The sequence below is a fragment of the Bufo bufo genome, chromosome 6 (genome assembly GCF_905171765.1).
Source record: "Bufo bufo chromosome 6, aBufBuf1.1, whole genome shotgun sequence".
Lineage (NCBI taxonomy): Eukaryota > Metazoa > Chordata > Amphibia > Anura > Bufonidae > Bufo > Bufo bufo.
The window spans coordinates 102,736,874-102,808,962 of record NC_053394.1 but is presented as its reverse complement, the minus strand read 5'-3'; the positions used below and the strand labels follow the sequence as shown (position 1 = coordinate 102,808,962).

At 45.3% G+C, this 72,089-nt stretch overlaps 1 long non-coding RNA gene across 1 annotated transcript; it reads right to left on the bottom strand.

Annotated features, from left to right (window-relative positions):
• Positions 1-27,217: 27,217 nt before the first annotated feature.
• Positions 27,218-40,478, bottom strand: LOC121005339. The gene is made up of 4 exons (XR_005779920.1): positions 40,468-40,478; positions 28,910-28,912; positions 28,392-28,396; positions 27,218-27,413 (listed from the first exon to the last, which is right to left on the bottom strand). It is a non-coding gene; the product is annotated as an uncharacterized LOC121005339 (long non-coding RNA).
• Between the last annotated feature and the right edge of the window lie 31,611 nt (positions 40,479-72,089).

The following is a 72,089-nucleotide window of genomic DNA, read 5'->3' as shown; positions in this document are numbered from 1 at the left end:
TGAATGGGGTTAATAACTACAGTGAAGAGCCTAGCCATCTGGGCAACCCCACAGATCATCCTAACCTTTGGTCAGCCTAATTTAAAATTAAGCAAACCCCCCCAACTATAAACTAATCACAGAAGTTGGAACCCATCAACCCCCCTTGTACTTGTTCTGCTACTTGCAGGCTGCGTGGGCATGAGTTCAGAACTTCAGTCACTTCGGTCCGCAATTCACAGATCCCCCTCCCCATAACAGTGCCATCCACAGATCCCCCTCCCCATAACCGTGCCATCCACAGATCCCCCTCCCCATAACAGTGCCATCTACAGATCCCCCTCCCATAACAGTGCCATCTACAGATCCCCCTCCCATAACAGTGCCATCTACAGATCCCCATAACAGTGCCATCCACAGATCCCCCTCCCCACCGCTCACAGGAGTGTACATTTTAAACTGTAATCCTAATCCGTATCCTGCAACTTTAACTTTAAATCAGCGCTCATCTCTAGTCTTTACTATCTTACTCTCAGCTAGTCAGCTCCAGTAACAGGCAGTGCGGGCGGTGCTCACTCACTGACATCACGCGCCTAGTGGGAGGAGCAGGCGCCTGACGTCAGTGAGCGAGCGCTGCCCGCACTGCCTGCTGTTACCGGAGCTAAGTAAGAATCTAGTAATGAGATGAGCGCTGATTTCAAGTTAAGTTAAGTCTGCAGGTGGATTAGGATTACAGTTTAGAGTTTATAAATATATGTGAGCGGCGGGGCTGGTGTAGCGCAGGAAAGTCAGAGCGCCGGCCGGCCCTGCCAGTGCCAGCATAACATTCGGGGCACTGGTCGAAATATCCGGGGCTCAAGCCCCGAATGTTTTGACCTAACAACGCCTCTAAGGTCAAGGCACCATTACTCCTCCTTTCTCTGCCAGCCCCTCCCTCTCCCATAATAAGATGACTATGACTATACAGAAGCTTGGCTCTGTCGATCAAGAAGAAGGGGGAGAGGCTGGCAGAGGAAGCAGGAGGAGCAAAGGTGCAAAGAGTTGCTTGGACCTGCCCTCTGTGCACTTAACTGCTCTTTTGCATATGGATTAATAGTACTACATACTAATAATAGAGCTAGCCCTACAAGGCATTGTGCTTAGTATTTCCTGTTGACAGATTCCATTTAAGCCGCTCACTCTGCCCTCTGAAAAGAAAGCCCTGTCATTTGGTGGCTAGCCTTCAATCAGTATGGATGTCTTTAATATTTATAGGGTTTACGTTATATGTATTTTATATGCACAAGCAGTATGTACCTGAAGAAGGGGAGTTCTCCCAGAAACGCGTTGTATAATCTGCTAATAAATATTGAAGACATCCATACTACAATTGGTTGGTTCCTTGCGCCGTGGGATTCTCCTTTCCTGATCCATTGTCTTCTGGGGGGGGGTTTCAGGTATCCACAATCAGAAGCACTTGCATCCTTAGCTGCATACCCAACACCTGTGGGGGTTGAGACTATTCCCCAGAGGAGCTTCTTCTAGTGTTGTGCCTACTGCTAGCACAACCTCTCAAGGTGAGGCTCCAATTGGAGTCATTATTATTGTTATATTTAAGGTATTATCCTATGGTGCGCTTTTTTTGTGTTTACCAGTAAACGCCGCCTGCAAGACTGAAGCCTCCAATCAGTGGCACAGCTTGGACAGTCCGGCACTGCTGGATAAAGGGATAGCAGTATCGTCAATTCAGAGCACAGGAGTGGTTTACAAAGCCCACAAAGTAAGATTGTACAGCACGCCTGATAAAGGCTGTATTTCCACAACCTTTTCTGCATGAACCCAAGGTCTCTTGACATGTCAAATAGTTATGGTTGGTGGGGGTCTGGGTGCCAAGATGAACAGTGATGGCAGAAGTACTCAGTAATGATTGAAATGAAGGGGTAGAAGCATGCAGCTTAGACCTTTGTCCCCTTTGGCTCTGAACTGCTATGCTCAGCTCCTCCTGGCAGAGGAAGCAGAGCCATGTATAACCCTATAGAAAGTCTATGGAGAGTCGGGAGACAAAACTGATACATTAGAAATTAAGCTTGGTTGCCCATAGCAACCAATCAGATTGTTCCTTTCATTTTCCAAAGAAGCTCTGAAAAATAAAAGGCGGAATTTGATTTGCTATGGACAACTAAACCAGTTTTTCTTTGCACCAGTTTTGATAAATTTCCCCCATAGACTTTCTATAGGGTTATACACTGCTCTGCTTGCTCTCCCAGGAGAGCCGAGCATAGAAGTTCAGAGCCAAAGGGGGCAAAACCGCATGCTCCCGCTGATCAGCTTTTTAATAAGGTGGTGGCGCTATGGTGAGTACAGCAGTTTCCTCACAGCTTACCAAGCAGAAGACCATCATTGGATAGCTGCTAGGCTTGGTAGCTCAGCCGAATTCACTTGAATGGGACTGAGCGGCGCCTAGGCCATGTGACTAAAAGGCAGTAAGATAACCTGCGACTACAGCCATTCAGACCTTACTGCTGTGGGGAACACAGTTAAGACACCCTTGACACTTTGACATGTCCTGGCCAGAAAGGCCCTCACAACTCTGTACCCTGCATTGGACAGCCATTATTACAAATGTACTGTTGACAGCCATAAATTCTATTGAACAAGATAGTGTACAAAGAGGGTCATAACTCCCAGCCTTGCCTAAATCCATATATCACTATCTGGGACAGAATTGTGCTGTGTACTATTGGAACTGTGCTTACTATAGTTGAATGTACTGCAACTTTTATTTTGCACTACAGTAAGGAGAGGTGTTCATAATTCTACTGCTGGTCTGGTTTTCTGACTCCTACACCGGCCATTGCACTCTACGCGCTCTGCTAATATCAAGGGCACCCCAGCTACCATTAGGCTAAGAGCCCCAGAATCAGGGTTTGCACCCAGGGAAGAAAGGGTGCACCCTCCTTTAACTGCACAGCTCTAGTGAGCAACAGTGTGAAGAAAGCCACCGTGATTGACTGTGACAGCCAGAACCACTACCACTCCCATTCTCTGCTCCGGCTCCTCCTGGGTCGTTGCAGAAATCATGCAACTTCAAGATGAAAACAAATAGAATTAGGAGAAAAAGGATGGGATCCTGTGGATACCTATAAACTGATACAGGATTTTGGGAGATTGCAGGTAAAATGTGAATATTGTAAAATACACCTTTTGCTGAAATAAGCCAATGAACATCAGAACTGAACGATTATATACGTTTTGCTACATTTCGAGAAGAAATCCTGTTTAAATTCTTTTTTTATTCAAATTTTTCAGGTTCAAAGAACAAATTTGTAATACAATAAAATGATAGTTTAAATCAATATCGTAAACATAGATCAGAATGGTATACATATCATTAATGTCATGACATGTGTTACAATAAAAATATATAACAATCAAGTAACGAGATGAGAGTATTTCGTTTTCTAAAGTTATTGAACCCCTGATTATTAGTGCTGGGGTGACAATCAAGAAATCCTGACTGTCCTTTATTTCTCTTCAGTAATATAATTCATCATAAATAATTACCAATATTCTCTGATAGGAATTACAAAACTTAAAACACATGTACATCTATCATGTAGGGCTTACCTGTCTGTATAGATGAAATTAGTTCTGTGTCCTTGATTGTACAGTAACACGCTTAGAACTTAAATTTGCACTCATTAGATCAATCTAGTTATATAATGACTACAGAGTTTTAATGTGATTTATTTAGTAGAGGAAAGCACAGTAAAAGGGGTTGATGATTAAACTGTGATCCAGGTTAATGATAGGGAACACTTTCTGAGACAAGAAGCTATTCAAATTGAACTGTTAAGTAGTTTTGAGAGTAGCTGAGCAGTAATTGACACATGATCTGGAGCTGTAACATCAAGAAGATAAACAGATATCAGGTGAAAGGATAGCTATACTTTTACAACTATCATTTTATTGCTTCAGTGTCTCTAATACAAAAGCTCACCAGCAGGCCCTCACCTACAATGTTTTACAGGGTCAGCTCCCCAGCAGGCCCTCACATATAATTTTTGAGAGGGTCAGCTCACCAGCAGGCCTTCACCTAAAATCTTTTACAGGGTCAGCTCACCTGCAGGCACGCACCTACAATCTTTTACAGGGTCAGCTCACAGGAAGGCCCTCACATATAATTTTTTACAGAGTCAGCTCACCAGCAGGCCCTCACCTACAATGTTTTACAGGGTCAGCTCACCCGCAGGCCCTCGCATATAATTTTTTGTGGGTCAGCTCACCAGCAGGCACGCACCTAAAATCTTTTACAGGGTCAGCTTACCTGCAGGCCCACACCTAAAATCTTTAACAGGGTCAGCTCACCAGCAGGCCCTCGCAAATAATGTTTTACAGGGTCAGCTCACCTGAAGGCCCGCAGCTAAAATCTTTTACAGGGTCAGCTCACCAGCAGGCCATCGCATATAATGTTTTACAGGGTCAGCTCACCAGCAGGCCCTCGCATATAATTTTTTACAGGGTCAGCTCACTAACAGCCCTTCAACTACAATCTTTTACAGGGTCAGCTCACCTGCCGGCCCTCACCTAATTATACCTAATAGGTAATTTGCGCACATGCTGCCTTGCTTGGATGTGGTTTCCATAGCCGTTTCTCAGGCTCCCTCTCCGGAATCGAACACTGATTCCCTCTTACCCGTAGTCATCGTGGTTGGTGCTGAAAATAACATCGAAAGTTGATAGGGAAGACATCTAAATGGATCCTCGCCGTCACGGGGACATGCGATCGGCCCCAGGTCACCAAAGCGGCAGCAGGCCATCACCCATAATGTTTTAGATGGTCAGATCAGCAGGCGCTTGCTCCAAATGTTTTTGAGGGTCACCAGCAGGCCATCAATCATAATTTTTCAAGGCTGTGTATGATGCCCTCCTTTCTGTGTAACAAAGGGTGAATTAGAGCGCCGGTTCTTTGTAATTTTTGGCAGCCCTTTCACTTAGTGCTTAGGCTTTATGAGTGTAGGAGTCCCACTACCTGAACAATTGTACCACAATGTGAATGAGGCCCTCCTTTATGTGATATACAGGTTGTATCGGAGTGCCTCTTCCATGTAATTTTTGGCAGCACTTGCACTTCATATACAAGTAAATATACAGGAAAGAATGTTTCCTAACAATTTTTCATCTAAAATCGATTTTATCTTTGGTTTTGTGCGTATTATTGTCTGTAAAAGTGGCGTACTACTCGGACAACATCGTTCCCAGCAGTGACCTGGTAGTCTAAGATGCATCCAGACATCCTCCCCATGCTGTTCCCGAACCATTTTGGTGGTGTTTCCATCAATTTCTGACCTTTTCCTATGAACCAGACACCCTCCCCTCTTCAGAACAGGGGGTACCTGGTTTAATGCTTGGGTTCTCCCATTGTGCTCAGGTGCTCAGTAGAGCACCCGAGCATCCCGATGTGTTCGGCCTGAGCACTATGGTGCTCGATCAGCACTATTCATAATAAAGATTTATTATTTTGTTTCCTTTAACGTTCTATTAGGCTGAGAGTTTATAAAACTTGAAACAGAAGAAACGTCCAGCACGTAGTATGTTAAAGCGCATCTTTATTCCATTGCGGATACAGTCAATGTACAAAAGCAGTGGTCATCACCTCCCATCACCTCCCGTCTGCCCAGGATGCTTCAATCAAGATGGCCGAGGCAGACTCTTTGCACGCAAATGGATGAGGTGAGTATAAATATTTGTTTACCGCCATTTTAGGGAAAATTTATTAGTTACCATGAAGCACAAGGAAATTCGGCTTCGCAGCGAATTACATTTTCCCTGAAATTCAGATCAAAGTCCACTTTATGAACTTCAATTTATTCAACCCTAATTGGAACATTCAGTAGGCTCTTCAGGACCGTGGCCAAAATCCATGGCTGTCCCGAAGAATCCGGGAATGGATGGGAGATATGAATAATATGTCAATCCTGAGACAACACTGGGTTACCACGTTGCAGTTGAGGCATGGTGCAACATTTACCATGCACAATTTTGTCTTGGATTGGATTGGTACAGGGTCCCACAAATCTAATATTAATGACCAATTCATAAAACCCATTTAAACATTCGATGGTGATCTTTATTTCAACCTTCACATCCGAGAGTGCCATTCTTCAAACTCATTGCTTTTCTCACCGGTTTCTGAGCCTGTAATTAGAAACATTTCTTCTTCTGCAGTTAAAAGGTCTATCTCGCCATACGGGACATTAACAGCTCGTACAATGCTCAGGAATTCCAAGTGTCAATACCCAAACAGTGCAGACCACTAGAAAACACATGGCTGTAGCAGATAACTCCATAAAACTAAAATAATCACTGCAGTAAAGAAAGACATAACGATACAACACTTTCTTTTTACTATAGTACATCAGTAGCTACCAATAGGTTCTGCTTCATTTCCTAACAAATCAGTGGGACACACGGGGGCATAGGTGACAAAATGCATGTGTTCTCCTCATGTGAATAACAGGGCAATGTTAGTAGGAAGTCAAAGAAATCAATGAATAAATTCTCATTTCCCAAAGTCAGGAAAATAGTTCAGAAAGTCTTCACACACAGATGATACATACACATTTAATTAGCTTAAAGGGAACCTGTCATCAACTTTATGCTGACCCTACTAAGGGCAGTATAAAGTAGTGACAGAAATGCTGATTTCAGCAGTGTGTCACACATCAGCTAAAAGTAAGTGGTTGCTGAGAACCAGCATCATAATAATTGCAGCCCAGGCCTTGAAAAGAGTCCCGGCCACCTGAGAAGAGTCACGGTTATTCATGAATTCCTGCTCTCCTGCCCACCTGCTGATGACTGACAAGCTTGTACCTAGTTTTCTCCCTTTCTCTCTAGGAGAGAACTGCCAATCATCAGCAGATGGTCGGGAGAGCAGGAGATTATGAATAACCATGACTCTTCTCAGGTGGCCGTGACTCTTTTCAAGGCCTGGACTGCAATGATTATGATGCTGGTTCTTGGCAACCACTTACTTTTAGCTGATATGTGATACACCACTGAAATCAGCATTTCTGTCACTACTTTATACTGCCCTTAGTACAGTCAGCATAACGTTAATGACAGGTTCCCTTTAAAGGAGTTGTCTCACTTCAGCCAATGGCATTTATCATGTAGAGAAAGTTACTACAAGGCACTTACTAATGTGTTGTGATTGTCCATATTGCTTCCTTCGCTGGCTGGATTCATTTTTTCCATCACATTATACACTGCTCTTTTCCATGATTATGACCACCCTGCAATCCATCAGTGGTGGTCGTGCTTGCACATAATAGCCTCATGCTTTTTCCTATAGTGTGGAAGCATGACCATCACTGATGGATTGCAGGGTGGTCATAACCATGGAAACAAGCAATGTATAATGTGAATGGAAAAATGAATCCATCCAGCAAAAGAAGCAATATAAATAATAACAATACATCAGGAAGTGCCTTGTATTAACTTCCTCTTCATAATAAATGCTATTTGCTGAAGCGAGACAACCCCTTTAATCATGAAAGGGTCACTAAGTTTTCAACAAACTTTTGATATGTCATAGAGACATATAAAAAGTTTTGATTGGTGGAGGTCTGAGGGCTGAGACCCCCATATGATCACTAGAACGAAAAAAGAGTCGTCCTCCCATATGGCTCTCTCCTCGCTGGATTGAGATGGGCCAGTAGACTTCTAATGAGCCTGTCTCCTGCAATGAGGAGGGAGAGTACCATATATGATTGCTTTTCTCTCCTCGTTCTAGTGATTATGGGGTGTCTCAGCTCTCAGACAACTACCAAGCAAAACATTTGACTTATCAAAAGTTTTTTTTAAACTCAATGACCCTTTAAATTGATCTAGTACTATGTGTGCTGGGCGCTCTTTAAAAGTGTTTTCTAGGTCTTCAATATTGATGACCTATCCTTACATAATAGGTCTGAAGGGGCGCTGATAGGGTGAGAGATCCTAGGCATTTAAGTGAGGTGCCAGCTGTGTGCTGTGAGCTCCTGAGCCCAGGCCATCACTGGGCCATAGCAGTACAGTACTGAGTTTCCATTGAAGTGGATAAGAGTAGCGTTGCAATAACCAGCTTCATTCACTACACAATGGATCAAGCTGTGTATTTCCGGCATCAGACCTATTTCAGAACCACTGTTTGGCAGGGGTGTTGTCCCAATCTCTGGTCAAAAAATAGCTGCCATGCCTTTTATCTTTCATAGCGTCTCCCAACTCCTCCAACCTCAGAGCCAGCAACCACCCTAGATGCTGTGATCCCTCATCCAGCTGTTAACTCCCCGCTAGCCCCATGACAACCCTATGCACGTTTAGCTCCGGGCTAATAATGTAATTTCTAATACTGATTTTGAGGATGTAGCCCTGTAAGCTGCAATCTCTAGGTTCCTGGTCTGTCTACACTATACAACCAGGGTGCGCATCCATACTGCCCCCTAAGGATGGTCATGGTAACTCACGCAGCACCCCAGGAGACAGGAGTCCAAAATAACCCAAATATTGTCACTGAATTGTTTTATTCAGTTGTTATTATACTGTTTACACTGTATTGAACAATTTCTCTTCAATAAAAATGACTGTCTTCAGATAAACAATTTTTGCTTGCAATCTTTACTTCTTAGTGGTTACACATTTGGTTCCACAAAGGCAAAAAATCTTGCTGGTTACATATTTGAATACATAGAGATTCCACACACAATAATAAATCATGTGATAACAATGTGGCTTTGCTGGATAGTACTTGGGAGATATTCTGTGCCCGTGTGACTGGCCACTGACTCTTCTGCTCCCCCTGTCAGCAAGTCTAGGCATGGCAAAACTGGCAAAACTGGCTGTCTTTTGCCAGTCCACTCATCACCTATGATGAGTAGACATATCTCCCTCAAGGCTGAGCAGTCTATATGCCATGGCATTCTCTGTGTCTCCTTCCACCACACAGCTAGTTCTTTATTGTGGACAATCACTCTGCTTATCTCTGTTACTTTACATTGCACCTGCTGTCTTTCCAGGGTGTGACACTCCACCTAACTTAAAGGGACATAATCTTTAAAGGAGCGCAACCCTGTTGTCCCAACCCTATCGGAAAATAGAAAGAGAGAGCCGCCATTCCATTACACAGTGCTAAATGGTAATAATACACTCAAGCCCGGTGGCTTCAGTTCTACCTTACTAGCTCATAGAGCTTTATTATGACACTTAAAACTGTCCCTGTTGTATTAAAGTTTACTGCTTGTATTGTAATTACCAGTCAGATCATTGATGTACAGCATTTTACCAGCAATCTTAATCAAACACTGGTTGGTCTTTAAGTATCAGCATGAAAGCTAGTGTTTTGTTGCTTGGGTTGGCTATGTGTTTGTGGATTAGAAGCAGGCGAGTCATCATTATAGGCAGCTCTAGTTAATTCTTCACTTGCTTGTCACTGCTGTGTGCTGAGAGACAGGTAAAACGTCATTTAAACTGAAAGAGCCTGGTGTTTGATGCTCTCTGTAGCTTGTGTTCTGTAAATTCTGTAAATCCTCAGGAAAGACACGCTTAACTTGTTTTGAAAAGTTTATAAAATGCTGTTGAAATTATGAAATTACACTAGGGAACAGGCTGACAAAAAGGACTGGAAATAAGGAACTTATTTAATGAATTGGAGACATTTAGAGATGAGTGAATTGATTGTACCAAAACTTTTATTATGAAAAAGCACTAGCTTTTTTCACAATAGGTTTTTCCCCTGGTGGTAGCCTCAAACTGTTCAATAAGTGCTTTTTGATAAAGGGAAACTAATTTGCATACCTTTGGGTTTCTGGGAAAGATATTCAAATTAGCTTTTCCTCCAAAAAGAAAAGAACACTAAGCCTATCTGATGTTACTAGAAGTAAGATATTCAAATTTGTATATATTTTTCACAAAATCACAGAACAGCATTGGCAGGGCTACAATACTCCTCATGCATACTAGGTTGTCTTCCTAATGAGAAAGAGCACCCCGAAGACACCGACAAAGGCCACTCAGCTAACCAGGGCAATGTTGTCTTGAGATCAGGGGTAGACTGGCCATAGACCCTACAGGGAACTTTCCTGGTGGGCCAATGCCCAGGGGACTGCCCAAGCCCTGCTCATATATGTTGGCTGGATGCATAATATTTGATGCTCTCAGTATTAGGTTCTGCTAGGGCGGTATTTTGTGCTGCACTACGGTATTGCTAGCCCTGCCTACTTCTTTTGGCCCTGTCTACTTTGTTGTGTTGGCCTGCCTTTTGTCAATTTGGACCCCCCACAACATGGGGCCACTGTTAGGTTTCTTGCCAGGCTGCTTTAAGTTCCCAGTCTGCTCCTGCTTAGGGCATTTATGATGCGAAGTACGTCACTTTTTACCTTTTATTGCATATTCGGCCAAAATGGGGATTTGCTGCCAAATCTGCGACTTTTCCCCGCTCACACAATTTTTCCACGGGTTGAAAAAAGAGGGTTTGGTGTGGGCGGGGAAGGGGGCGGACTGTCTGCCCGTCTCATTTATAATTTTTTACGCCTGTTTTTGTCATAAAAAATTACTTAAATCTAAGCAAATTGCATGGCCAGAGCCTAATTTATTTAGAGGCCGGCACCTCTACATAAATTAGGTACATAAAGTGCCAGCAGACATGGACTAAGACCAGCGTCTAAGTTGCCAGTCTTAGTAAATGTCCCCCTTAGTTTTCTTGTCCTTTTGAAAGGAGAACTGACTTGAATGTCACATTCAGAGAAACGTAATATGGGGACATTTGGTCCTCTTCTTCTTTTGGAAGGAGAGCACACTTGCAACATCTCTTTTCCAGTGGAGTAAGACTTTTGCTCATCTCATTCTCTAGAGAAAAATATTGGAATTTGTTTGTGGAATCAGATGTGATTAAAATAACTTACCAATGTTTGAAAATCACTGTAGCATTAACAAAATATTGAGTCTATTTTAAAATGTATCTCTCCAGTTCTCCACCTTTAATCATTATGTTTTTAAATCCTGCATTCTATGCTGATTATTTTTATCATATATCTTTATGGCGGACAGAGCTTCAATCTTCTTATACACAGCATAAAATAACCTGTATAGACATAGATTTAAAAGAAAATACGCTGCCCCTGCCCTCCAGCTACCACTAGAGGGAGTCTGGGAGCATAATGTGTTATCACAGTATTAGGCCTCCTGCACACGACCGTTGTGTGCACCCGTGGTCGTTGCGTCGTTTTCCGTTTTTTTTTCAATGGGTCCGTGGAAAAATCAGAAAATGCACCGTTTGGAAGCCGCATCCGTGATCTGTGTTTCCTGGCCGTGAAAAAAATAAGACCTGTCCTATTTTTTTCACGGCCAACGGTTCACGGACCCATTCAAGTCAATGGGTCCGTGAAAAAACACGGATGCACACAAGATTGGCATCCGTGTCTGTGGTCCGTGGCCGTAGGCTACTTTCATGCAGACAGATCCGAAGATCCGTCTGCATAAAAGCTTTTTCAGAGCTGAGTTTTCACTTCGTGAAAACTCAAATCCGACAGTATATTCTAACACAGAGGCGTTCCCATAGTGATGGGGACGCTTCTAGTTAGAATATACTACGAACTGGGTACATGACTGCCCCCTGCTGCCTGGCAGCACCCGATCTCTTACAGGGGGCTGTGATCCGCACAATTAACCCCTCAGGTTACACACCTGAGGGGTTAATTGTGCGTATATTAGCCTCCTGTAAGAAATCAGGTGCTGCCAGGCAGGAGGGGGCAGACCCCCCCCGGCCCCCCCTCCCTCTATTGTAATATCACTGGTGGCCAGTGTGCGGCCTCCCCCGGTCCCCCTTCCCTCCCTCTATTGTAATATCATTGGTGGCCAGTGTGCGGCCTCCCCCGGCCCCCCTTCCCTCCCTCTATTGTAATATCATTGGTGGCCAGTGTGCGACCTTCCCCAGCCTCCCCTCCCTCCCTTTATTGTATTATCATTGGTGGCCAGTGTGCGGCTTCCCCCGGCCCCCCCTCTATTGTAATATCATTGGTGGCCAGTGTGCGGCCTCCCCCAGCCCCCCTCCCTCCCTCTATTGTATTATCATTGGTGGCACAGTGTGCGGCCGGCCCCCCCTTTATTGTGTTAATATCATTGGTGGCCAGTGTGCGGCCTCCCCTCTCCCCCCCCCCAATCATTGGTGGCAGCGGAGAGTTCCAATCAGAGTCCCAGTTTAATCGCTGGGGCTCCGATCGGTAACCATGGCAACCAGGACGCTACTGCAGGCCTGGTTGCCATGGTTACTTAGCAATATTACAATATTAGAAGCATCATACTTACCTTCTGCGCTGTCTGTGACCGGCCGGGAGCTCCTCCTACTGGTAAGTGACAGATCATTAAATGTGCCGCACAGACCTGTCACTTACCAGTAGGAGGAGCTCCCGGCCGGACACAGACAGCGCAGCAGGTAAGTATGATGCTTCTAATATTGTAATATTGCTAAGTAACCATGGCAACCAGGCCTGCAGTAGCGTTCTGGTTGCCATGGTTACCGATCGGAGCCCCAGCGATTAAACTGGGACTCCGATCGGAACTCTCCGCTGCCACCAATGATCGGGGGGGAGGGGGGGGGAGGGGAGGCCGCACACTGGCCACCAATGATATTAACACAATAAAGGGGGGCTGGGGGGGGCGCACACTGGGCAGCAATGATATGAATACAATAGAGGGGGGGCCGCACACTGGCCACCAATGATAATACAATAGAGGGGGGGGCGGGGGAGGCCGCACACTGGCCACTAATGATAATACAATAGAGGGAGGGAGGGGGGCCGGGGGGGCGCACACTGGATATGAGTTTCACGATGTAACTCAAATCCGATGGTATATTCTAACATAGAGGCGTTCCCATGGTGATGGGGACGCTTCAAGTTAAAATATACCATCGGATTGGAGAAAACTCCGATCCTATGGTATATTAACTCCTGACTTTACATTGAAAGTCAATGGGGGACGGATCAGTTTGCAATTGCTCCATATTGTGTCAACGTCAAACGGATCCGTCCCCATTGACTTGCATTGTAAGTCAGGGCGGATCCGTTTGGCTCCGCACGGCCAGGCGGACACCAAAACGACTTTTTTTTTCATGTCCGTGGATCCTCCAAAAATCAAGGAAGACCCACGGACGAAAAAACGGTCACGGATCACGGAAAAACGGAACCCGTTTTTGCGGACCGCAGGAGGCAAAATCTGGAGCTATGTATGATAAATACAAGGTCCTGACTGATATGGAGATATTTTAAGAAATCATTACAGAATTCTGATCCTCTTGATCGTCATGATCAAGAGGATCAGAATTCTGTAATGATTTCTTAAAATATCTCCATATCAGTCAGGACTTTGTATCCATTATTATGAACAATCATAATGGATTTATGACCAATTATTATAGTCTGTAGGTGAATGATGTTTAAAACAATCTAAAAAAAACTCTGGCCATTGCAAACCTGCTGCAAGTGCTGGTGGTTCATTGAACAAGCAATAGGGACGGGACCATACATTGCTCTTGTATACTGTTGACAGTGCCTAGGCTCTAGAAACTTTCTTCACAATTCTACTTGTCAGTTCTCAAACAGTACCATTTTCAACATTGGTGACACAAGTTTTATTGGTGCCCATGGCAGGAGTTTCAGAATGTACCCCATCATCACCTTAAGTTCCTGTAGCTTAATATATTTCATATAAATATCCTCTGTTCCGAATCTTTCCCAAGAATCCTAAATTTTGTTCATATACGGTATATTAGAGATGAGCAAATCAATTGTAATCCGATTCATTAAAAAATTCTGATGCCAAATGAATCTGAAGTCACTTCAGATGAATAATGCAAATAGGTGCCTGCACCATTTTACTGTGAAAATTGGAGGGAAACAGGGCAGGGAGGATTTCTAAAAACCAGTTGCAATTTTTCTACTGTTTAAAAATGTGCAGTTGAATGCATTGTTCCACTGCGCTAATATACCAGTTGGATTTAAAGCATTTTACTACTGCATTAATAGACCTGTAAAATCAAATGCATTATATTGATTTGTTAGTATTTAACAGTTGCAAAATACTGCTGTGGGAATTTAGAAGTTAAATTCAAAGAATTATACTGCTGTGTTAATATACCAGTTAGGCCTCCTGCACACGAACGTATTTTTTTGCGGACCGCAAAAACGGGTCCCGTTTTTCCGTGATCCGTGACCGTTTTTTCGTCCGTGGGTCTTCCTTGATTTTTGGAGGATCCACGGACATGAAAAAAAAAGTCGTTTTGGTGTCCGCCTGGCCGTGCGGAGCCAAACGGATCCGTCCTGAATTACAATGCAAGTCAATGGGGACGGATCCGTTTGACGTTGACACAATATGGTGCCATTTCAAACGGATCCGTCCCTATTGACTTTCAATGTAAAGTCTGGAGTCCCTTTTATACCATCGGATTGGAGTTTTCTCCAATCCGATGGTATATTTTAACTTGAAGCGTCCCCATCACCATGGGAACGCCTCTATGTTAGAATATACTGTCGGATATGAGTTAGATCGTGAAACCTCATTTCCGACAGTATATTCTAACACAGAGGCGTTCCCATGGTGATGGGGACGCTTCTAGTTAGAATATACTACAAACTGTGTACATGACTGCCCCCTGCTGCCTAGCAGCATCCGATCTCTTACAGGGGGCCGTGATCAGCACAATTAACCCCTCAGGTGCCGCACCTGAAGGGGTTAATTGTACTATCATATCCCCCTGTAAGAGATCAGGGCTGCCAGGCAGTAGGGGGCAGACCCCCCCCCCCCCCTCCCCAGTTTGAATATCATTGGTGGCCAGTGCGGCCCCCCCCTTCCTCCCTCTATTGTAATAATTTGTTGGTGGCACAGTGTGCGCCTCCCCCTTCCTCCCTCTATTGTAATAATTCGTTGGTGGCACAGTGTGCGCCCCCCCCTTCCTCCCTCTATTGTAATAATTCATTGGTGGCACAGTGTGCGCCCCCCCCCTTCCTCCCTCTATTGTAATAAATCGTTGGTGGCACAGTGTGCGCCCCCCATCGGCCCCCCCTCCCTCTATAGCATTAACAACATTGGTGGCCAGTGTGCGGCCTCCCATCTAACCCCCCCCCCCCCCGATCATTGGTGTCAGCGGGTTACTAGCAATAGTACAATAGTAAGAGATTCATACTTACCTGGGAGCTGCGATGTCTGTGTCCGGCCGGGAGCTCCTCCTACTGGTAAGTGACAGTTCATTTAGCAATGCGCCGCACAGACCTGTCACTTACTAGTAGGTGGAGCTCCCGGCCGGACACGAACATCGCAGCAGCCACCAGCAGGTAAGTATGAATCTTCTACTATTGTACTATTGCTAAGTAACCATGGCAACCAGGACTGTAGTAGCGTCCTGGTTGCCATGGTGGTTACCGATCGGAGCCCCAGCGATTAAACTGGGACTCCGATCGGAACTCCGCTGCCACCAATGATGGGGGGGGGGGGGGGGGAGATGGGAGGCCGCACACTGGCCACCAATGTTGTTAATGCTATAGAGGGAGGGGGGGCCGATGGGGGGCGCACACTGTGCCACCAACGAATTATTACAATAGAGGGAGGGAGGGGGGGGGCGCACACTGTGCCACCAACGAATAATTACAATAGAGGGAGGGGGGGCCGCACTGGCCACCAACCTATTATTACAATAGAGGGGGGGGGGCCGCACTGGCCACCAATGATATTCAAACTGGGGAGGGGGGGAGGGTCTGCCCCCTGCTGCCTGGTAGCCCTGATCTCTTACAGGGGGATATGATAGTACAATTAACCCCTTCAGGTGCCGCACCTGAAGGGGTTAATTGTGCTGATCACGGCCCCCTGTAAGAGATCGGGTGCTGCCAGGCAGCAGGGGGCAGTCTTGTACACAGTTTGTAGTGTATTCTAACTAGAAGCGTCCCCATCACCATGGGGACGCCTCTGTGTTAGAATATACTGTCGGTTCTGAGTTTTCACGTGTTCTTTCACGGACCCATTGACTTGAATGGGTCCGTGAACCGTTGGCCGTGAAAAAAATAGGACAGGTCATATTTTTTTCACGGCCAGGAAACACGGATCTCGGATGCGGCTGCAAAACGGTGCATTTTCCGTTTTTTCCACGGACCCATTGAAAGTCAATGGGTCCGTGAAAAAAAACGGAAAACGGCACAACGGCCACGGGTGCACACAACGGTCGTGTGCAGGAGGCCTTAGTTGCATTAAACTGCTGCAATAACCCCTTCCTAACGCTGAGATTTTCCATTTTTGCGTTTTTGTTTTTCGCTCCCTGAATTCCCAGAGCCATAACTTTTTTTATTTTTCCATTCACATAGCCATATGAGGACTTGTTTTTTGTGGAACAGGTTGTACTTTCTAATACCACCATTTACTATGGCATAGAAGCAGAAAGAAATACGCGATTCCGCAACAGTTTTATGGGTTTTGTTTTTACAGCGTCCACTATGCAGTAAAACTGACTTGTGCTCTTCATTCCCCATGTGAGTATGATTATGGCAATACCACATATGTATAGTTTTAATACTGAAAAAAAAATGAAAACTTTTTGAGAAAAAATATTTTTTTCTTTTCATTGCCATATTCTGACCCCCCATTACTTTTTTATAGTTATGGAGATGTGCGAAGGCTAATTTTTTAAGTTTTCGTTAATACCATTACGGGGTGTGTATGACTTTTTGATCACTTTGTATTCAATTATTTTGAGAGGTAAAGTGATGAAAAAAGGCAAAATGGGCCATTTTTTCCCCAATATGCCAATCACCGTATGGGATAATTAAAAAAATATATTTTAATAATGTAGGCATTTTTGTACGCGGCGATTATTATATATTTTTTATTTATATACATTTTTCTTTCTTTTATTTTTTAAAACTTTTTTTTAAACTTTTTTTAGGTCCCCAAGTGGACCACAACATACATCCATCAGATTGCAATTTAGAAATAGCTATATTAGAATTAAGTGCTTCTAACTTCTGGCCTGAATTGTAATATACAAGTAATGAGCCCAGAAACCTTATACAGTCTCAGACTCATTCCTTTCATGGAACACCTTTCCTGTTCTCCACAGGGGGGAGACGTACCGGCTAGAGAAATTTGATTCGCACAGAAGCCGAATTACCTCGCGCTTCGTGGTAAGGAATCGCAATTTTTTCTTAAAATGGCTGCTGCAAGTGTAAGGACATGGAGAAAAGAACTCTGGGAAGGCGGGATCACCCATAATGCCATGCATGCAGCCCATCAGCAGCCAGCCAGACCTGTGATGTCACAGCCCTATAAATAGCGGCAGCCATCTTAGATTCTGCCATTCACCAGCATACTTAGTGCAAGGAGAGACATCAGCAGGCACTAGGGACAGTGATAGGAAAGACTTGATTGTGGTGAAAAAACTATTTATAAGTGCAGGGAAGGGATAGGGAGAAATCGTTCCACAGAATTTATGTAGAACAGGGTTAAGTAGGGGATGTTACAAACTGGGTAATAGGAACAATCCTATTACACCTTGGTGCACTGACTGGGGATCCAAATTGCCATTATACTGCTCTGTAATTCCAGCAAACCGTTCTTGTTATTGGGGTGCAAGTGCTGTTTGATACAGCCATTAACAGGGTTTATTACAAGGAAATATTTCTACAGTACGTCTTATTTGCCCTTGTGCGGTGCAGTGATATATTCTAAAGCCCTGTTTGGCGTGTATTAGTGGCGACTAGTGATGAGCGGCAGGGGTCATATTCGAATTCGCGATATTTCGGGAATATTTAGTAGAATATTCGCTGAATATTCGCAAATTCGAATATTCGTTATATTCTAAGATTTTTTCTCTTGAAAAATCGACAAGGTAATAATCGTGTATTATGCAAATTTTCGTAATGCAAATTTTTCAATTGCCGAGCAAAAACATGATTCCTCCCTGCTTCTTGCTTGTGGGCCAATGAGTCACAGCACTATATCGAATATATTAGTTTTTCAAATATTCGTAATATTCTAAAACAAGAATATATAGCAATACAGCGAATATTCAAAAAAAATGAAAAAATCTTGTTTGTCTAATAGTCGTAATTTTTTTCTTATCTGAAGTACAGATTGGAAAAAAATTTCAACTATTAAAAAAAAGATTATAGCACTACAGTGGCGGAAATAATTATTTGACCCCTCACTGATTTTGTAAGTTTGTCCAATGACAAAGAAATGAAAAGTCTCAGAACAGTATCATTTCAATGGTAGGTTTATTGTAACAGTGGCAGATAGCACATCAAAAGGAAAATCGAAAAAATAACTTTAAATAAAAGATAGCAACTGATTTGCATTTCATTGAGTGAAATAAGTATTTGAACCCTCTAACAAAAAAAGACTTAATACTTGGTGGAAAAACCCTTGTTTGCAAGCACAGAGGTCAAACGTTTCTTGTAATTGATGACCAAGTTTGCGCACATTTTAGGAGGAATGTTGGTCCACTCCTCTTTGCAGATCATCTCTAAATCCCTAAGGTTTCGAGGCTGTCTCTGTGCAACTCTGAGCTTGAGCTCCCTCCATAGGTTTTCGATTGGATTAAGGTCCGGAGACTGACTAGGCCACTCCATGACCTTAATGGGCTTCTTCTTGAGCCACTCCTTTGTTGCCTTTGCTGTATGTTTTGGGTCATTGTCGTGCTGGAACACCCATCCACGACCCATTTTCAGTTTCCTGGCAGAGGGAAGGAGGTTGTCGCTCAGGATTTCACGATACATGGCTCCGTCCATTTTCCCGTTTATGCGAATAAGTTGTCCTGTGCCCTTAGCAGAAAAACACCCCCAAAGCAAAATGTTTCCACCCCCATGCTAGACGGTGGGGACGGTGTTTTGGGGGTCATAGGCAGCATTTTTCTTCCTCCAAACACAGCGAGTTGAGTTAATGCCAAAGAGCTCTATTTTGGTCTCATCAGACCACAGCACCTTCTCCCAGTCACTCTCTGAATCATTCAGGTGTTCATTGGCAAACTTCAGACGGGCCTGCACATGTGCCTTCCTGAGCAGGGGGACCTTGCGAGCCCTGCAGGATTTTAATCCATTGCGGTGTAATGTGTTTCCAATGGTTTTCTTGGTGACTGTGGTCCCTGCTAATTTGAGGTCATTAACTAACTCCTCCCGTGTAGTTCTAGGATGCTTTTTCACCTTTCTCAGAACCATTGACACCCCACGAGGTGAGATCTTGCGTGAGCCCCAGAGCGAGGTCGATTGATGGTCATTTTGTGCTCCTTCCATTTTCGAACAATCGCACCAACAGTTGTCACCTTCTCTCCCAGCTTCTTGCTATGGTTTTGTAGCCCATTCCAGCCTTGTGCAGGTCTACAATTTTGTCTCTGACATCCTTGGACAGCTCTTTGGTCTTTCCCATGTTGGAGAGTTTGGAGTCTGCTTGATTGATTGATTCTGTGGACAGGTGTCTTTATACAGGTGACTAGTTAAGACAGGTGTCCTTAATGAGGGTGACTAATTGAGTAGAAGTGTCTAACCACTCTGTGGGAGCCAGAACTCTTAATGGTTGGTAGGGGTTCAAATACTTATTTCACTCAATGAAATGCAAATCAGTTGCTATCTTTTATTTAAAGTTATTTTTTCGATTTTCCTTTTGATGTGCTATCTGCCACTGTTACAATAAACCTACCATTGAAATGATACTGTTCTGAGACTTTTCATTTCTTTGTCATTGGACAAACTTACAAAATCAGTGAGGGGTCAAATAATTATTTCCGCCACTGTATATTAGCTAAATTGCTCTACATTCGTTTTTTTAGAATATTCACTGTATTGCTATATATTCTTGTTTTAGAAATTACGAATATTCGAAAAACTAATATATTTGTTTTTTGGAATATTCGTAATATTCTAAAACAAGAATATATAGCAATATAGCGAATATTCTAAAAAAAACTAATATAGAGCAATTTAGCTAATATAGTGCTATAATCTTTTTTTTCAATAGTTGAAATTTTTTTCCAATCTGGACTTCAGATGAGAAAAAAATTACAGCTATTAGACAAAGAAGATTATAGCACTATATTAGCTATTTTGCTCTATATTCGTTTTTTTCGAATATTCGCTATATTGCTATATATTCTTGTTTTAGAATATTATGAATATTCAAAAAAAACTTATATTTTCGATATAGTGCTATATATTAGTTTTTTAGAATATTCATAATTTATCCCATTTAAAGTCATGATTCCTCCCTGCTTCTTGCTTGTGGGCCAATGAGTCATTGGCCCACATGTAAGAAGCAGGGAGGAATCATGTTTTTACTCGGCAATTAAAAAATTTGCGATAAAAATTCGCATTAGGAAAATTTGCAATAAAAAAAATCTCGAATTTTCGAAGTACCTATATTCGCAATAAAAATTCGCAATTCGAATATTCGTGATCAACACTAGTGGCGACTGGCGAAATAAAAAAATATTTGCCGTTCAGTGTTGCTCTTATCTGTAGAAAAGCCTTTTGTGTTGTGTAAAAGTTGAAAAAAATTAGGGCCTAATTGCCGTTCTGCAGTGCAGTGATATATTCTGAAGCCCTGTTTGCAGTATATTAGTGGTGAAATAAAAATATATTCACCATTCATCGTTACACTCCTCTGTTGAAAAGCCATTTGTGTTGTGTAAAAGTAGAAAAAAATTAAGGCCTAATTGCCGTTCTGCGGTGCAGTGATATATTCTGAAGCCCTGGTTGCCGTATATTAGTGGCAAAATAAAAATTTATTTGATCTAACATTTGATTATTTGATCTAACATTATGTCAGACAGGGGAGTGGCAGAGGCCTAAATGTTTCTGATGCAGGCAGAAATCGCAGCAGAGTAAGGGGCCGTGGTAGCAGGGGTCACTTCGAGAGGCCTGAACTCCCAGTGTCAGCTAGAGGTCATGTCGTCACCAGCAACCCAGCGGTTCTTGAGTGGTTGACTAGATCTTCGACTTAGTCGCAAATGACATCAGACACCCCAAGCCAAGAGTTATTGAGTTCGTCAGACACAACCCTTAGTTGGAATGGCCCAGGAGCAGGCCCTATGCCCTCACCTGTCCTCAACCTGCCTCTGTCCTTTTCTGTTCCCTCAGCCAGAGAAGTATTGTATGCTGTGGGCTTAGCTCCACTATACGGTGAGGATGAGCTACTAGAGGAGAGTCAGCAGCTACTGCCTAGCCAAAATCTGGAGGAGACGTACGCCGCTTCCTCCAGTAGGCGGGCAAGTAGTGAGGAGGAGAGTGGCGTTGGAGCTGGTGTTGCGAGCGGTCAGGCTCCTGACCCAGAGACGGTTGAGGAGGACATCAGTGAAGTGCAGACAGCACTCGATGATGATGATGTAACTGATCACACTTGGGAGCAGGGTGACGAAGGGGCTTCATCATCATGAGGAGAAGACGGTGGCAGCTTGCCCGTGAGCCAGCGGTGGAGCCAGCAAGTCACTAGCGTCGCCGGGAGTCAGCAGGGTGGTAGCAGTGGGAGGTCAGGAGCCAAACGTGCCCGGGGTAGACCACCCACTTCGCAGGAGCCTACCTGCCCGGAAAGTAGTGGTGCAGGGGTTTGCAGAAGCAGCGTCGGTAGCAGTCAGTCAGCTCGGAGTGTTGGGGGTAAAATCACCTACTCGGCGGTGTGGCAGTTTTTTGTTAAGCTGCCCAAGGTGTTGAACATGGCCATATGTAGAATATGTGAGCAGAAGGTGTATCGTAGCCATGGTGCCAATGTTGGCACCATGGCCCTGCATCAACATATGCAGCATCACCATAAAGTGGCCTGGGAGAACCGTGGCTCCAATGTGGTGGTCCAGTCTGCCGCAGCAACCACTGCATCACCCATTGGCATGCACCCGGTTTCAGGCAGTCAAGGCTCCACCACCTCAGCCGAAGGGAGCTGTCTGTCCTTCCCATCATCTGCTGGTCCTGATGCTCCTGCTCCTCGCCCTCCTACTCCTCATCAGTCATTCCGTCAGCAATCAATCACGAAGCGATTGCCAAGAGACAACAGTATGCGTGCACGCATCCGACGGCGCAGAAGCTGAACTTGCTCCTGTCCAAGTTGCTGGTGCTGCAGTCCCTCCCTTTCCAAGTGGTGGACTCTGCACCTTTCAGAGAACTGATGGCTTGTCCTAAGCCGTCATTTATTTGCCAAAAAGGCAGTACCAGCCCTGCACACACATGTAGAACAGAAGGTGGGCCAGTCCTTGGGCCTGTCGGTGTCTGCCAGGGTGCACGGCAGCGACGACGTGTGGAACTGTAACTAAGGTCAGGGACAATAGATGTCCTTTATGGCCCACTGGGTGAATGTGGTTCCTGCACAGCCACACCAGCAACTTGGCCAGGTGACGCCACTTCTGCCTCCACATTGCCACGCCGTTAGTCCTGCGACAATGTCCGCCTCATCCTCCATCATGTCCTCAGCCTCCACTGCAGGGACAATTCACAGGGGCCCTCCAGCATACCACATGTGCAGGGCATGGCGGTGTCATGCTGTTCTGCACCTCGTTTGCCTGGGCAAACGGACTCACACAGGGGAGGAACTGCTCTGTGTCCTTCACCAAGAAATCGAATCCTGGCTTTCTCCCATGGTGGTCGACAATGGGAAGAAAATGGTGTCAGGGCTGTGTAAAGGAGGGCTGAGCCATGTGCCCTGCATTGCACACGTGTTCAATATGGTTGTCAAGCGGTGCCTGAAGTCTTCCACCATCTACAAGACATCCTAAAAATGGCCAGAAAACTTTGCATGCCCTTCAGCTATTCGTACACAGCAAAGGACACCCTGCTTGAGCTGCAGCAGCAGAATGGCATCCCCAAACATAGGCTGATATGCGCCGTTTCCACCATTTGGAATTCCACCCTCCATATGTTGGACCGACTATATGAACAGAGAAAGGCCATCAACGATTTCTTGATGATCCAAGCGGACAGTACTCCCCTGTGTAACTTCTATGTCAGCCAATGGCAGCTCATGCGTGACACCTGCCATTTGCTTAGGCCCTTTGAGGAGGCCATGTTATTTGTCAGTCGCCAGGACTACTGTCTGAACGATTTCATTCCACTGCTTCATGTCCTAGAACAGATGCTACTAAGGCTACTTTCACACTTGCGTTCGGGGTTCCGCTTGTGAGCTCCGTTTGAAGGCTCTCACAAGCGGCCCCGAACGGATCCGTACAGCCCCAATGCATCAGTTTGGCACCGTTTGGCCTCCGTTCCGCTCAGCAGGCGGACACCCGAACGCAGCTTGCAGCGTTTTTGTGTCCGCCTGGCCGTGCGGAGCCAAACGGATCCGTCCAGACTTACAATGCAAGTCAATGCGGACGGATCCGTTTGACGTTGACACAATATGGTGCAATTTCAAACGGATCCGTCCCCCATTGACTTTCAATGTAAAGTCAGGAGTCCCCTATTAATAGACCATCGGAGTTTTCTCCAATCCGATGGTATATTTTAACTTGAAGCGTCCCCATCACCATGGGAACGCCTCTATGTTAGAATATACCATCGGATTTGAGTTAGATCGTGAAACTCAGATCCGACAGTATATTCTAACACAGAGGCATTCCCATGGTGATGGGGACGCTTTAAGTTAGAATATACTGAGAACTGTGTACATGACTGCCCCCTGCTGCCTGGCAGGTACTGCCAGGCAGCAGGGGGCAGACCCCCCCCCCCCCCCTGTATTTAACTCATTGGTGGCCAGTGCGGTCCCCCCCTCCCTCCCTCCCCAGTATTAAATGTGACCAGTGCGGCGCACCCCTCCCTCTATATTCATTGGTGGCCAGTGCGGCCCCCCTCCCTCCCTCCTTAGTATTAAATGTGACCAGTGTGGCCCCCCTCCCTCTATATTCATTGGTGGCCAGTGTGGATTCCCAGTATTAAATGTGACCAGTGCGGCCTCCCCTCCCCCCCCTCCTAATTAAAATCACCCCCCCCCCATCTGTGGCCTCCTCCTGATGCTGCTTGCACCTCACCACTACGTCATACGGCCACTCTGTGGACTTCTCATGCTGTTCCCACCCTCCCCACTTCATGACTGGGCCACTATTTTGCCTTTCAGTCTTGCTGACATTATCATTTATTTGACCCTTTTTCTGATCTGTCAGAAGCAAGGAAAAATGAGACGCAAAATAGATCCTGTCTGTGTAGCAGCTGTAAGGCCTGCATGGTCCCATCAGAATTGGCTTGTGATTTGGTAGCCAAAAGCAGGAGTGGATACAAAACACAGAAGACATGCAAATATTCCGTTCACATGTCATCTCTGTTTTGGATCCACTCCTGTTTTTTTTTGGCATTAGCAATACTGATGGATTATTGAGCAAATGCTAACTGAGTGAAGGCGTATGCTCCACAGACAGGATCCATTTTTTGTGGGTTATTTTTCTGACGGATCAGAGGAAGGGCAAATTAGTCAGTGATGTCAACACAAACTTACTGCTGAAACCCTCTCCACTCTGTCGGGGGACTCTAATTGTATAAGCGTTTAATAGAACAGGTTCTGTAGGCATCTACAGTACAGACCAAAAGTTTGGACACACCTTCTCATTCAAAGAGTTTTCTTTATTTTCATGACTATGAAAATTGTAGATTCACACTGAAGGCATCAAAACTATGAATTAACACATGTGGAATTATATACATAACAAACAAGTGTGAAACAACTGAATATATGTCATATTCTAGGTTCTTCAAAGTAGCCACCTTTTGCTTTGATTACTGCTTTGCACACTCTTGGCATTCTCTTGATGAGCTTCAAGAGGTAGTCCCCTGAAATGGTTTTCACTTCACAGGTGTGCCCTGTCAGGTTTAATAAGTGGGGTTTCTTGCCTTATAAATGGGGTTGGGACCATCAGTTGCGTTGAGGAGAAGTCAGGTGGATACACAGCTGATAGTCCTACTGAATAGACTGTTAGAATTTGTATTATGGCAAGAAAAAAGCAGCTAAGTAAAGAAAAACGAGTGGCCATCATTACTTTAAGAAATTAAGGTCAGTCAGTCAGCCGAAAAATTGGGAAAACTTTGAAAGTAAGGGCTATTTGACCATGAAGGAGAGTGATGGGGTGCTGCGCCAGATGACCTGGCCTCCACAGTCACCGGACCTGAACCCAATCGAGATGGTTTGGGGTTAGCTGGACCACAGAGTGAAGGCAAAAGGGCCAACAAGTGCTAAGCATCTCTGGGAACTCCTTCAAGACTGTTGGAAGACCATTTCAGCGGACTACCTCTTGAAGCTCATCAAGTGAATGCCAAGAGTGTGCAAAGCAGTAATCAAAGCAAAAGGTGGCCACTTTGAAGAACCTAGAATATGACATATTTTCAGTTGTTTCACACTTGTTTGTTATGTATATAATTCCACACGTGTTAATTCATAGTTTTGATGCCTTCATAGTCATGAAAATAAAGAAAACTCTTTGAATGAGAAGGTGTGTCCAAACTTTTGGTCTGTACTGTATGTTGAATCAGCTGATGACGGTGTAAAAGGAATGTGCTTCTTCATGGCGCTAACATCAACCTGTAAGTCTGAGTTTATACTTGAGTTATTTGTTCTGTTTTTGCCCCGTGACTGCCCAAATAAGTGAAGTGTGCAGTGATTTTAAGAGCAATGCCTTTCATCTGCATGTCATATGGACTTACAGTATTTTTTTACTACCAAAACAGACTGTGCATGTTACTGCAAGGCACAGTGTTCTACACCTCTATAAAGGCTCTTAGCAGCCAGGAAATAGCAGTTTTTTTTAACACAATTCGCCTTGAACAAATTCGTATTGAACCGAATTTTTCCCAAAAAATTCAACAAACCAGCGAATTAAATTTTTGAAAAATTTGCTCATCTCTACTTCCGGCCTATGAAGTGTGCACTTCTGGGTTTCAATATACCATTGTAAATTGTCAATACCAGTGTACAGTGTGTCCCTAGAAAACTTTTCCTTCACTTCCGATAGTCACCAGATTATTATTGAGGACAAAGAGGATGACATTGTGGACTCGATGGTTCATTTCTACTCTCCGTCGCAGCAGAATGATGTTGATGTCACATTTGAGTCTGACACCATGCCTTTGTGCAAAGGATCAGTGCATACCTCCTACTCCACCTCCATGCAACCCCCAGAGAAGCCTATCCCTGGCATCCTCTCTGTGTTAACTGCCCCTTCCTAGTGGGGCACATTCTTTTTTCCTGAGAAGAGCCAACAAAACCCCAAGTACTATGGAAGATATTCAAGAGAGTCTCCCTCTTGATGACAAGTGTGAGAAAAGTCAGCTTTTGTACTGCAACGAGTAGGAGGTTCAGAAGAAGATGTGGGATTCCATGCATAGCTATATTGTTGGTAGTGGCACTTGTAGCTACGGCGGTGATAGTAGCACCGGCAGTGGTCCAAATACAGAGCCCGATCATGCCACCATCCCATTTTTGTACTGTATGGCTACTGCTGCCAATACCATTACGTCTACACAGTCACACATCTACTGCTTTGTCTGTTCAATGCTGTGCTTCTACTGCTGCTGCTTCTATTGCTGCCAATATTATCCCTACACTGCTTACCACATCCACACTGTACTGCTGCTACTCCCCCCAAAAAAGGAGCATTTTTCCAGGCTTGTTCAGAACAAGCCATTGTTTATTCTGACATTAAAGGTACTCTCCATGAATTAATAAGATTACTGAATATACCTAAATATTACTTTATTATAAACACATTCACAAATAGCATTTGTTATTTATAATGGCGCTTTTTCTCTAGGGGGAAATCATCAGGGAAATAAAATGGCCACTGCCTTATTAGAAAACACAAAAGCCATCTTATATCACAACTGGACTGGTTAGTTCAAAGCAGGGAACTCAAAAGCTGTCTCAGTGCTCTTGTGTACACACAGTTGATCACATAGCTGATATGTTTAACATCTTTAGCTCTATGTGTGTAAGAACTAACGAACTAACATAGTTTGTAAGGCTGAAAAAAGACATCTGTCCATCCAGTTCAGCCCGTTATCCTGCAAGTTGATCCAGAGGAGGGGGAAAAAGCCATGTGAGGTAGAAGCCAATTCTCCTCATTTTAGAGGAAAAAATTCCTTTCTGACTCCAATCAGTCAGTCAGAATAACTCCCTAGATTGGCCTTTCTCCATAAATCTAATAACTATAACCTGTAATATTATTACACTCCAGAAATACATCCAGGTTCCTCTTGAACTCTTCACAATCACCACCTCCTCAGGCAGAGAGTGCCATGGTCCCACTGCTCTTATAGTAAAGAATCTTCTTCTATGTTTGTGTACAAACTTTCTTTTCTCTAGACGCAGAGGATGTCCCCTCATTACAGTCACAGTCTTGGGTATAAATAGATAATAGGAGAGATCTCTGTACTGACCCCTTATATATTTACACATGGTTATTAGATCTTCCCTCAGTCATCTTTTTTCTAAGTTAAATTACCTTAATTTTGATAATCTTTCTGGGTACTGTAGTCCACCGATTCCAGTTATAACTTCAGTTGTCCTCCTCTGAACCCTCTCCAGCTCTGCTACAATATGTCTGTCTTGATCACAGGAGCGCATAACTGTACAAAGTACTCCATGTGTTATCTGACTAATGATTTGTAAAGTGGCAGGACTATGTTCTCACCACATGCATATGTGCCCCTTTGGATTCAACCCATTATCTTATTGGCCTTGGCAGCAGCTGCCTGACACTGGTTTATACAGTTTAGTTTGCAGTTCACTAAAATTCATAGGTCCTTTTCCATGTCAGTGTTACCCAGTGTTTTACCATTTAGTATGTACTGGTGACTTGCATTATTCCTTCCCATGTGCATAACTTTACATTTGTCAGTGTTAAACCTCATCTGCCACTTCTCTGCCCAAGCCTTCAATCTATCCAGATCCATCCGTAGAAGTATACTGTCCTCTTCTGTGTTAATTACTTTACACAGATTAGCGTCATCTAAATTTTATTTTATTTTATTGTGCAAGTCTTCTACAAGATCATTAATAAAAATATTGAAGAGAATAGGGCCCAATACTGACCCCTGTGGTACCCCACTAGTGACAGTGACCCAATATGAGTGTGTACCATTAATAACCACCCTCTGTTTCTATAACTGAGCCAGTTACTTACCCACATACAGACATTTTCCCCCAGTCCAAGCATTCTCATTTTATATAATAAACTTTTTATGTGGCACTGTATCAAATGCTTAGGGAAGTCAAGATATGCGACATCCATTGGCTTACCCCAGTCATGTCTAGAACTTACCTCCTCATAGAAACTAATTAAATTAGAAGCCATAACTCAAAGCACAAACAGAAGGAACTGGAGGGGATTGTGGCTAATGAGCAGCAGTGTGTGCATTCTGCTACATTACCACACCCAAAATAAGTTTTGCCCATCCTATCTGCACTTTCACTTCATTTGTTCCTACACACAGAGCTGAAGATGTTATCAGTTATGTTATCAGCTGTACTTGGGATCATAATTGATGACAGCCAGAGCAGTGAGGAGAGCTGAGACAGCTCTTGAGCTCCTGCTTTCAACTAAGTCTACTTTCACACTAGCGTTTTGGCTTTCTGTTTCTGAGATCCATTCAGGGCTCTCACAAGCGGTCCAAAACAGATAAGTTTGCATTCTAATGCATTCTGAATGGAAAAGGATCCACTCAGAATGCATCAGTTTGCATCAGTTCAGTCTCCATTCTGCTTTGGAGACAGACACCAAAACACTGCTTGCAGTGTGAGTTATGTTGGGTTTTGTGTTTTCTCATTTTATTTCTCTGGATAATTGCCCCCTAGAGAAAGAGCCATTATAAATAATAAGTATAAGTAATAAATGCTATTTGGGAAAGTGATTAACATTTGTGGGTTTATAACACATCATAACAGGGGCCTAACAGGCATAATTTTTGGACTGCTTGTTAAGAACAAACTACAGGTTTTTTTTCTTTTTCCGATAACACCATGGGTGGCTAAACACCATCTGCCCACAATAAGGGACAATTTTCGTAAAGGTTTTAATTTTAAAAAGCATAACAGGCCGTCACACATATGTTTACCCATAGCTATAAATGTCAGTGTTGTATTGACATTTACTATTGCTGTCATTGTGTTTAAAAAGCTTAAAAACGAGGGAAGGAGATAAAAAAAAAAGGAGAGACAAGAGAGGAGACCTCAGGGTGTCATGTACTGTGCCAATTTTCAGGGCCCTTGGAACACTGTCGATTTGGGTAGGATCGATTTTGACCCAAATCGCCTCTTATTTGGGGGTCATTCTCACAGATACGACTTTAGGACACCAGGTTTCAGGTCCAAACCGTGCATTTATTGTGCACATTCCAACCAATACAGGTTATCATGAAGTCGCAGCTTCACCTAACACATGTGACATCCACATAAAATAATAAACACTTGCCCGGCTAGGCTCTAACTAACACAGAGTTTCCTGACTCACCTAAGTCCTTGTTCACACCCTGTGAACACAAGCGGCTTTCTCAGCCAATGTCCCACAGCCTCCTGGCTGTACAGAGCACAGTACGCCCACTGCCTCCAGTCCAGTGTCTCAGCACACATGGGGAATAGTGGTCTCTCAGCCCTCCTGGCTTGGACCACACAGAGCCTCCAGGCTTCTGTCCACAGGCAACACACTCCCCCCTTTCTGACACTCTGGGAGGTGCCTTATGCCAGGCTGATTGCCTCCAGCTTCTCTCACCTGTGGTGGAACAGGGGTGTGGACCACACTATCCACCCCTTCCTTAGGAAGCCCAGAAAAAGCTCTGGTGCAACCAATTGCCTTCAGAAGTCACATTAGTGAAATGATGTCCACCTGTGTGCAATCTAAGTGTCACATGATCTGTCATTACGTATATACACCTTTTTTGAAAGGCCCCAGAGGCTGCAACACCTAAGCAAGAGGCATCACTAAGAAAAAAACACTGCCATGAAGACCAAGGAACTCTCCAAACGAGTAAGGGACAATGTTGTTGAGAAGTACAAGTCAGGGTTAGGTAAAAAAAATTCAAATCTTTGATGATCCCCAGGAGCACCATCAAATCTATCATAACCAAATGGAAAAAACATGGCACAACAGCAAACCTGCCAAGAGACGGCTGCCCACCAAAACTCACGGACCGGGCAAGGAGGGCATTAATCAGAGAGGCAGCACAGAGACCTAAGGTAACCCTGGAGGAGCTGCAGAGTTCTACAGCAGAGACTGGAGTATCTGTACATAGGACGACAATAAGCCGTATGCTCCATAGAGTTGGGCTTTATGACAGAGTGGCCAGGAGAAAGCCATTACTTTCAGCTAAAAACGAAAAGGCACATTGTGAGTTTGCGAAAAAGGCATGTGGGAGACTCCCAAAATGTATGGAGGAAGGTGCTCTGGTCTGATGAGACTAAAATTGAACTTTTCGGCCATCAAAGAAAACGCTATGTCTGGCGCAAACCCAACACATCACATCATCCAAAGAGCACCATCCCCACAGTGAGACATGGTGGTGGCAGCATCATGCTGTGGGGATGTTTTTCAGCAGCTGGGACTGGGAAACTGGTCAGAGTTGAGGGAAAGATGGATGGTGCTAAATACAGGGATATTCTTGAGCAAAACCTGTACCACTCTGTGCGTGATTTGAGGCTAGGACGGAGGTTTACCTTTCAGCAGGGCAATGACCCCAAACACACTGCTAAAGCAACACTTGAGTGGTTTAAGGGGAAACATATAGTAAGGCTGGTTACAGCCTGCATTTGTGGGCGGGGCTGCCCGCTATATCATCCCGAGCAACCTCACCCTGAGGACAGTCGCTTTGTGCTTCTACCTCCAGCCCGTTCCGTCACTTCCAGGGTTCCCAGCCTACGTCACTTCCGGGTAAGTCACGGCTCTCCAGCTTCATCGGCCGGGGGCAGCGTCCCTCCGGCCTGCCTGGCTGGGCTCGGCCGGGGCTTCCTCCCTCCTTCAGCGCCTGGGAAGCCTCCTCGCAGCGTGCGATCTTCTTTTTTGCTCTTCAGGGCTTTTCGGCAGGGCCAGCATCCACGGCGCTTCAGGTAGGGCTGACCGCTCCCGCTGGGCTCGGTTTGCGGCACTCCATGTCAAAGCCGCACTGCTCTGTGGCCTCATCGTTCCCTCTAATGAGGTTAACTCCATACAGGTTGTGTGGGTTGTGGGGTTGTTTGCTTTACAACATTGGGCTGCGGGATGCTGGTAGTACCAGAGGCAGCCCATGGCATGGATTGGGTCCTCAGCATTGCTCCGGTGGGTCTCTGACCCATCCCATGCTCTGGGCTTAAGGTGGAGGTGCTGCCGTGCACTTCAGGGAGTTCTCCGGTCACCTGGAGAGCAGCATCTCCGCATGGCTGACACACATGCGGGGGAAGGGGTGGGATGGATGTCCCTTAAACGGGTCCTTCCCTTCCCAGGTTGGGTGGAGATGCTGTTTTCCAGTTGTCTAATGTACTATTTCGGGCTCAGGGCTTAATTTATGAGCTTGTTGTCTATACCTAGGTGCTGATAAATTTTTCCAAAATGAACAGGGCTGGTGTACCGTCTGATATCCAGTCTTCCCGTTCAGCCAAGTAGCTGCTCAGCTTCCTGAATTTCTTCAGGTATCACGCACACGTCTGTTTTCCATGCTTCTTGTCTCGCTCTCACACATCATCTGTAGTCTCCCTGGATCGCCCAGGCTCGTTCTGTCTCTGTCATCCTGGATCGCCCAGGCTCGTTCTGTTTCTGTCTTCCTGGATCGCCCAGGCTCGTTCTGTCTCTGTCATCCTGGATCGCCCAGGCTCGCTCTGTCTCTGTCATCCTGGATCGCCCAGGCTCGCTCTGTCTCTGCCATCCTGGTTCGCCCAGGCCCTCGCTGCCTCGGTCATCCGGGTTCGCCCAGGCTCGCTCTGTCTCTGTCATCCTGGATCGCCCAAGCCCACGCTGCCTCTGTCATCCTGGATTGCCCAGGCCCACGCTGCCTCTGTCATCCTGGATCGCCCAGGCTCGCTCTGTCTCTGTCATCCTGGATCGCCCAGGCTCGCTCTGTCTCTGTCATCCTGGATCGCCCAGGCTCGCTTTGTCTCTGTCATCCTGGATCGCCCAGGCTCGCTCTGTCTCCGTCATCCTGGATCGCCCAGGCCCCCGCTGCCTCTGTCATCCTGGATCGCCCAGGCTCGTTCTGCCTCTGTCATCCTGGTTCGTCCACTCACGTTCCGTCCAGGCCTTCCTGAGCACGTCGGGTCCACTTACAGGGACACTTTCACCAATGTGTCTTCTACCTGCACCTCCAGGGTTAATTTTCAGCCTGATTCGCTCGGGTATTCCTGTTGGCCAGTGTCCACCTGAATCGCTCAGGTCCACGTACTGGCTGTCTTTTCCTAAAATAACTCAGACGTCAGCCACCATCAGGGTCCATCTTAGTTTCCACCCCATACCTTTCCGGTGCCTTTCCTGAAATCTCTCAGGACATTTAACAGCCTGGCACCTGCCTGAATCGCTCAGGGTCTCCTTTTCTATCACGGCACGTACACGTCCAGGATCGCCCAGGGTCAGGTACTTCATCCTGAATCACTCAGGACCTCACTCGATTTACTCAGGTCCATTTGGCTTGTCACCAGATTTGTTTTTAGTTCCTCTAGTCACCAAATCACCCGACCCCGTCCTCGGCACATTCCGGCCCTCTTTTCCCGCCACTTCGCATCTTCGGGTCGGGTCCTCCCTCTCGTTCATTTTTTCGCCACTCTCATCCTTCCTTGCTCCCCATCCACGGTCCTCCGTTCCCTCTTCTTCCTTCTCTTCCCGGCTCTCCTAAAGCAGTGTTTATTCGTGGCTACCTATTCTTGTGTTCACAGGTGCTTTTTCCGTACTGCCTTTAGTACCTCCTTGTAGCAAGTTCCAGTCCTGTATTGGATTCACCAGTTCAGCGCGATTCGGGTAGGATTACGTCTCCTTCACTCCTCTTTCCTCATTTCATGGTGGTTCTATCTTTTAAAAAAAAAAAAAATATTTTTTATTTTTCCTTTTTCTTATTGGCTTTTTCTTTACAGGTTCAAGATATCCCAACCATCCGATATTGAGGACAACTAGTTCTCGGGTCCCGGGTCATCAGTTTCAGGGCACGCCGGTAGCCCGTCGCTAAGGCGTTGGACCATCCCCAAACTTATTGCAGAATTGAATAAGAGGGGTATTCCCCATTTGGCTTCAGCTCGGAAGGCGGAGCTCTACCGGCTTCTGAGGACGGAGTCAGGGAGCTGCAATTCGCAGTCCTCCCTCTCTTCTATTCAGTTATCACTGAACCAGCTGCAAGCCACCATCAGCGGCCTGGTCGGTTCTTTAGCGGATGTCCAATCCAGGGTGACCGAGCTAGAGTCACGTGCCCCGGAGGATTCCCCGGCTGCGGTTACGGCAGTCGTTCCCTCGACCTCTCAGGAACCAGCGTTAGGTACGCTCAACACTAGTCCAGTTGTGTCCCCAGCGCACTTTGTCCCTGAGACTATTTAGAAAGGACATTCTAGCTGGGAAAGATGTCAACCTGGCATCCATCCTGATAGCTTCCCAAGATGTGGCCGAGAATAAAGTCATCAATTGTGGGGAGGTTGCAGTGCTACTTAGGACGAAGGATGCCCGCCTGAATAGAAAACTTTCTATTCCGGAGTTCGTGTTGGCATTCAGCCTTTATCGCAATGTAGTCTGCTCAGCCCATCCGCTCAGGCGGGAGGAACTAGATACGTATCTTTACCGTCTGACGGGTCTGGGATACAAGTATGGCGGCTCCAATTTCTACGACTACCATCGTTCTTTCTCAGCCAAAGCTGCGGCAGCCCTAGTCCAATTTCAGTTCGTTACCAACTGGGCGAATTTGGACATGGAGCTCTTTTTCCGGCACTTTGCCGGGCTTAGAGCTCCTACCTGCGCGACATGCCAGTCCATCTCGCACACGGCAGACTGGTGCCCCATGTTGGCCTCCCCGGGTCTTGACCGGGCCCTCCCGGGTTCCTCTGGCCATGGAAGCCAGCCGACCGTGGACAAGTTGGGCAGGCCTATCGTGTTCCTTGGGCAGAGCCAGGTCTGTAATAATTTTAATGCAGGAGGGTGCAGTTTTGGTAGCTGTAGAGCCTTGCACATCTGCTCCCTGTGCTTTAGGGCTCACCCCCGTTCTTCCTGCCTTAAAAAAATCTTCTAAACCCTGACTAGCCGACGTTAACATAGAGTTATTGGCTGTCCTCTTGCAGGAGCACCCGGATCAGCAGTTGGCCCAGTTCCTCCTTTCTGGATTCAGGAGGGGTTTCCATACGGGGTTGATCGCCCTCCCTCTGGAGTCCTGGGAGGGGAAAAATCTGCAGTCGGCTATACAGGATCCGGGCGCAGTTGACAGTCTCTTGTTAGCAGAAGTCCATAAGGGGTTCCTCTTGGGCCCATTTGACGTAATCCCGTTTGATACCTGGAGGATTAGCCCGATTGAGTTAGTCTCCAAGCAGTCATCTAATAAAAAAAGGTTAATTTAAGACCTGTCTGCGCCCCATATGTCCTCTACACCCAGCTTGAATTCCTTGATTCCGTCAAAGGAGTTCGCCATGTCTTATTCCACCATAGAGGAAGCAATTAAATTCATTTGGCAGTCAGGGAAAGGGGCCCTACTTGCCAAAGCCGATATAGCGGACGCCTTTAAGCTGCTTCCCATTGCACCTCAACTCTGGGGATTTTATGGCATCAAGTGGGATCATAAGTATTATTTTGCCAATAGACTCACCTTTGGCTCCAAGAGCAGCCCTTGGTTATTCGACCAGTTCGCGGGCGCCCTGCACTGGATCTTGGGTCATCACGGGGGTTTGGATATGGTCATTCACTATCTCGACGACTACTTAATCATCCAAAACCCCCGGGGGGATTCCTCCGGGCTGGATATCCTGCTCCAGCTGTTTTCCAGTCTCCAGGTCCCAGTCGCTACCTCCAAGACTGAGGGCCCTAGCACAAGGGTCACCTTCCTAGGTATCGTGTTAGATACCGTCCGCATGGAGGCAGGCCTGCCTGAGGCGAAGTTATCCAAGATCAGGACTGCAGTCTCCGCCGCTGCTTCATTCCAAGCTGGAGTTGCAGTCCCTCCTGGGTTCTTTGAATTTCGCCTCCTGGATCATGCCCCAGCGAAGATCCTTTGTGTCTAGGCTCCTCAATCTTCTCCCCTCGGCTCAAGACCAAGATTCCACCGTCCATCTTGACAACCAAGCTGTTGCGGATCTGCTTATGTGGCACTCCTTCCTGACTTCCTGGAATGGCATATCCCTTTTCGTGCCCACTCTGGATGCCTCTTCGCTGAGGATCCATTCTGATGCTGCCGCCTCCCGTGGGTTTGCGGCCATTTTTCATCCGCACTGGCTGGTTGACGATTGGCCGGTGGAATTCTTCCTTGATAGCAAGTCCCTCAAATCTTCCTCTCTCCTGGAACTGTATCCTCTGGTGGCGGCTGCCCAGGTCTGGGGCCCCGTCTGGGCCAACAAACCCGTAGTGTTTGTTACGGATAGTCTAGGAGTCCCACATCGCGGGGGCTCAGAATGTGGTGGCTGACACCTTGTCCCGATTTAACTTCACCATCTTCTTCCAGGCAATGCCAGACGCAGACCCGGTGGGTACGCCCGTTCCCCCTTTCAGCCTCCTGACCATGGACTAGGGCAGCTGGTGGCATCCGCAAAGAAGTTGGTCCAAGGATCTTTAGCTAAAAACACCGCCAGGAACTATCTTACGGGATACGAGGCGTTCCGGCGCTTCATGCTCAGCCACCCGCAGAACGGCCAAGACGATGTTACCTTTCTCATGGCGTTCATCGCCCACTGCCATTTCTATTTGCACCTCTCATACAACACTATTAAGGGGTATTTAGCAGGGGTCCAGCATTACAGATTATTTGATGATCCTTCCTGCCAATCCATCTTGTCCAACCAAGCTGTCAAGGCCACCCTTAGGGGCATACAAAAAAACAGTGCAAGCCCAGTGACGTGCAGACAGACAGTTTCTGGTGAGTTATTTTGGGGTTTGTCCCTAGCTCTAGATGGTTCCCCCTTTGGGCACCCAGCAAGCCTTATCATCAAGGCTGCAATATATATCAGGTTTTATGGCTTCCTAAGGCCGGGGGAATTTACTTGTAATGCTATGACACGCTCCACCCTCCTTAAACGCCATCTCGTTCGGCAGGGTGACCAGTTTACCTTATTTCTCCCATCTTCCAAGACTAGTCAAGTAGGTCCTCCCGTCGAGATCAAGTTCTTCCCCACATCAAACAGCTGGTGTCCCGTCAAGGTGCTGGAGGACCTTGCCGAGTTTCTCCTTCCTCTTGCTCCGGAGGATCCGCTACTTCCCCTCCAGGGCAGGCCTCTCACCGCGGCTCAGTTTGTTTCCCACATTCGCACGTTAGCAGCAGGTTTGGGGTATAATCCAAATACAATTTCAGGGCACTCATTCCGCATAGGAGCCGCCTCCTCGGCCTCCAAGCACTAGGTACCCGCGCATGTTATCCGCAAGATGGGGTGCTGGAGGTCCTCGTGCTTTGCCAGGTATATTCCCAACCCGCAGGTCGAGATTTTCAGGGCTTTTTGTTCATTGGCTTTGTGATTTGTCCCGTTCAATTCAAATAAATATTTCACACCTAACAGCGTTGGTAGTCTTTTTGCCCACATATTCAGGCCTACCCCGCACTGGCTCCGGGCACAGTTCAGCCAGATAGATCATGGAGGGTGGTAGGCATCCCTCCCAACTCCACGCTCATGTACACCTCAGCCCCTACCACAAATAGTAAGGCTGGTTACAGCCTGCATTTGTGGACGGGGCTGCCCGCTATATCATCCCGAGCGACCTCACCCTGAGGATGGTCGCTTCGTGCCCCACCCTCCCGACCCTTCTTTCTTTCATTCCACTCTCTTGGGTGGCCCACATATTCAAGCCTACCCCGCACTGGCTCCGGGCACAGTTCAGCCAGATAGATCATGGAGGGTGGTAGGCATCCCTCCCAACTCCACGCTCATGTACACCTCAGCCCCTACCACAAATAAATGTGATGGAATGGCCTAGTCAAAGCCCAGATCTCAATCCAATAGAAAATATGTGGTCAGACTTAAAAATTGCTGTTCACAAGCGCAAACCATCCAACTTGAAGTTGCTGGAGCAGTTTTACAAGGAGGAATTGGCAAAAATCCCAGTGGTAAGATGTGGCAAGCTCATAGAGACTTATCCAAAGCGACTTGGAGCTGTGATTGCCGCAAAAGGTGGCTCTACAAAGTACTGACTTTAGGGGGGTGAATAGTTATGCACATTGACTTTTTCTGTTATTTTGTCCTATTTGTTGTTTGCTTCACAATAAAAAATGAAAAAAAACATCTTCAAAGTTGTGGGCATGTTCTGTAAATTAAATGATGCAAATCCTCAAACAATCCATGTTGATTCCAGGTTGTGAGGCACCAAAATACAAAAAAAGTCAAGGGGGTCAATACTTTTTCAAGGCACTGTATATATACACATTAAAATCCATCATTATCCACAAGTCTTACTTAGTGACAGTTTTACAAAGTGTTTTATAATTTATTACGTTTACATTTGTACATTATTTTTCATCAACCCAAGTGCATATTTTACATTTGTCCACACTGAACTTCATTTGCTGTTTATCCCCCCAAGCCTTCACAAATGTGTTATATTATCCTCCTCTGTGTTGATTTGAAGCTTAGAATCAGAGAAATCATCTGCAAATATTAAAATTCTGCTCTGCAGGCCCTCTACATGGTCATTAAAATATTAAAAACAAGTATTAAAAACAAGCGTGCTCAGTACTGACCCCTGTGGATCCCCTTAGCCCCCACATCTAAGTTGTGATGCTCTCATTCCATTGTAGGCACTTTAGGCAATGAACATGCTGATCGGTCTGAAACTATGCAGCCCCATACATAGCAAGTTATGATGTACTATGTTCTGACAGCTTCCTATCATATCCAGTATTAAAGTTTTCAGTAATTTGTGCTATAGTAACAGTTCTGTGGGATTTGACCAGACAAGCTAGTCCTGGCATTTCATATGTACCTGTATAAAGGAGTTTTAGGCACCCTAAACCTGTTTCTGATTCACCCTTTGTCTTTTGTTTGACCATTTTTGCCTAACCACTTGAATAACAAGGCATTAAGTGGTCCTTCCCTTCTAATTCCTTGTAATCTAGTTGGTTAGTCTTACATGGTGATTCATGGCATTCATGAAAAATAACTGTACATGCATACTGACCTTTAGGTGGGGCTAAGTGCAGCCAGGAGACTAGAAAACGTCTAGCTATGTAAGAAAGAGCTCAGCTACATTGAAGACTTTATCAGGGTAAGATGTGTCTTGCCACCATCACCTCTCTTTGTATCATATGGGCGTCGGCTGAGTTCCATGTTGAGCACTGGTCGATGTGAAGCTGGCTCATTTATTTTCATGGCTTTTGGTGGCTGTTACTTACTTTACTCTGTATGTTATCTTTGTATATATACATGTATAACCCTTTATGCAACTAACTTTTAAGTCAGTTTTTTTCTGAACATTAGATCTCACATACATGTGTCAGCACAGTAGATGGGGAAACACACACACAGTGAGCCCTGAATGATCTCAGTGCAAGCCCTAAGTGGCAAGTCCGCAACTGGTTAACACAACCAAACAGAGAAGGGTTGTACGGAATAAGGTCAAAAGTCTGGAGGACAATACAGTACAAAATTAGAGGACGTAGGGTAGTCAAAATAGCCAAGCCAAAGTCAGAACCAGACGCATATCACAGTAAAGGATCACAAGACAGAGGGAGGTCAAAAGACAAGTTGAGGTCAATACAACAAGCTATCCAAATATGCACAGACAGAACCAGGAGCACAGCAAGGGAGATAAACCTATGACTGGCAAGGGTATTGCCAGCAGGGGATTTAAATAGAGCACCGAGTCCCTGGGTCAGAACCTGATAGATCCAAGGACTCTGCGACCATTAAACCAGAACACCAGTATCCACGGGTAGGCAGGCTGAGCTATCAATTATCCTGCCTACAGAACACACACAACTAAAATTAAAATAAATACTTAACCCAAACCATGATCTCCTCCAGCGGCGTGTGTGTGCTACGGAGAGGAGGTGAGTGAGTGCTCCATTTTCATGGACGCACTACTGTCAACAGGGGGCGTGGTTAGGCCGCGCATCACAGGGCCGCAGCCCGGCAGTGCGTCTGACAAGGCGCGGCCATACCCGTATAGGTTAGTTGGTGACAACACCACTGCATACCAGGAACACTCCCTAAGGCCTCTTTCGCACGGGCGAGATTTCCACGCGGGTGCAATGCGTGAGGTGAACGCATTGCACCCGCACTGAATCCGGACCCATTCATTTCTATGGGGCTGTGCACATGAGCGGTGATTTTCACGCATCACTTGTGCGTTCCGTGAAAATTGCAGCATGCTCTATTTTGTGCGTTTTTCACGCAACGCAGGCCCCATAGAAGTGAATGGGGCTGCGTGAAAATTGCAAGCATTCGCAAGCAAGTGCGGATGCGGTGCGATTTTCACGCATGGTTGCTAAGAGGTGATCGGGATGGGGACCCGATCATTATTATTTTCCCTTATAACATGGTTATGAGGGAAAATAATAGCATTCTTAATACAGAATGCTTAGTAAAATAGGGATGGAGGGGTTAAAAAAAAATTAAAATAATTTAACTCACCTTAATCCACTTGTTCGCGCAGCCCGGCTTCTCTTTTTTCTTCTTCTTTGCTGTGCAGGAGGAAAAGGACCTGTGGTGACGTCACTGCGCTCGTCACATGATCCATCACCATTGTGATGAATTATGTGATGGATCATGTGATGAGCGCAGTGATATCATCAAAAGGTCCTTTACCCAGGTCCTGAAGAAAGAGGAAAGAAGAGAAGCCGGGCTGCGCGAACAAGTGGATTAAGGTGAGTTAAATTATTATTATTATTTTTTTTAACCCCTCCAGCCCTATTGTACTATGCATTCTGTATTAAGAATGCTATTATTTTCCCTTATAACTATGTTATAAGGGAAAATAATCCAATCTACACAACACCTAACCCAAAGAAGTTCGGGTTTGGGTACCAAACATGCCGATTTTTCTCACGCGCGTGCAAAACGCATTAAAATGTTTTGCACTCTCGCGGAAAAATCGCTTTTCCCCGCAACGCACGCGCATCTTATCCGGCCCAAATCCATGACGCCCGTGTGAAAGAGGCCTAAGACCTGACATTTCAGAGATATTTTAGAGTTGTTTCAATTTTGGTGTCAGATCCGTATGTTTCTCCATTTTCCTGAACTACAAGAACTGACGGTTCACTTGCTGCCTAATATATCCATACCCATTCACAGGTGGCATTGAAAAAAAATATTAATCACTTTACCTGGTTTTAATGGTATGGATGATTGGTGCTACATATGGTTTATGTTTCAAGAGAGGAAGAAAGAAAAACTAAATTGCAGTTAATATTTCAGATGCACAGTGACTTGAATAACCCAGTAATATAGTAGCTCATGCCTCGCTTTAATTAAAATGGGATTGAGTCAGCTAAAAGCATATATAAACTAGGACACAATTCAAGTACTGGAGCATACAATGGTCGTACATAATGAAGAATTACAATTAGAGACACTTTTGCTTTGTCTTTTTCCAGTAACTGAGGCATAAAAGGAAAAACTTATCCAGAGTATAGACATAGCAGACCCCTCATTCCCTGTTCCCTTCTGCAATATTAAAGATTTCTACTGAATTATCAACACCCATTTAAAGGGAAATGTAATTGAATCTCTGTGTTAGGCTACATGCACACGACCGTGCTGTTTTTTTGCGGTCCGCAAACCGCAGATCCGCAAAAAACAGAAGCCGCCCGTGTGCCTTCCACAATTTTCGGAGCGGAACGGGCGGCCATTGATATAACTGCCTATTCTTGTCCGTTTTGCGGTCAAGAATAGGACAGGTTATATTTTTTTTTGCGGGGCCGCGGAACGGAGGAACGGATGCGGACAGCACACGGAGTGCTGTCCGCATCTTTTCCGGCCCCATTGAAGTGAATGGGTCCGCGCCTGAGCGGCTCGGACGCGGACCAAAACAACGGCCGTGTGCATGAGGCCTCACTATGAGGAGAAAAACATAGAGCTGTTTTATTCCTCTTACAATATATTAGTAAGATGGCAGGTTAAAAGAGAACTCTGCTAGAAGTGAAATAAAAGCCATTTAAAGAGAATGTGTCATCAGAAAATGACCTATTGTTTAAATCACATTTTTTTTTATATTAAACTTACTTATTTGAATTTTTTATTTTTCATTTCACTACTTTAATTAATGAATGTATATAACCCTGCAATTTTTACACCATCCACCATTCACTATAGATGATATCACAGTTTTTCAGCTTCCTCTGCACAGGTCATAGAGCATGTCTAGAAAACTCTCCCATAGGCCTCGTGCACACGACCGTTGTTGTGTTCCATTCCGCAAAATGGGGTTCCGTTGTTCCGTGATCCGTTTTTGTTTCTGTGTGTCTTCCTTTATTTTTGGAGGACCACCAGACATAAAGGAAAGTATAAAAAAGTCTAAGACAGGTTTGCCGTGCAAATGATAGGAAAAAAACGGACGCGGACGAGCGGACACGGAGGACAATCTTGTGTGCCTCCGCATTTTTTAGTGGTCCCATTGACATGAATGGGTCCGCGAACCGTTTATCGCGAAAATAATAGGACAGGTTATATTTTTTTGACGGACTGGAACCACGGATCACGGACGCGGATGGCAAACAGTGCATTAGCCGCAACGGACACGGAATAAAACGGTCATGTGCATGAGGCCATAGAAGTCAATAGGGTCAGATCCATGTGGCTGCTTTAAAAAAACAGGAAGTCATAATATATTTTAGGCCTAGTGGCCAGTGTGAAAATTGCAGGATTGAATATAAAAATGTGATTTCAAAAATAGGTCATTTTCTGATGACACATTCCCTTTAAGAATATTTTATATCATGCTCGGAATCTATTAGTACCTTTGTATCAGCACCACATTTCTCCATGACACAGTGCTGAGAACAGTGGAATGAATTTATTATGCCCCATGCTCCAGAATTGTGGCTTCAAAAAGTAGAAATTTACGACATTTGAAGCTTATTTAGTCAAGATTTACAACTTTTTGCATTTTATACCACACACTCCCCTTTTGAAAAGTGGTTAGCAAAGTGTGCGTGATTAGTTATGGTAATTAGTAGTGTTGAGCGAATCAAAGCCAAATGAATTCACTTCGATCTGAATTTTAGGAAAAATTTGATTTGCTGCAAAGCCAAATCTCCTCCACTTTTGTGGTGATGAATCTATTTTCTCCTGAAACATGCTCTATAAAATATGTAAAAAGCTGCAATTCATAACTCAGCCACTAGGTGGCTTCATCTAGACACATAGTATAGACATTGCCTGACAAAGTATCGTGAATTCATGTTATCTATGGATATGTAAAGCCAAGCAGAAAGGTAAGAATGGACACATCTGTATATGTAAATTGGAGTCTAACATACAGTTAGGACTAGGGTTGAGCGAACCTGAACTGTAAAGTTCGGGTTCGTACCAAACTTTAGGGTTTTTTGTACCCGAACCCAAACCTGAACATTTTTGTAAAAGTTTGGGTTCGGTGTTCGGCGACTTAATGGTGCTTTTTGAAAGGCTGCAGGGCAGTAAATTAACAAGCGTTTAACTCGTGTGCCCTTAGAAGCCTACTAATGGCATGGCTGTGATTGGCCAAGTGCAGTATGTGACCCAGCCTCTATATAAGCTGGAGTCACGTAGCACCGCACGTCACTCTGCTCTTACTAGTTGTAGGGATAGGATGCTGCTGCTGTGAGGGAGAGATTAGGAAAGACTCTGATATCTGCACTTGGTATAACATATCCACATTTTTTCTGTAAAGTACCCCTGTGCTGCATTTCTGAGAGTGAAATATAATCAGTTAAATCCATCTGTTCCATTGTGGGGTGACATATTTACATTTTTTGCTGTAAAATACCTCTGAGGCCTGCACTGCATATGTGACAGGCAGGCACATAAATTCAGCAAATTCATCTGATCCATTGTAGGAGTGACATATCCACCATTTTTTATGTGAAAAACTCCTGTGCTTCATTTGTGAGAGTGAAATATAATCACAGTTAAATCCATCTGTTTCATTTAGGGTTGAAAAAAACTTTTTTTCGGGCAATAAAGTACATTTTTGCCCTGTGCTGCATTTTTGACAGTCCAATAAAACCGCCAAATACTGCAGTTACATTTTTTGTTGAAAAATTCAGTTTTTTGTTGCTAGAAAGTACCTTTGCGGCCTACGCTGCGTTCCTGTCAGTCAAATAAAACCATTAAATACCGCTGTTACATTTTTGGGCTTCAAATTCCCATTTTTGGGTGTAAAGTACATCTGGGGCCTGCACATGAGACAAGCAGGCACATAAATTCAGCAAATCCATCTGTTCCGTTGTAGGGGTGAAGTATCCACCATTTTTTATGTAAAAAACCCCTGTGCTTCATTTGTGAGAGTGAAATATGATCACAGTTAAATCCATCTGTTTTATTTAGGGTTAAAAAAAAACACCTTTTTTTGGGAGCAATAAAGTACCTTTTAGCCCTGTGCTGCATTTCTGGTAGTTAAAGAAATACAGTTTCATTGTGTGTGAGAAAAGTTTTTTTTTGGGCAATAAAGTACCTTTGCTGCCTGCACTGCATAGCAGACTGGGCAATAAGTAAAAAAAAACTTGTCTGTTCCATTGTTGGGTGACATTAACCCATTTTTTCCCGTCCAAAAACCCCTGCTCTGCCTAGGTAACAGGGACCTAAATTTCTAAAATTTGTCTATTCCATTGTTCACAAGGAACTTAATTTAGTAAAAACTTCTGTTACTTCGGTGGATGACCGCAAAAAATGAGTAGAGCGTCAAACAAAGGACGTGGCCCTGGTCATGGTGCTGCTGGTGTTGGTGGAGCTCCTGTTGCAGTGAGAGGACATGGTCGATCTGTGCCAGCTACACGCCCAAGTCAAACACCTTCCTCAGGTGCGAGTAGGCGACAGAACCTTCAGCGTTATTTGGTAGGGCCGAATGCGGCTCTACGAATGGTAAGGCCAGAACAAGTACAGGTGATAGTAGATTGGGTGGCTGACAGTCCCTCCAGTTCCTTCACATTGTCTCCCACCCAGTCCCCTGCTAAAAGATCAGAGTTGGCAACTGCAGCCCATGGCCATCAGTCTTTCACCTCACCCCCTTGCAAATCAGCCAAGCAGTCTGAGCCCCAAGTCATGCAGCAGTCTCTTCTGCTTTTTGATGACTCTGCTGGCAGGGTTTCCTAGGGTCATCCACATAGCCCTGCCCCAGAAGTGGAAGAGATTGAGTGCACCAATGCCCAACCACTTATGTTTCAGGATAAGTACATGGGAGGACCACTGCAGCACGTCTCGGATGATGATGAAACACAGGTGCCAACTGCTGTGGCTTTCTGCAGTGTGCAGACCGACAAGGAGGGCAGGGGTGAAGACTGGGTGGAAGATAATGTGGAGGACGATGAGGTCCTCGACCCCACATGGAATCAAGGTCATGCTAGTGACCTGTATAGTTCGGAGGAAGAGGCGGTGGTCGCACAGAGCCACCAGCACTGCAAAAGAGGGAGCAGGGTGCAAAAGCAAAGCGGCCATCCCCTAGACAGTACGCCTGCTACTGCCCACCGCACCAAGGGACCGGAGTTCCCTGGTGTGGCAGTTCTTCAGACAATGAGCCTGAACCGAGGCATAAACGTTCTAAACCTGAGCACAACCTGCATGACCAGGCATCTAAGTGCAAAGCACGAGTTGCAGTGGAGTAGATACCTCAAAAACTAAGAAAGGTCTCTGGCTCCTCCTGCTTCCTCTTCTGCTGCAGTCTCAGCCTCTTCATCCCCCTCTGGAGTAACAGTGGCACCTGCCACCCCGTAAACAGAGGGTGTGGCCGCAATGCCACCACCTCGGTCACCAAGCATCTCCACAATGTCCCATGGAGGCGTTCAGCTGTCTATCTCCCAAACACTGGAGCGAAAGAGGAAGTACCCCCCTACTCACCCGCAATCCCTAGCCCTGAATGCCAGCATTGCCAAATTCCTGGCCTTTGAAATGCTTTCATTCCGTCTGGTGGACACGGACAGTTTTAAGAATCTGATGGCGGTGGCTGTCCCACAGTACGCTGTGCCCAGCTGTCACTACTTTTACAGGCGAGCCATCCCTTCTCTGCACAACCAAGTGGAGGACAAAAACAGGTGTGCACTGCGCAACACCATCTGTGGCAAGGTCCACATAACTACGGGTACGTGGACCAGTAAGCACGGTCATCGACGTTATATATTCCTAACAGCACACTGGGTAAATGCAGTGGCAGCTGGGCCTGAGGCGGATAGCAGTTTGGCGCATGTCCTTCCACCACCGAGGATTGCAGGGCGTTTCTCTTTGCCTCCTGTTGCTTCCTCCTCCTACTCTGCTTTCTCCTCCTCTACCTCCTCCTCATCCTTAGTCAGCCTAACACCTTCACCACCAACTTCAGCACAGCAAGGGGGAAACGACAGCAGGCAGTTTTGAAACGTATCTGTTTAGGGGACAAAGCCCACATTGCTCAGGACCTGTGGACTGGCATGGAACAACAGACCAATGAGTGGTTGGTGCCAGTGAGCCTCAAGCCCGGCCTGGTGGTGTGCGATAATGGGCAAAATCTCGTAGCAGCTCTGGGCCTAGCCGGTTTGACACACATTACTTGCCTGGCGCATGTGCTGAATTTAATTTAATAACTTGACCCACCCTCTCCACCCAATCAGATTTCAGCCATTGACCTCCCTTGGATGTGGTATCCCTTTCTCAGGCTCTCTCTCCAGCATCAAACCCTGTTTCCCTGTTACCCGTGATCACCATGGTAGGCGCATAAAAGAACATAGAAAGTTGATAGGGAAGATATCCAAATGGATCGTGGACGTCAAGGGGACGTGCAATCAGGCAGAATTTATCTAGAGTCAACAAAGTGGCAGCAGGGCCTCTCCTATATAACGTTTCCTAATCCAAAATACTGCAGTGACATTCCCTGTAATTTTTTATTACTCATTCTAATAACAGGGCATCTTAGGAGTCCTGTATTGCTATTTATCGTCACTACCTCCCCGAGTCGGGAGTGGATAATTGCCGCACGCCTCCTGCCTTCTTTCGATTTTTCTGCTTTAATAACTTGTCCCACCATCTCCACCCAATCAGATTTCAGCCATTGACCTCCCTTGGATGTGGTATCCCTTTTTCAGGCCCCTTATCCGGTGTGGAACCCTGATTCGTGATAACCGCGATAACCATGGTAGGCGCATAAAAGAACATCGAAAGTTGATAGAGAAAATATCCAATTGGGACGTGCGACATGGTGGAGCAGTATGTGTGCATGTACTGACTGATGGGTCTGCCCCCTTCAACTTCTGGGTCTCCAAATTGGGCACATGGCCTGAGCTTGCCCTTTACGCCTTGAAGGTGCTGGCCTGCCCTGCAGCCAGTGTATTGTCTGAACGTTTGTTTAGCACGGCAGGAGGGGGTTATCACAGACAAGCGCAGCCGCCTGTCCACAGCCAATTTGGATAAGCTCACGTTCATTAAAATGAACTAGGCAGGGATACCACAGGACTTGTCCGTACCTTGTGCAGAATAGACATGTATACCGGCCTCACCCAGCCATTGTTGTACTCCAGCGCACTTTCTCTTTGTTTTATTTTTTATATTTCCCAATGTTTTGGGGACTACCCAAATGTAAACAAAAAGATAAATAATTAAATAAAATAAAAAAACAAAAACCAGTGTTGGCTACCTCCTCCTCCTCTCCTGCCGCTTCCACCTACACTGCAACATCCACCTCCTCCTCAACCTCCTACTCCATATGGACCTCCTCCTCCTAGATCAATATTATTATTCTTTATTTTTACGTATTTTATGTTATTTTAAGTCATTTCCTTTATCCACATTCGTTTGCAGAGCACTTGCCATGCTCTTAACCACATTTTGCCGCCTTTTGCAGCCCTCCGGTCCCCATTGACTTCAATGGGGTTCAGGGTCAAGTTCGGGTCCCGAACTCAAACTTTTTTGCTAAGTTCGGCCGAACTCGTCGAACCCGAACTTCCAGATGTCCGCTCAACACTAGTTAGGACCCCAACAGACATTGTGGAACGATAAAGTAAATTGAATCAAATCTACTTCATGTTCAGTGCTATGTTTTTTTTTTTTTTTTAGCCAAAGCCTGTAGTGGTTTTTAATGGGATAGTATAGTACAGGGATGGCCAACCTGAGGCTCGCCAGCTGTTGCAAAACTACAACTCCCAGCATGCACAGACTGCCTACAACTATCAGCTTACAGCAGGGCATGGTGGGAGTTGTAGTTTTACAACAGCTGTAGAGCCACAGGTTGGCCATGCCTGGTATAGTATGAAGAAAGACTACTATATAGCTAGACAGTCCTGTCATATTTATGATTTAACACCCGTCCACCGCCACAATGGATTTGAAACAAAGCCATCAAGATCTGATTGAAGTATGGACTAGGGTTGTCCATGATCAAATCAGTTTTTAAATGTCATCCCCTTCTCCCTGGACCTGTTAAGGGAAGCATACTGACCGGATCCCTGCTTCCATCTAAGGCTGTCTTTACTGCGCTTTGCTCCCAGCATGGATAGATGGAGCCTAAGACTATTGAAGCAGTGAGATTTTGTTAATATTACTATGATTTTATGTTTTGTGTATACTTATTGTATTTAAAGACAAATCTGTCAACAATAAAGGTAACTAATGTTTTTAATACCTTCTTATGCAATCCATACGGCACACGTACGAAATATACAAGGCGACTGTGTCAGCTACAGATATAGCAGGGTTGTCATAGTTTAAAACTGCATTAGGATTAACTGCAGTCCTAGGTATGGGAACTGATCACTGACACATCCTGACTTACAGTATACTAAATGACAAAGTCAACTCTGCTACACCTAAGGTGAACCGAGCATGCATTATGCATTATTATTTTTAAACTTGCCAGAACACTCCAGCTGGCAAAATACACTGCTCAAAAAAATAAAGGGAACACAAAAATAACACATCCTAGATCTGAATTAATTAAATATTCTTCTGAAATACTTTGTTCTTTACATAGTTGAATGTGCTGACAACAAAATCACACAAAAATTAAAAAATGGAAATCAAATTTTTCAACCCATGGAGGTCTGGATTTGGAGTCACACTCAAAATTAAAGTGGAAAAACACACTAGATGAGGCTCAGTAGTGTGTGTGGCCTCCACATGCCTGTATGACCTCCCTACAATGCCTGTGCATGCTCCTGATGAGGTGGCGGACGGTCTCCTGAGGGATCTCCTCCCAGACCTGGACTAAAGCATCTGCCAACTCCTGGACAGTCTGTGGTGCAACGTGACGTTGGTGGATAGAGCGAGACATGATGTCCCAGATGTGCTCAATTGGATTCAGGTCTGGGGAACGGGCGGGCCAGTCCATAGCATCAATGCCTTCGTATTGCAGGAACTGCTGACACACTCCAGCCACATGAGGTCTAGCATTGTTTGCATTAGGAGGAACCCAGGGCCAACCGCACCAGCATATGGTCTCACAAGGGGTCTGAGGATCTCATCTCGGTACCTAATGGGAGTCAGGCTACCTCTGGCGAGCACATGGAGGGCTGTGCGGCCCTCCAAAGAAATGCCACCCCACACCATTACTGACCCAATGCCAAACCGGTCATGCAGGAGGATGTTGCAGGCAGCAGAATGTTCTCCACGGCATCTCAAGACTCTGTCACGTCTGTCACATGTGCTCAGTGTGAACCTGCTTTCATCTGTGAAGAGCACAGGGCGCCAGTGGCGAATTTGCCAATCTTGGTGTTCTCTGGCAAATGCCAAACGTCCGGCACGGTGTTGGGCTGTAAGCTCAACCCCCACCTGTGGACGTCGGGCCCTCATATCACCCTCATGGAGTCTGTTTCTGACCGTTTGAGCAGACACATGCACATTTGTGGCCTGCTGGAGGTCATTTTGCAGGGCTCTGGCAGTGCTCCTCCTGTTCCTCCTTGCACAAAGGAGGAGGTAGCGGTCCTGCTGCTGGGTTGTTGCCCTCCTACGGCCTCCTCCACGTCTCCTGATGTACTGGCCTGTCTCCTGGTAGCGCCTCCATGCTCTGGACACTACGCTGACAGACACAGCAAACCTTCTTGCCACAGCTCGCATTGATGTGCCATCCTGGATAAGCTGCACTACCTGAGCCACTTGTGTGGGTTGTAGACTCCGTCTCATGCTACCACTAGAGTGAAAGCACCGCCAGCATTCAAAAGTGACCAAAACATCAGCCAGGAAGCATAGGAACTGAGAAGTGGTCTGTGGTCACCACCTGCAGAACCACTCCTTTATTGGGGGTGTCTTGCTAATTGCCTATAATTTCCACCTGTTGTCTATCCCATTTGCACAACAGCATATGAAATTGATTGTCACTCAGTGTTGCTTCCTAAGTGGACAGTTTGATTTTACAGAAGTGTGATTGACTTGGAGTTACATTGTGTTGTTTAAGTGTTCCCTTTATTTTTTTGAGCAGTGTATTTCCAGCACTAACCAACAATCACAGCATTTTCATACTAAATCTTTTAGTGGGCATTCACAGGACTGTATCCCTTTTGCAGATCAGCACATCCTGACCTTTGGTAGAAATGCCTATTCTTGTCTGCAAAATAGACAAAAGAATAGGATATTTTCTATTTTTTTTTTTTGCCGGGCCATGGAACGGACGTTCAGATGCGGACAGGACACGGTATTCTGTACACATCTTTTATGGCCCAATGAAATGGGGTCTGCATCAGATCCGCAATGAACTGAAAATACAGTTGTGTGCAGACCTCCATATGGCGAAATACAGTCATCACTGGTGTCAACTTTAGCCAAATTAGACAAATTTTATACCATGCAAAAAAACGCAGTTTAACTTTTAGCAGATCAGAATAGAGATCCCCGGTCTTTCTCTGACTACATGTGAGCGGGAAAGGAATGTAGCTGGAAACACTTGTGGCCTCATTGAGCTGTGTCTGCCGTTTCCACCCTAGATAGCAGCCGTTATACCAGCCATCAGTCAAAAACATGAGCTGGAAAGGTTAGCTTCTCCCCTACAGATGAAGCCGGAGTGATATATTCCATCCAAACCGGGGAGACAGAGATGAATTCTGATCAAACTCAGGGAGGGATCACATATCAATCATGCTGCCATTTTCTCATAATTAATTACCGCCATGATATTTCATGTCTTTGTCAAAGGTGTCAACCACCGGCACAAGACGAACAATAGGAAGCGAAGGGAAAGACGCATGAATCGCTAAAGTTATTTAAAGAATTCTTGAAAAACAGAAGAAGCTCCAAGATGTTCCGCTAGATTTGGGTTGTCTGGAAGCAAGACAATGCAATTTTTTCGGCGTGCTGGCGAGAGCTGTCATTCGTATTTATGCCAATGTATTCATGCTGTCTGTTCCCCCCTTCATCATTGTGTTTATATGATATGTCCAGGGAATCCGCTTATTTCTTACCATTTGTGCATGGGCTTTGGATCCACTAGGGAAGTCAGTCTGTGTCATGCATAAAAATCGGATTAAATGTAACAGAAATATAGAAATGAGCTACAGAAACGGGAGGAATATTTCACCTTTTAAATGTATACACAATATTGCTGCAGGACATTTTATATACAGGCATTCTTAAATCTTCTTATGATGAGCACACAGAAAATAAATACACGTATTCGATTTTAAGGGCTATAGTGGTGTTTTTACATGAACTGGCCTAAAATAGTGGAAGAGATTTATTTTAATGGATTCATAAATAGCTGTTATATTTAGAGATGAGCGAGTTTCATATTTTGAAATTCGTTCACGCTTCGTTTGTTGGTAAAAGATGAATTGCGTTATGAATTCCGTTACCACCGACCATAACGCAATTCTATGATAGAATGCATAACAGAATGCCTTTAGTGGCATTCCGTTATTCATTCTGTCATAATAGAAGTCTATGGGCTGCAAAACGGATCCGTCCAGTTTCCGTTATGCAGGGGAGTCCTCATAAGCAGAAATTCACTCATCTCTAGTTATATTGCTAGGAAAAGCCTAAAATATTAGAAAATTCCAGAAACAGCAATTCTCTGATGTATGGTTCTTAATGGAATCATCCCCACTCCCCGCAGGAGCTGATCTCAAATAAAGAATAAGAAGTAGGTGAATTTAAAGGGGTACTCTGAATTTTCAGTTTCCATTGGTTAGCATCTCTTGATTGGTGGGAGAATCTGACCTCAGGAGCACCCAGTGATCACTAGACGTCTTATGTATACTTTGTAGATCAGTGAAGAGGGGGACTAGAGAGCTGGCAACCTGAGTATGGCCACACTCCATTATAGTCTATGGGAGATACACTGGCCACACTCCATTATAGTCTATGGGAGATACACTGGCCATACCATAGTCTATGGGAGATACACTTACTTGGCAGTTTTTATCTCCCTAATCACCTATAATGGAGAATGTCTGCAGATGTATTGTCAATTCTCTGGTCTACTCCATATAACAAGCAGGACCAGCTTCAGGTTTATGTGAGCCCTTGGCAAGACAGTGGGACCCAATATGCTTATTATTATTTATTATTAAAGCGCCATTCATTCCATAGCGCTGTACATATGAGAAGAGGTATACATACATAATACAGACAAATGCACTAATCATAAACAAGACGAGTTTCAAACTGGTACAGAAGGAGAGAGAGCCCTGCCCGTGAGGGCTTACAATCTACATGGTATGGGAGAAGGACACAGTAGGTGCGGGTGAAGTTGGTCATGGCGGTATAGAGGCAGCAGGGTCACTGGTTGTAGGCTTGACTGAAGAGGTGGGTTTTCAGGTTTCTTTTGAAGGATTCCACTGTAGGTGAGAGTCTGATATGTTGGGGTAGCGAGTTCCAGAGTATGGGGGATGCACGGGAGAAATCTTGGAGTCGATTGTGGGAAGAGGCGATAAGAGGAGAGGAGAGAAGGAGGTCTTGTGAGGATCGGAGAGTGCGTGTGGGGGTGTATCGGGAAAGTAGCTCAGAGATGTAGGGAGGGGACTGGTTATGGATGGCCTTGTATGTATTTGTTAGTACTTTGAAGTGAATTCACTGGGCAATGGGGAGCCAGTGACGGGATTGGCAGAGGGGAGAGGCAGAGGAGTAATAGGGTGAGAGGTGGATTAGTTGGGCAGCAGAGTTGAGGATATATTGGAGGGGTGCGAGAGTGCTAGATGGAAGGCCACAGAGGAGAGTGTTACAGTAGTCTAGGCGGGAGATGATGAGGGCATGTACAAGCATTTTTGCAGATTCAAAGTTAAGGAAAGCACGGATGCGGGAAATGTTTTTGAGTTGGAGGCGGCAGGTGGTGGAAAGGGCTTGGATGTGCGGTCTGAAGGAGAGGGCAGAATCCAAGGTCACTCCAAGGCAGCGGACTTTGTTGACTGGGGAGAGTGTGCAGCCATTGATCGTGATAGATAGGTCTGTTGGGGGGGGGGGTTGAGCAAGATGGGGGAAAGAGGATAAATTCTGTTTTATCCATGTTAAGTTTTAGAAAGCGAGAGGAGAAGAAGGATGATATAGAAGATAGACATTGTGGGATTCTTGATAGTAAGGTGGTGACGTCTGGACCAGAAAGGTAGATTTGTGTGTCGTCAGCGTAGGAGTGATACTGAAAGCCATGGGACTCTATGAGCTGTCCCAGGCCAAAAGGGTAGATAGAGAAGAGCAGGGGTCCTAGGACAGAGCCTTGCAGGACACCAACAGAGAGGGAATGAGACGAGGAGGTGGTGCGGAAGTGGGAGACGCTAAACGTCCGGTCTGTGAGGTATGATGTGATCCAGGAGAGGGCCAGGTCAGTGATGCCAAGAGATGAGAGGGTTTGCAACAGAAGGGAGTGGTCAACAGTGTCGAAGGCAGAGGACAGGTCAAGGAGAAGGAGGACAGAATATTGTTTCTTGGTTTTGGCTGTCAGTAGGTCATTGGTGACTTTGGTGAGGGCAGTCTCAGTCGAGTGGTGGGGTCGGAATCCAGATTGCTTCTTCTTTAACCCATCCAAAGTCCTATGGGGGAGAGTTATCAAAACCGGTGCAAAGGAAAACCAACTTAGTTGCCAATAACAACCAATCAGATTGATCCATCCATTTTACAAAGAAGCTCTGAAAAATGAAAGGTGGAATCTGATTGGTTGCTATGGGCAACTAAGACAGTTTCCCTTAGCACCAGTTCTGATAAATCTCCCCCATATGCTTATAGTGCCACCAGTGGTAATAAGTCGTGTTGAGCGAATCAAAGTTTCCGAAGCGGACTTCGATCCGAATTCAAATTTTTAAAATTTCCCTATATCTGAATGGGGTAGTTTCCGCTGCATGTACATGGATATATGCAAGCCAAATAGCAGGTTTTTTTGCAAGACACATACCATATTTTTCACCCCATAAGACACACTTTTTCCCCTAAAGTGGGAAAGTCCGAAGGAGGAGAGGTAAGTGGATTTTTTATTTTATGTGATCTGAGGCTTGGGGCTGAATAAATGAGGCTGGGGGCTGAATACATGAGGCTGGGGTCTGGGGGATCTGAGGTCTGAATGGAGGGGTCTTATTTATATTGGGGCTCTTATCTGAGGTTTGGGGTCATTCACTTTGGGGTCTGGGCTGAGGTCTGATTGTGAGTCTGATCTGAGGTCTTATTGAGGTCTTATTAACATTGAGGGTCTGATTTGAGGTCTAATGAAAAACGTTTTCTTATTGTCCTCCTCTGTGTTTTATGGGCCTGTGAGTCTTATAGGGTAAAAATATGGTAAGTAAGCCTTTAATGTTCAATATTGGTGAAATGCAGGAGAAAAAAATATCATTTTTTAAATCTTGTAGATAATTTATTTGCCATTTTCTGTTCACCATTGATAATGTGATATGGTGTAGTACAACTTGTTAAAGATGTGTGGATTCCAAATATGTCTGTTATTTGTTTTCCTTTTTTTTTCCCCTTATGCTTTAATACTTAAAAAAAAATACCAAACTTGGCATCCATAACTTTTTTTATATTTTATGTCTACAGGTCTGTTTAATGGCTCAATTTTTGCGGGCTGATCTTTAGTTTTCATTTATACCATTTTGGAGTATGTATGAGTTTTTGATCACTTTTTATTCATTTTTTTGGTGGGAGGCAGATCGACTAAAACAAGTCGATTTTTAAAATTGCTGATTTTTAATAGTTTGAGTCAATTATGTTTTTTGTTGTTTATTTTTATTTGTAAAATGGGAAAAGACGGGTGACTAGAATTTTTTTCCTATTTTTAAAAATGTTTTTAAAACTTTTTTTACCTGTATTTTTGATCTTACTATAGGACTTCAACATGTGATCATTAGATTTCTTATACCATAAACTGCAGTGGTTTACCATTGCAATATATGGGAAAATCACTGTGTTCCATGCCACAAGCAGTTGTCATCTTTACATCTGTTGTACATGTCGGGAAAGGGTTAAAGAGAGTATGTCCTCTGAGAACCTTTAACCCCTTAATGCATAATCAATTACATATACGTCACTATGCCTAAGTGAATGTATAAAGCGAGCTCCATACATGGCAGGTGCCAGCTGTATTATACAGCAGGCACCCAGCCGCAATGACAGAACCTGATACAGTGCCTTATAAAAGTATTCACCCCCCTTGACTTTTTTTGTATTTTGTTACATTACAGCCTTAAGTTCAATGTTTTGTTAATCTGAATTTTATGTGATGAATCAGAACACAATAGTCTAAGTTGGTGAAGTGAAATTAGAAAATTACATAAATAAAACTATTGTTTAGAAACAGAAAACAGAAAATTGTCATGTGCGTGTGTATTCATCCCCTTTGTTAGGAAGCCCATAAAAAGCTCTGGTGCAACCAATTACCTTCAGAAGTCATATAATTAGCGAAATGATGTCCTCCTGTGTGCAATCTAAGTGTCACATGATCTGTCATTAAATATACACACCTTTTTGAAAGGCCCCAGAGGCTGAAACACCTAAGCAAGAGGCATCACTAACCAAACACTGCATTGAAGACCAAGGAACTCTCCAAATGAGTAAGGGACAATGTTGTTGAGAAGTACAAGTCAGGGTTAGGTTATAAAAAAATATCCAAATCTTTGATGATCCCCAGGAACACCATCAAATCTATCATAACCAAATGGAAAGAACATGGCACAACAGCAAACCTGCCAAGAGACGGCCGCCCACCAAAACTCACGGACGGGGCAAGGAGGGCATTAATCAGAGAGGCAGCACAGAGACCTAAGGTAACCCTGGAGGAGCTGCAGAGTTCTACAGCAGAGACTGGAGTATCTGTACATAGGATGACAATAAGCCGTATGCTCCATAGAGTTGGGCTTTATGGCAGAGTGGCCAGAAGAAAGCCATTACTTTCAGCAAAAAAAAAAAAGACACGTTGTGAGTTTGCGAAAAGGCATGTGGGAGACTCCCAAAATGTATGAAGGAAGGTGCTTTGGTCTGATGAGACTAAAATTTAACTTTTTGGCCATAAGAAAAACGCTATGTCTGGTGAAAACCCAACACATCACATTACCCAAAGAACACCATCCCCACAGTGAAACATGGTGGTGGCAGCATCATGCTGTGGGGATGTTTTTCAGCAGCCGGGACTGGTCAGAGTTGAGGGAAAGATGGATGGTGCTCAATTCAGGGATATTCTTAAGCAAAACCTGCACCACTCTGTGCCTGATTTGAGGCTAGGATGGAGGTTCACCTTCCAGCAGGACAATGACCCCAAACACACTGCTAAAGCAACACTTGAGTGGTTTAAGGGGAAACATGTAAATGTGTTGGAATGGCCTAGTCAAAGCCCAGATCTCAATCCAATAGAAAATCTGTGGTCAGACTTAAAGATTGCTGTTCACAAGTGCAAACCATCCAACTTGAATGAGCTGGAGCAGTTTTGCAAGGAGGAATGGGCAAAAATCCCAGTGGTAAGATGTGGCAAGCTTATAGAGACTTATCCAAAGCGACTTGGAGCTGTGATTGCCGCAAAAGGTGGCTCTACAAAGTACTGACTTTAGGGGGGTGAATAGTTATGCACATTGACTTTTTCTGTTATTTTTTACTATTTGTTGTTTGCCTCACAATAAAAAAAGAAAAAACATCTTCAAAGTTGTGGGCATGTTCTGTAAATTAAATTTTGCAAATCCTCAAACAATCCATGTTAATTCCAGGTTGTGAGGCACCAAAATACGAAAAAAGTCAAGGGGGGTGAATACTTTTGCAAGGCACTGTAGTTTAACCCCTCAGATGCCACGGTTAATAGTGATTGCGGCATCTGTCGGATTAGGAAGAGTGGGGGAGGTCCCTCTGACTTCTGATTGGAGCCCCTCAGTGAAATTGTGGGCCTCTGACATGACAGCTAAGGGTCTTATGAAGATTCCCAGGCCTGTCATGATAAACTACCTGTAAAGCCTTGTGTGAAGCATGGCTCAGCCAGCAGTGTATCAGAATCCGATAGGCCACAATAATATTCTATTGCAGTCTGTGGGACAAGAGGACTTACATTTATTGTGTAAAAAGTTAAAAAATGTAAATAAAAAAAACCTTTCCCAATTCTATATATAAAAATAAACAATAAAAAATAAATATAATGGGTATTGCCACGTCCCAAAATGGGCAAACTATTAAAATATACAAATATTTTTCCTGTGTGGTGACCGCCGTAACAGGAAAAAAAATAAAAATCCACAATTTGTAATTTTTTTTGTCCCCCCAAAAATATTCTATAAAAAGGGATAAAAGAAAGTCACACATACCTCAAAATGGTACCAATAAACACTATACAGTAGTTTGCCTCATAAAAAAGGCCTCCTATAGCCCTTTAGATGTAAATATAAAATAGTTATGGTTCTCAGAAAATGGCGATCATTTTTCTTAAAGGTTTTATTTTTTTTTAAGTAGTAACACGAAAACTATACAAATTTGGTATCGCCTTAATCACCCTGACCAACAGAATAAGTATGTTATGTAATTTTTTAATGCATAGTAAACACTGTAATATCAAAACCAAATATACCTTTGTGGGTTTTTTTTTAAGTGTCACCACACAAAGAATTTTTCCCCGTTTTCCAATACAAGATATGGTAAATGAAATGGTACCATTAAAAAATACAACTTGTCCCCAGAAAATGTGAAAAGTTAGGGATATTGGAATGTGTGTGACCACTGCTCTATGGGTCCCTGTTCTAGTGTTCAACGGGACCCAGTGGTCAGACCCTTGCTGATCAGACACTTATCCCTAATCTCTGGAGGGCTTCTTTTCCAACATCAGAAGAGTAAAATAGGCCTTTACTGTGCAGGACATAGGAATGCCTCTGTCTTATTTAGTTTCACTAATGGGGAACCAAAGGAAGTTTCACTAATGGAAGAACTATATAGGATGTAAATGCAGAACAATCAATAGTAGGTCCACCATTCAGCAGTGGGCTTCAGCATTGGCGGGCCTTGCTTACATCTAGACAAACAGGATCATAGGAATCCTTTTTTATAGTGATCAGTGGGGCTCCCATTGCAGCATCCTTCTCCAGGAGTTGCCATATACTTCAAGGTGCAAAGAGAGAGCTAAATATTTACTGTTCCTGTGTGGTATATATTTACTGTATTTTGTATCCACAAGGTACAGTACCAATAGGCCATACTTACAGCTACCACAAGATGGGGCTGGTGTCACCCTCTATACAAATAGAAAAAATAGAACATTCTAGTTCAGTCGAGACTAGCTTTACTAGGGCTAGGAAAAGTAAGTACATGTGTAATGCTGGCTCTCAAGCTCATCCTGGACCCGGTACCACCCAGGAAAAGGATAAAACAACTACAAACAACCAGACCAGAGGAAAGGAGAGTATAGTGGAAGTCCAGTAGACATTACTGTCTAAAATGGACTCATAGGCTCCATGGCACACATGTCCAGGATATGTATTTAAGCAGCTTGATCACCTGAGAGAATCTCCACATCCCAAGCTGGATATAGTGGAAGTGCAGCAACCTGTTCAAAAAGGTGTAGATGAGTTTGTCTCACATTGAGGGGTCCACCCTGTGGTTATATTGTATTGTCTAAAATATACACCCCACATCTGCATGCTTATGTCAGATTCAGCTAGTGGAGTGCAGAGTAAGAAAGACCATCTTAAAGACACATTTTTTGGCCTACTATTACCTGTGCAGCTGTGAAACCTGTAACATCTGTGAAAGTGCATTCTGCATATCAACTACTGGTCTATGGCAAGATATGTAAGAACTGTCTTGATTTGTTTGCATTTGAATTCTTCAGTAAAATAACTGTTCTACTGCCTTCTCATTGAAAAGTGCTGGCGTTACAACAACCAGGACCCTACCTTGTACCTCAAAACCTTTACCAACAAAGGTCCATCAACTGTCATCAGATATGAGAACCCCAGAACTGGAGCATGTCCCAAAGGAAAGAACAGGTTCGCTCTTCCCATCATTGCACACCAGTTCAGGGAGCTTCAGAACCATGAATACAACTACTACTACACCCATCCAGGTCACCCACACTTGTGCATGCCCCTGCAGCCTGGTTGATGCTGTATAGCTAAGATCTGCACACCTATCAAAGATTTTTGGCATTTCGAATTAATATAACAGCCCTTTAAACTGACACTCTGCAGGAGCAGCTCAAGGCGCAGTACAGTTGACTAAACTAATCTAAACTGTGATGACAGGCACACTCCTTACACATCTCCTCCCAACACTTGCAGATTTATGGTTTGAGTGTCACTTTAAAGTTAAGATGGTGACTGTAAACACAGCAGTGTTTTACATTGCTTGGTATATACAGTTGAATTGGCTCCAGGGGTGAGCTATGCCCCTTGATGTTACTGTACTTAAGCTAAAAAGTTCAATTAGACATCAGAATGTTTCTTAAATGATACTGGATTCATTGTCTTGATCTCTATCAGTTTTGGCAATGAAATGACTGTAATGATGCTCAGACAGTTACAAGGTCAGTTCTAAAATAAATCTGAGATAAACTGAGTTAGTTTATCAATTATATAGATGGCTCCTAATAAGATTTTCTGTTGCCTTAGGCCGATTTCTTTTATGCCTGCCATACACTTACCTCTCCATCAGAATTAAAGGGGTTATCCCATACTAATGTAAAAACATTAAAATCAGACATCATACAGTACATGACAACCTCTTTCTAACAAAGCTAGAACCAGCCCAGTACCTCACATGGATCCAGAGATCTCCACATTCATTGCTCCAATTGTTCTACTAGATTTACAGTTAGGTCCATATATATTTAGACACTGACACAAATTTTGTTTTTATTACCTGTTTACTAAAACATATTCAAGTTATAGTTATATAATGGACATGGACATAAAGTCCAGACTTTTAGCTTTCATTTGATGGTACCCACATTAAAATTGGATGAAGGGTTTAGGAGTTTCAGCTCCTTTAAATGTGGCACCCTGTTTTTAAAGGGACCAAAAGTAATTGGACAATTGACTCAAAGGCTGTTTCATGGGCAGATGTGGGCAAGTCCTTTATTATTTCATTCTCAATTAAAGGGAACCTGTCACCGGGATTTTGGGTATAGAGCTGAGAACATGGGTTGCTAGATGGCCACTAGCACATCCGCAATATCCAGTCCCCATAGCTCTGTGTGCTTTTATTGTGTATAAAAACCGATTTGATACATATGCAAATTAACCTGAGATGAGTCAGAACTTGAAAATATGACTCTTCTCTGGTCACACAAGTAAGATATGACTCTTTTATGTTAATTTGCATATGTATCAAATCAGTTTTTTTACACAATAAAAGCACACAGAGCTATGGGGACTGGGTATTGCGGATGTGCTAGCGGCCATCTAGCAACCCATGTCCTCAGCTCTATACCCAAAATCCCGGTGACAGGTTCCCTTTAAGCACATAAAAGGCCTGGAGTTGATTTGAGGTGTGGTGCTTGCATTTTGAAGATTTTGCTGAGAAGTAAACATGTGGTCAAAGGAGCTCTCTTTGGACAGATGAAACCAAGATCAACCTCTACCAGAATGATGGAAAGAAAAAAGTATGGCGAAGGCATGGTACAGCTCATGATCCAAAGCATAGCACATCATCTGTAAAACACGGCGGAGGCAGTGTGATGGCTTGGTCATGCATGGCTGCCAGTGGCACTGGGTCCCTAGTGTTTATTGATGATGTGACACAAGACAGAAGCAACCAGATGAATTCTGGGGTTTTCAGAGACATAATGTGTGCCCAAATCCAGCCAAATGCAGCCAAACTGCATGGTCGGCATTTCATAACACAGATGGACAATTACCCAAAACATAAAGCCAAACCAACCCAGGAGTTTATTAAAGCAAAGAAGTGGAATATTCTTCAATGGCCGAGTCAGTCCCCTGATCTGAACACAATAGAGCATTTCACTTAAAGACTAAACTTCAGACAGAAAGGCCCAAGCAAATAGCAACTGAAAACCGCTGCAGTAAAGGCCTGGCAGAACTTTAAAAAGGAGGAAACACAGCGTCTGGTGATGTCCATGAGTTCAAGACTTCAGGCAGTCATTGCCAACAAACGGTTTTCAACAAAGTATTAGAAATTAACATTTTATTTTCAATTATTTAATTTGCCCAATTACTTTTGAGACCCTGAAATGAAGGGATTGCGTTTACAAAATGCTTTAGTTCCTCACATTTTTATGCAATCATTTTGTTCAACCCACTGAATTAAAACTGAACTTTAACTGCATCTGAATTGTTTTGTTCAAAATCCATTGTGGTAATTAGAGATGAGCGAATTTATTGAAAATTACTTCGTCATGAAGTCCATTTTTTTGTAAGTAGCGGGTGCAATGACAGGGAGCTGCACTAGCAGAACCCCCGTCATTGTACCCCTCAGAAGCCCTATATATACAAACTGAAAAGACTAGCGAGGTATTAGCAGGAGGTGCTCAAACCCACATGCAGTCGTGCATATATATAGGGGAGCAAATCCTGCACTTGTGGCCCGTTGCTAATGGCGATCCCCAGCAAAAATGCATATGGTGGAGGATGCCCGCAGCGAACCACAAGTACCACAATAGACATCCTACACAAGGTAGCAATTGTGTGGATGTCAATCAATATAAAAATATAAAAAAAAAATAGCAAAGACAGGTGCACTCTGCAGTCTTTGCTATTTTTTTGTTATATTTTTATATTGATTGATGTCTTGTGTAGGATGTCTATTGTGGTACTTGTGGTTCGCTGCGGGCATCCTCCACCGTATGCATTTTTGCTGGGGATCGCCATTAGCAACGGGCCACAAGTGCAGGATTTGCTCCCCTATATATATGCACGACTGCATGTGGGTTTGAGCACCTCCTGCTAATACCACGCTAGTCTTTTCAGTTTGTATATATAGAGATTCTTGGAGGTGTATAAACTCCAATTTAAATGTGCCTGTTTTCCATCTACAAGCCACATTTAGGTGCACCTGTGAGGCCTGGGACATATCAGCCAGTCTTGAGTGGGACTCGCAGACTCCTCCCTCCTCCCATTGCAAGCATGGTTACATGCTGGAGGTAACTGGTGAGTTGTTTGTAAGTCGGCCTCATGCTCCTGTAATTTGCCCACTGGCTCCTGGTATCGCCCATACGGCTCAGGTAGGAGAGTGTTAGGTCCCGGGCTACTTGAGAAACCTTGGCGTGGTGCCCGGGCTTAGACATGTTCTACACCGTAGGACATGTTGACTAATCTCTCAATTTTAAAATCAGTTTGAGGGTTGAGTAAGACTGCAGAGTGCACCTGTCTTTGCTATTTTTTTGTTATATTTTTACCCCTCAGAAGCCGCATTCATACATGATCGTGGCATCTGAGTGTAAAATTAACAATAATTCAACCTTACAAAATCAAACTTACCGCCTCCATTTGCTCGCGACAGGCCGGCCTCCGCCATCTTGCTTGAATATCTTGGCCAAAATCCAGTGCGGCGTGAGATTACGTCATCACACCGGCTAGCGTGGTGACATAATCTCGCGCAGCACGGGATTTCGACCGAGATCTTCAAGCATAATGGAGGCTGGCATTGTTTTTTATACTATTTCAGGTGAAATCGATTCGCTGACACGAAGCACAAGGAAATTCGGCTTCTAGGCGAATCGAATTTATCCTGAAATTCAGATCGAATTCCACTTCATGGGATTTGATTCACTCATCTCTAGTGGTAATGTACAGAACAAAAATTAGAAAAATGTTGTCTATGTCCAAATATATATGGACCTAACTGTATATGAAGCTGGCAGTTTAACGGGAGTGTCCTTTTTGCTGCTGCTTGGGGGAATGTCCTTTCTGCTGCAGTTATCTCCCTATCACAGTTTAGGAGGCAGTTGAAATGACTTTTAGCCCAAAATGAGTAAAATGCTATCATAAAAATTGCCCCGAAGGAGTCCATAGCCTTTAAATCTTCGAGTGTTGCTAATCTTTGAAAGACAGACCAATGATGGATAGATAGATAGGTTAGAGAAATGGTGATACTCTTACTAATTTGAAATAAACATTAATAAGGAAGGTGCACTACTGCGGATGCATACAACAAGTCTGACTAAACCCTCAAACTGGTTTTAAAATTAAGAATTTAGCCAATATATCCTTATATGAAGGACATATCTGAGCACGAGCACCGCGCCAAGGTATCTCAAGTAGTTCGGGACCTAATGCTAACCTACCTGTGCCTTATGACACCACGCCATTTTTTATAGTTTGTATATAGATATGTTTGGAGGTATATAAACTCCATATTTAAATGTGCCTGATTTTCATTAACACAGGCAACATTTAGGTGCACCTGTGAGACCTGGGCCTTATCCTTCAGTCTTGGGTGGGACTCACATCCTCCTCCCTCCTTCCCATTGCAAGCATGGCTGCCTGTTGGAGGTAACTGGGAGTTTGCTGTGAGTCGAACCTTACACTCCTGTAATTCGCCCACTGGCTCGTGGTATTGCCCATATGGCACAGGTAGGTTAGCGTTAGGTCCCGAGCTACTTGAGATACCTTAGAGGTGCTCGGGCTCAGATATGTCCTTCATATAAGGATATATTGGCTAAAATCTCAATTTTAACACCAGTTTGAGGGTTTAGTCAGACCTGTTTGTTTGCATCTACAGTAGTGCACCTTCCTTATTAATGTTTATTTCATAAAGCTATTTACAGCCACACTTTTTTCTATCTTGTGTAGGATGTCTTTTTGTGGTACTTGTGGTCCGCTGTGGGCATCCTCCACTGTATGCATTTTTGCTAGGGATCGCCATTAGCAACAGGCCACAAGTGCAGGATCTGCTCCCCTGGGTATAGATGCACAACTGCATTTGGGGTTGAGCACTTCCTGCCTTTTGACACCACGCCATTTTTTGTACTCTTACTAATTTATCATAAGAGGAGAGCAGAGATGGAACATCAGTGCTTCGGTTGAAATCTCCTACACACCATATAACGAAGGAATATGACGGATTATCCAGAGACTATGGACCCAAATTGCAGAGAGCTGTGTCCAATCTACCAACTGCAACCATTTGTCTTACTTATCTCTCTATGTGTCTTCACCTTCAGCTTTCAGAATGCAGCTAACCTGAGAAAACATGAACTCTATTTTCTTTAGAGCACATGAAAAGAAGAAAAGTAATTTCCAGTTTTGTTTTGGTTATCATTTCCATACAAATCTCTGCTCTTGACAGTAGTATTCTTTGTGTCAAGTCATCCATTCAGTACTTTCATTAATCTTCCACCTTCATGCAATTCTTCCGGTAAATTCTGTATTCAGAAGAAGAGGATGAAAGAACACACTATTTGTAAATGATTAAAATGATTTACATCTGATGTTGCTCCATCAGCTGAACATTTTGATGGCATAATAAGCAGTTTGTTTAAGATGGCTGCGAATCCCAACATCCAAATTTACAAAACATAAAGTTAATGCAGTGTAGATCGGAAAAACACTTACCTATTTGTAATACTTCTGTCTACAGGATTTTGTTTTGTAGTACAAAAGTCTATTGATGTCAGGACTGATTGAATTATAGGAAAATATTGGCTTTGCTCCTGTTAGGCTAATATCACATACGAGGCTCTTCTGTTTCCTAGCTAATGATATGTGATGTGACATTCAGAAATGTTTTTGCAAACTAGCTCATAATATACCGTACAATTTTTGTACAGCAAAACGCAATTAATGTAGAATTATTTTGACATGATATTGGTCAGCGTCAGACTGAAGTACCTTAGGCCCACACAAAGAAACCATTCTGAGGGCCCACCCTCTGTGTATACCTGACATGTACACACTCACGTTTATTTATGGACATTAGGGCTGTCGAATATAATCGATGCAGCGATGCATCGCGATTCGACCCCCGGCGATTCTGCATCGATGCGGTTGCTTTAAATAATCGATGCATGTTGATGACGTCAGCGTCGCGTCCGCCGTGCAGAGCCGAGTCGGAAAAAAAAGTTTTTTGGCGCCTTCTTTCCCGCCTCCCGCCTCCCGCTGACGTGACGACAGTGACACCCCCCTCCCCCTGTGTAAATCTTTATTGGATCACACGAACCAAAAAAAAAAACACACCTACCTGACCTCATGTTGTCTGTGGCTGTGCCACATTGCCCGCTTGTCTGTCTGACCTGCTGTGGCCTGCCCTTTACCAATCATTATCCAGTGTCATGTGTGTGTTTTTTTTTTTTTTGGTATTCTGTGGTGACTGTTTGTGATCCCATAAAGATTTGTCCAAGGTTTTCAGATTCAGTTGCCAATTTTTTCGGTCAAGGATTTTCCAGCTTCCTCTAATGGTGGCGTGGCTTGGCTTCAGTTGGTGTATGCGACTATGCGTGGTAGAGTGCAGGTAAAATTTTCTGTTAAGTCACTGTGTGACGACAAGCTTTTCAATTTCTAGCACTGGGGAGAATGGTATTATTTTTTAAGATTGTGTCGGACACAATCTTCAAAAATGTGTCCATTCCATTGAGTTTTCTAACTTGATGTACTGTCTATCTTTTGAATGTCAATTTTTAGGGGGGCTCAACTTAAAACCTCAGCCAAATATTCTAAAAGTGTATTTATTTGATTAAAGACAACTGACGCCCGCCAAGACACCAGAGGAAGGCAAATCATTGAAAGAATAAATTGAAACTTAAAACCTGGAGTAAATCTTTATTGGATCACACAAATACACATTCACACAAACCAAAAAAACACACACCGACCTTCTGACATCATGTCAGACTATGGTGGCTGTGCCACATTGCCCGTCCTGTGGCCTGCCCTTTACCATTATGATTCAGTGAGGAGGATGTGTGTTTATTTTTTTTCTGGTATTCTGTGGTGTGTGTTTGTGATCGCATAAAGATTTGTCCAAGGTTTTCAGATTCAGTTGAAAATGTATTCTGTCAAGGATTTTCCAGCTTCCTCTAATGGTGGCATGGCTTGGCTTCAGTTGATGTATCGTGGTAGAGTGCTTGCTGAGTGCTCAGTGCAGGTAACGTTTTCTGTAAAGTGACAACTCTGAGAGCTTATAGCACTGATCTAGACGTACTACCCATCTGGTGCTGGTGGTGGTGGTGGTGCTGGTGGTGGTGCTGGTGCTGGTGGTGCTGGTGGTGGTGCTGGTGGTGGTGCTGATGGTGGTGCTGGTGCTGGTGGTGGTGCTGGTGGTGGTGCTGCTCCTGCTGCCAAAACAATCACGGTGAACCAGGAAGTTCTGCAACACAGACAACTTGAACACACTGTGTGACAGACAGTTCCTGACTGGTAGAGTTGAGCGAACACCTGGATGTTCGGGTTCGACGAGTTCGGCCGAACTTTCGAAAAATGTTCGGGTTCGGGATCCGAACTCGACCCGAACTTCATCCCGAACCCGAACCCCATAGAAGTCAATGGGGACCCGAACTTTTGGGCACTAAAAAGGCTGTAAAACACACCCGGAAAGGGCTAGAGGGCTGCAAAAGGCAGCAAAATGTAGTTAAATCCCCTGCAAACAAATGTAGATAGGGAAATGATGAGTTAACATAAAATAAATAAAAATTAAACAATATTAATTGGAGTGAGGTCCCATAGCACAGAATCAGGCTTCAAGTCACCCACCAATGGAGAAGGTCACTTACTATTATTTTGACCACAGCACCCAGACAAAGGAGAGAGGTCCCACAGCAGAGAACCAGGCATCATATCACCCACCACAGGAGTAGGCCACCATTTAGTTACTTTGACCCCTACACCCAGACGGAGGAGAGAGGTTACACAGCAGAGAATCAGGCATTTAGATCACCCACCACAGGAGTAGGCCACCATTGAATCAGACCCCGGCAACCATGTCAGATGGCACAAGCATAAGCTTTATATCAATCAGCACAGGAGAAGGCGACTTTGACAGACTTTGACCCCTACACCCGGACGGAGGAGAGAGGTTTCAAAGCAGAGAATCAGGCATTTAGATCACCCACCACAGGAGTAGGCCCCAATTTAATGGGACCCCGGCAACCATGTCAGATGGCACAACCATCAGCTTCATATCAATCAGCACAGGAGAAGGCGACTTTGAAAGACTTTGACCCCTACACCCAGACGGAGGAGAGAGGTTTCACAGCAGAGAATCAGGCATTTAGATCACCCACCACAGGAGTAGGCCCCCATTGAATCAGACCCTGGCAACCATGTCAGATGGCACAACCATCAGCTTTATATCAATCAGCACAGGAGAAGGCGACTTTGAAAGACTTTGACCACTACACCCAGATGGAGGAGAGAGGTTTCACAGCAGAGAATCAGGCATCATATCAACCACCACAGGAGAAGCCACCATTTAGTTACTTTGACCCCTGCACCCAGGAAGAGGAGAGAGGCACCACAGCACATATTCTGGCATCATATCAGCCACCACAGGAGAAGCCACCATTGAGTTACTTTGACCCCCGCACCCAGGAAGAGGAGAGAGGCACCACAGCACATATTCTGGCATCATATCAGCCACCACAGGAGAAGCCACCATTGAGTTACTTTGACCCCCGCACCCAGGAAGAGGAGAGAGGCACCACAGCACATATTCTGGCATCATATCAGCCACCACAGGAGAAGCCACCATTGAGTTACTTTGACCCCTGCACCCAGGAAGAGGAGAGAGGCCCCACAGCACATATTCTGGCATCATATCAGCCACCACAGGAGAAGCCACCATTTAGTTACTTTGACCCCTTCACCCAAACAGAGGAGAGAGGTTCCACATCAGAGAATCAGGCATCATATCAACCACCACAGGAGTAGGCCACAATTTAATGGGACCCCGGCAACCATGTCAGATGGCACAACCATCAGCTTCATATCAATCAGCACAGGAGAAGGCGACTTTGAAAGACTTTGACCCCTACACCCAGACGGAGGAGAGAGGTTTCACAGCAGAGAATCAGGCATTTAGATCACCCACCACAGGAGTAGGCCCCCATTGAATCAGACCCTGGCAACCATGTCAGATGGCACAACCATCAGCTTTATATCAATCAGCACAGGAGAAGCCACCATTGAGTTACTTTGACCCCTGCACCCAGGAAGAGGAGAGAGGCCCCACAGCACATATTCTGGCATCATATCAGCCACCACAGGAGAAGCCACCATTGAGTTACTTTGACCCCCGCACCCAGGAAGAGGAGAGAGGCACCACAGCACATATTCTGGCATCATATCAGCCACCACAGGAGAAGCCACCATTGAGTTACTTTGACCCCTGCACCCAGGAAGAGGAGAGAGGCCCCACAGCACATATTCTGGCATCATACTAACCACCACAGGAGAAGCCACCATTGAGTTACTTTGACCCCTGCACCCAGGAAGAGGAGAGAGGCCCCACAGCACATATTCTGGCATCATATCAGCCACCACAGGAGAAGCCACCATTGAGTTACTTTGACCCCCGCACCCAGGAAGAGGAGAGAGGCACCACAGCACATATTCTGGCATCATATCAGCCACCACAGGAGAAGCCACCATTGAGTTACTTTGACCCCTGCACCCAGGAAGAGGAGAGAGGCCCCACAGCACATATTCTGGCATCATACTAAGCACCACAGGAGAAGCCACCATTGAGTTACTTTGACCCCTGCACCCAGGAAGAGGAGAGAGGCCCCACAGCACATATTCTGGCATCATATCAGCCACCACAGGAGAAGCCACCATTGAGTTACTTTGACCCCCGCACCCAGGAAGAGGAGAGAGGCACCACAGCACATATTCTGGCATCATATCAGCCACCACAGTAGAAGCCACCATTGAGTTACTTTGACCCCCGCACCCAGGAAGAGGAGAGAGGCACCACAGCACATATTCAGGCATCATATCACACACCACAGGAGAAGGCCTCTTTCAGTGATTTAGGCCTTTGGACCCAGACAGAGGAGAGAGGCACCACAGCACATATTCTGGCATCATATCAGCCACCACAGGAGAAGCCACCATTGAGTTACTTTGACCCCTGCCCCCAGGAAGAGGAGAGAGGCCCCACAGCACATATTCTGGCATCATATCAGCCACCACAGGAGAAGCCACCATTTAGTTACTTTGACCCCTGCACCCAGGAAGAGGAGAGAGGCACCACAGCACATATTCTGGCATCATATCAGCCACCACAGGAGAAGCCACCATTTAGTTACTTTGACCCCTTCACCCAAACAGAGGAGAGAGGTTCCACATCAGAGAATCAGGCATCATATCAACCACCACAGGAGTAGGCCACAATTTAGTTTATTTGACCCCTGCACCCAGGAAGAGGAGAGAGGCCCCACAGCACATATTCTGGCATCATATCACACACCACAGGAGAAGGCCTCTTTCAGTGATTTAGGCCTTTGGACCCAGACAGAGGAGAGAGGTCAGAGATTAGCTTCATATCCCCCAGCACAGCAGAAGACCGCTTTATTTGACTTAGGCCTCAGCACCCAGACAGAAGACAGAGGTAGCATGGCAGAGGTTATGGCTTCATGTCACCCGTTAGTTTAACCGGCCACTTTCATCTGGTTAGGCCCCGGCGCCCAGACAGAGAAGAGTTTCATTCAACTGTGGGTTTCATAAAATTTGTATCAAATAAAGAAGTGGCCCGTAGCACAACAAGACATGTTTTAGGCAGTTAATAAGGACTACTCTGCACAAGGGAGGGACAGGTCCTGTGGGATCCATGCCTGGTTCATCTTTATGAAGGTCAGCTTGTCCACGTTGGCTGTGGACAGGCGGCTGCGCTTGTCAGTAATGACGCCCCCTGCCGTGCTGAATACGCGTTCAGATAAAACGCTGGCCGCCGGGCAGGAAAGCACCTCCAAGGCATAACATGCTAACTCTGGCCACGTGGACAATTTCGAAACCCAGTAGTTGAATGGGGCCGAACCATCCGTCAGGATGTGGAGGGGTGTGCAGACATACTGTTCAACCATGTTAGTGAAATGCTGCCTCCTGCTAACACGTTCCGTATCAGGTGTCGGTGCAGATAGCTGTGGCGTGGAGACAAAACTTTTCCACATTTCTGCCATGCTAACCCTGCCCTCAGATGAGCTGGCCGTGACACAGCTGCGTTGGCGACCTCTTGCCACTCCTCTGCCTTCACCTTCCACCTGTTCCCCTGTGACATGTGGGAATGCTCTCAAGAGCGCCTCTATCAGCGTGCGCTTGTACTCGCGCATCTTACGGTCGCGCTCCAGTTCAGGAATTAAAGTGGGCACATTGTCTTTATACCGGGGATCCAGCAGGGTGGCCACCCAGTAGTCTGCACACGTTAAAACGTGGGCAACTCTGCTGTCGTTGCGCAGGCATTGGAGCATATATTCGCTCATGTGGGCCAGGCTACCCATGGGTAAGGACAAGCTGTCCTCTGTGGGAGGCGTATCGTCATCGTCCACCGTATCCCCCCAGCCACGCACCAGTGATGGGCCTGGGCTGCCACCCCGCTGTGAACTTGCGTCATCCTCGTCCCCCTCCACCTCCTCCTCCTCATCCTCCTCGTCCTCCAGTACAGTGCCTTGGCTGGCGACTTGTGAACCTGTCCTCTGCTGCTTAAACAAACCTCCCTCTGAGCCACTTCGAACAGACTGGCCCGAAAGTGTTAGAAACGAGCCCTCATCCTCCTCCTCCTCCTCCACCTGGGCCACCTCCTCTAACATCATTGCCCTAAGTGTTTTCTCAAGGAGACATAGAAGTGGTATTGCAACGCTGATAACAGTGTCATCGCCACTGGCCATGTTGGTGGAGTACTCGAAACAGCGCAGCAGGGCACACAGGTCTCGCATGGAGGCCCAATCATTGGTGGTGAAGTGGTGCTGTTCGGCAGTACGACTGACGCGAGCGTGCTGCAGCTGAAACTCCACTATGGCCTGCTGCTGCTCGCACAGTCTCTCCAGCATGTGCAAGGTGGAGTTCCACCGGGTGGGCACGTCGCATATGAGGCGGTGAGCGGGAAGGCCGAAGTTCCGCTGTAGCGCAGACAGGCGAGCAGCGGCAGGATGTGAACGGCGGAAGCGCGCACAGACGGCCCGCACTTTATGCAGCAGCTCTGACATGTTGGGGTAGTGGTGAATGAACCTCTGCACCACCAAGTTCAGCACATGCGCCAGGCAAGGGATGTGCGTCAAACCGGCTAGTCCCAGAGCTGCCACGAGATTTCGCCCATTATCGCATACCACCAGGCCTGGCTTGAGGCCCACCGGCAGAAACCACTCGTCGGTCTGTTGTTCAATACCCCGCCACAACTCCTGTGCGGTGTGGGGCCTGTCCCCCAAACATATGAGTTTCAGAATGGCCTGCTGACGTTTACCCCGGGCTGTGCTGAAGTTGGTGGTGAAGGTGTGTGGCTGACCGGATGAGCTGGTGGAAGCAGTGGAGGAGGAAGCCGAGTAGGAGGAGGAGGCTACAGGAGGCAGAGAATGATGCCCTGCGATCCTAGGGGGCGGAAGGATGTGCGCCAAGGAACTGTCCGCCGGGGGCCCAGCCGCCACTACATTCATCCAGTGTGCAGTTAGTGAGATATAGCGTCCCTGGCCGTGCTTACTGGTCCACGTATCTGTGGTTAGGTGGACCTTGCCACAAATGGCGTTGCGCAGTTCACACTTGATTTTATCGGACACTTGCATGTGCAGGGAAGGCACGGCTGTCTTGGAGAAGTAGTGGCGGCTGGGAACCACATACTGCGGGACAGCCATGGCCATCAGCTGTTTGAAGCTGTCTGTGTCCACCAGCCGGAATGACAGCATTTCAAAGGCCAGCAGTTTAGAAATGCTGGCGTTCAGGCCAAGGGCTCGAGGGTGACTCGGGGGGAATTTGCGCTTCCTCTCTAAGGTTTGAGATATTGAGAGCTGAACGCTGCTGTGTGATATAGTGGAGACGCTAGTTGACGGTGGCGGTGGTGGTGGTGGCGGTGGCACATCCTCTGTTTGCTGCTCGGCAGGTGGCAACATTCCTCTCGAGGCGGAAGCCGAGGCAGCAGCGGTAGAGGGAGCAGGGGGAGCCTCAGCGAGTGCCTGGTTTTTAAGGTGTGTACCCCACTGCAGTTCATGCTTTGCATGTAGATGCCTGGTCATGCAGGTTGTGCTGAGGTTCAGAACGTTAATGCCTCGCCTCAGGCTCTGATGGCAGAGCGTGCAAGTCACTCGGGTCTTGTCGGTAGGACATTGTTTAAAGAAGTGCCATGCCAGGGAACTCTTTGAAGCTGCCTTTGTGGGGCTGGGTCCCTGTTGGCGATGTCCAGTAGCAGGCGAACTCTGGGGGCGGCGGCTCATCTGCTTTGGCCCCCTGCTCCCTCTTTGGCTTCGCTGTTGTCTCGGTCTCACCACTACCTCTTCCTCTGAACTGTGAAAGTCATCGCCACGACCTTCAGTCCATGTGGGGTCTAAGACCTCATCGTCCTCTGCATCGTCTTCCACCCAGTCTCCCTCCCTGACCTCCTCCTGTTCAGTCTGCACACTGCAAAAAGACGCGGCAGTGGGCACCTGTGTTTCGTCA